At 34.2% G+C, this 72,089-nt stretch overlaps 1 protein-coding gene and 1 long non-coding RNA gene across 2 annotated transcripts; one reads left to right on the plus strand and one right to left on the minus strand.

The window, feature by feature from the left end:
- Positions 1–14,628: 14,628 nt before the first annotated feature.
- Positions 14,629–16,314, plus strand: LOC120176152 (uncharacterized protein At3g28850-like). Its single transcript, XM_039182644.1, has one exon. It carries the CDS (start codon positions 15,136–15,138, stop codon positions 16,288–16,290), a length of 1,155 nt encoding a protein of 384 aa, XP_039038575.1. The 5' UTR covers positions 14,629–15,135; the 3' UTR covers positions 16,291–16,314.
- Positions 16,315–31,325: 15,011 nt separating this feature from the next.
- Positions 31,326–42,861, minus strand: LOC120176191. The gene is made up of 3 exons (XR_005521300.1): positions 42,780–42,861; positions 38,319–38,320; positions 31,326–31,337 (listed from the first exon to the last, which is right to left on the minus strand). It is a non-coding gene; the product is annotated as an uncharacterized LOC120176191 (long non-coding RNA).
- Positions 42,862–72,089: the final 29,228 nt, after the last annotated feature.

Genomic DNA, 72,089 nt, shown 5'->3' on the forward strand with positions numbered 1-72,089 from the left:
TTATATGATCAAAACAAACCCAAAATTATAGGTGGATGACCAAATAAATAGTTTATATTATTTAGTTATATGAATTTATAATTTTGGAGGGGCTTTGAGTAGGTAGCTCCTACCCAGTGTAACATCCTAATCCAGTCCAACTCGAAGACCGATGGATTAGAATATCACACGAGACCAGTGAAGTGGCTAATCCAAAAAAAAATTCTTTTAAACGTATGCAGATCATTATATAAAATCTATCCAAGGTAAAATGAAATAAAAACATAATAATTAAAGTTTACAAATACATGGAGCTCCCAAAATATCCAAAATAATAACAATACTAAGTTCAAAACAAAATAGAGTTATGTTGAATACAAATAGGTTTACAATAGTACATGTCGTCTAACATAAATTAAGACGTACTCTAAGTGCCTTAGCGAATCTGGAATATTTGATGACGATAACGCTCCATGGACGATCTCCTAACAACTTGAGCATGGAAACATATTCCGAACGCTAAGTTTACGAGCTTAGTGTCACAATAATAATTGTACTATACTACATGGATTCACTAAATGTGAATGCTAGTGGCATCGGTATGAAGACATGAGAAAATGCTATTATGAACTGTTGAAGTAGGTGTTATGGTGTGGATGAGGGTTCTACATCTCAGCGCACACACCCCTCTAGCCTTCCTAGAAATACCCTCAGGTATTTGGGTTGAGATTCAGAACTACATAAAAAACATACACCCAATTGACTTATTCCTTCGAATCTTGGAGCATCAGCACCAGTCAGCAACTAGAGTACCTTGACATTGAATAAAATATATCGAACTAAGACAATCATTTTTTGCTAAAGGAACTCATGTGTCTTGGCTATTTCCTGAGCATCAAACAAGATTAGTTTTATGTTATCTTAGTTGTTACAGATTCTACCTATTTTGTATTTATTACTGTTTTCACTTGTAGTGTTATTTCATTGTAATCTGATATTACCAGGTCCCTCATACCTAAACCTTAACCCAATGGATTTCTTATCCATAAATGTTTGTGGGTATCAATACTAAGCCCTTTAGTATCAGTACTGACATTTGGGTATCGATGTCGATCCCTAGGTATTGATATTAACTGGCTATTATGAATTGAGAAAGAAGGGTAGTATCGATACTCCTAAACCAAGTATCGATACTTCTATACTAATGTATCGATAACAAATTAAATTTTGATGTTTTGAAAAATAATTCAGTATCGATACCCCTACTGAAAGTACCAATGCTCTACCCAGTACTGATACTCCCATGAGTACCGATAGCACAAATGACTACTGGAATTTGATAAGTGATCTCGGTACCGATACTGTTACTAAGAGTATTGATACTCAAACCCCAGTATAAATATCCAATGAAAGAGTTCGATGCTTCTAGCTTAAAATCCCCTTATTTTGAATCGTTTGATGAACAATATCGGTATTGTTCTTCTAATATCGATACTCATGCCCAAAAATACCCTGTTTTAGGCACAAAAAGGGCTAATTTTCCTCCCCAAAGAGCCTATTGAGGTTCTCAACTATATTTAAAGTTTTATGAATATTAAAAGGGGTTATAAAAGGGCTTTTAACATTTTGAAAAACATAAAAAGATGCAATATACCATAGACATGCTTCATAACTCATGCAATCTACCAAAACTAATCTAATGATATATATGTGGTAGAGTTGGGTTAGAAATGGTTTACCTTGAATTTCTAGGTTGCTGAAAACAACCAAGCTCAACTAAAAGTCAACTTCTCTTTTTCTTCATCTTTGGAGCTCTCCCTCACTTCTCTAACTAAGAAAAGAATCAAAAAAAAGTTACCAACTTATTTAGAATCTTAGGAAAGGTTTAGGAACACTTCCTAGGATAAAAATCTTCCAAAAATGAGCTAAATTACTATGGGTTTCTAAACCCTTACTAAAACTCATTGATGCCAACTATCATTAAATCTTGTGTTTAAGGGCTAGAATCGGTGCTCTAGGAGAGGCGATTTCGTTTATTACCTTAGTTAAACTGAACCAGGATTGTAGACCAATAAAGCTTCCACCTTTATTCAAGCTTGTGAGATAAAGAGATGGAGTTTGGAGGAAGAAGAAAATGACAAAGAAAAGTTGAGATAAAGAGAGGTGCCAGATGTGACCTCATTTTTATTCAGTGAAATTCAGAATTTCAAAATAAAAATGGTATAATTATCTCCTTGGTTGTTCTAACTTTGGCCACCACTTAAAAATGCCCTTTTTATAGCTAAATAGGCTTAATCCAAGCCCAATTCCATTCAAACTTGGGTCAAAGCTTTCTACAAGATAAGGGATTTATTCAAGGCCCATCTTGGGTTAGCTCAAACTCCTAACCCAGGATTTAGGACACTAAAACTCTCCCCTCTTAAAAAGAAATTTTTTCCTTGAAATTTACTTAGGTAGAAGAGGTGAGGGTACTAAAGTTGCATGTCCTACTCAGTTTCCCAAGTTGCCTCTTCAACACCATAATTCATCTACAACACATTTACTAAAAGGATCCTCTTATTCCTTAGCTCCTTTACATCCCTTGCTAAGATTTTATTTTGCTCTTCTACATAGGTCATATCTAGGTTAACCTCAATATGCTCTAAGGGTATGACATGAGAATAATCGGAACGGTATCTCCTAAGCATGGATACATGGAACACATTGTAAATGTGCTCCAACTTTGGTGGTAAGACTAACTGCTAAGCCACTAGTCTGACCCTATCTAGTACCTTATAAGGTCCTATAAAGCGTGGGGTTAACTTTTCTTTACATCCGAAGCGAAGCATCTTCTTCCATGGGGAAACTTTTAGGAACATTTTATCCTCTACTGTGAACTTTATATCCTTACGCTTCAGGTTTGCATAAGATCTCTACCTATATAAGGTTTCTCTCAACCATTCTGAATTAACCGACCTTCAACTTGAGAAGCCAACCATATGCGTAAACCACAACATTACCCTCATACATCAATATGCATCCAAGGTTATTCAATGAAGCATCATTAAAAACTGTGAAGTCTTTACCTGAATCTGGTTGAATTAACATTAGGGCCTCAGTTAAGATGACCTTTAACTATTCAAAGCTCTTCTGTCGCTTAGCATCCCAAATGAAAGGTACTCATTTCAAAAGTAAGTGGGGTAGCTATCATTGAGAAGCTCTGAATATACCAATGATAGTTCCCGATTAGACCTAGGAAATTGTGTACCTTCGACACATTTTTTGGAGTCTCTTAAGTAATTATAGACTAAATCTTCTAAGGGTCAACTTGAATGTTGTCTACTGACACGACATGCCCCAAGAATGACACCTCTGAAAGCCAAAACTCATATTTCCCAAACTTAGCATACAACTATTTATCTCAAAGAGTTTGAAGGATAATATTGGGATGTTGATCATGCTCTTCCTCTGATCGAGAGTACACTAGAATATCATCTGTGAACACCACAACGAACTGGTCTAAGTATGCGTGAAAGATTCAGTTCATCAAGTTCATGAATATCGATGGGCCATTAGTAAGTCCAAACGGTATCACTAAGAACTCATAATGATTATACCTTATCTAAAAGTTGTCTTCGGTACGTCGACATCCTTGACCTTCAACTGATAGTAACCTGACCGCAAGTTGATTTTAGAGAATACACATGCTTCCCATAATTGGTCGAAGAGATCATCTATTCTTAAAAGTGGGCAATGGTTCTTAATGGTTTACTTGTTCAACTACCTATAGTCGATGCACAACCTCATCAACCCATCATTTTTCTTAACAAATAATGTTAGTGGTCCCCATGAATATGCTGAATCAAATGAACCCTGCTCTAGCAACTCCTTGATTTGAGCTTTTAAATCCTTCAGTTCTATCGATTCCATACGGTAGGGGCAATGGACATTGGGCTAAACCATGCATTACTTTAATGTCAAACTTCAACTCTCGGTCTGGTGGTAAACCTGACAACTCTCCTGGAACACATCGGGGAAATCTTGTATTGTATAGATATCTACGAGTGTCGGTACTGGGATTCAGATAACAACAACATGAGCTAAGAAGGCCTCACATCCCTAGTCGATTATCTGTTGGGCTTTTATAGCTCTCATGATTCTTGTCTGGCTCGAATTCTCACTAGTTATCACTAGTTTGGTACCATCGTTTGCCTTAAGCTTAAGTTGTTTGGATTTGTATTTTAAGCTGACGTCATTCTCGGATAACCAATCCATACCCATGACTAAGTCAAACTCTCGAAAGGGTAACTCCATTAAGTCTACTAGGAAGGTTTGTCCTTGGATTTATACTAGGTATCACTGGTGGATCTTATTAACTAGGATATTTAGACTTAGAGGGCTTGATACTCGAACACCTATTTCTAAGTCTTCTGTTGGGATTTTTATTTCTTAAGCTAGTTCAGAGAAGATGTAGGAATGGGTGAATCAGAGTCTATCAATGCGAAAATTGGATTGAAAAATACTATAGAAGTACCTGATATCATATTTGTCATATCGTACTTTTCTCGGGCTCTTATCGTGTACTATTTGGAGGCTACCATCGACTCTGAACCAACTAATGATATGGTTGTCTCTCTACTATACTGCCTAGATATAGTACTACCTTCTCTCAATGAACCTATGTCCCTCTGCACAGACAATGCTGACCTCTGAGTCACTGTTAAAGCTACTATCTAAGTTACTAGGAAGTCATTGATAAAGTGGTCTAATGAGCTACAACTGAAGCAACCCCTCGATCCGTATTGGCAAGACCTAGTGTGTCTCCTCCTACACTTAGCACAAACTAAGTAAGTGAAAACTCTAGTTGAATAACTGGCACTCGCCCTAGATACTAGCATCAAGGGCCTCCTCCTAGACTCAAATTTGTTCCCACAATCTGAACTTTGATCAAATCTCCTCGACTATGCTGCTGGGGGTCTCCAAGAACCCTGACTATCACTGGCCCTCTTGCCCAAAGTCTGTGATGGTCTCGCTGGCTCGGAAGTTCTCATGGTTTATCCCACAACCTCACTAGACTAACCTTTTTATGTATTACCCTCTCAACTTCCTTAGCCTGATAGGATAACTTAGCGAAGACCGTGGGAGGGTAACTTAGCGAAGACCCTAGGAGGGTCGACTGCAAGGTATGACAAAATATTGAGGTGTAAGCCCTCTTTGAATCTCCAAAAGCGATGGTCCTTAGTCGATACCAACTCCTAAGTATATCTGCTCAATCTAAGGAACTCACACTTATACTCCATCTTCGTCCTATCCACATGGACCAAGTGTAGAAATCGCTCTCTCAAATCATCGGTATGGGCCTCTCCGATGTAATTCTGTCTAAACTCCGATAGGAACTGCTCCTATGGTGGTCTCTCTATCTTCTCCTACCAATTTATGGCATCGCCCTTGAACAGATAGTGACGTACTCAAGCTTACCCTTGAGGGTAAGGTGTAGTTGTCGGAGGGTAAGAGGGTCACCCGGAGCCATTAGTCTGCTACTATAGGATCATTATCCCTTGAGTCGTAGAATTTGGTGGTCTTGTATCTGCGGAGTCTCTCTACTAGGGACTCCTAGGGTACTACTATGAGATGAACTGGAGGTACGAGTAAAAGATGTGGTACATTTGAGGAACTAGGCATTGTCATGATGATTTACCTAAGTGTTGAGGTCAGATCTCTAAAGAAGGTCACATCCTCGACCCCCGCATCTACTGGTATCTGGTGTTGATATGTATTCAGGATAAAATCGTCACTGTTATCAATTACTAATGAGGTGTGGCTCTCGTCTTTACCATCCTAACTGTATGTTGGGTCGTCTTCCATGAGTTTTACTATAATTGAGAAATAAATAGAAGATATTATAGTCATTCTAGTCATTAAAGTATTGTTGACTCTCTAGAGGCATTTATATACATAGATATTGACTGACATTAACTCACGGGTCTTAGGAACGACTAACCTGATGTTCTGTTACCACTAAATGCAACATTCTAATAAAGTCAGACCTGAAGAACGATGGATTAGAATGTCAGATGGGACCAAAAAAGTGGTTAACCCAAATATTTTTCTTTTAAAACGAATATAAATCATTTTATAAAATTCATCTAAGGTAAAATGAAATAAAAAAATAATAATTAAAGTTTACAAATATGTGAGAGCTCCCAAAATATCCAAAATAATAAAAAAAATATTGAGTTTAAAACAAAATAGAGTTACGTCTGAATACATACGAGTATATAATAGTACATGTCCTTTAACATAAATCAAGGTGTACTCTTATTGCCTCAGGGAATCTAGAATATCTGATGACAACAACGCTTCGCAGACAGTCTGCTAAGAACCTACGTATGGAAAATATTTCGAACGCTGAGCTTACGAGCTCAGTGCTACACTAATAATAGTATTATAATATATGCATTCACTAAATGAGCATGCTAGTGGCATAGGTATGAAGACATGAGGAAATACTATTATGAACTGCTGAAGTAGGCGTCATGGTGTGGTTGAGGGTTATGCATCTTGGAGCACACACCACTCTAGCCTTCCTATAAATACCCTAGGGTATTTAGGGTGAGATCCAAAACTGTATCAGAAACGTACACTCAGTCGACTTACTCTATTGAGTCTTGGGGCATCTGTGCCCAGTCGGCAACTAAAGTGTTATGGCACTGACTGGGATATATCCAACTAAGACGATCATATTTTGCTAAAAGAACTCGGGTGTCTTGGATGTTTCCCAAGCACCAAACAAGGCTAGTTTTATGTTATTCTAGTTGTTTTGTATTTATTATTGTTCTCACTTGTAGTGTTATTCTATGGTAATATGATATTACTTGGCTCCTCAAACCTAACCCTTAGCACAATGGATTTCTTGTCCATAAATGTTCATGGGTAGCGGTACTAAGCCCTTTAGTAGCATTACTAACCTCTGGGTACCGATACCAACCTTTGGGTATCGATATTAACTGGATATTATGAACTGAGAATGAAGGGTATTATCGATACTCCTAAACTAAGTATTGATACTTTTATACTAGGGTATCGATACTGACTGAGTATTAATATCAAATTAAGCTTCGATGTTTTGAAAAGTACTTCAGTATCAAATTAGCCCGAACTCCTAACCTAGGGTTTGGGGGGTTACACCCAGGCTTAGATACTGGCATGCTTCTGGGGATGAGTCGTGTAAGGAAATAAGAGTATGAGGTTATTTGGTTTAGAAGAGGGAATGATCGTGGAGGAGTTGAATTATAAAGTTTGGACAGCGGAGGATGTTGGAACCAAATGAACTAACGATGGTTGATGAAATTAGATAAAAGTGGTAGTGTGACTTTTTCGATGGTGAAAATGTAGGAGCTCTAGGGGATGGGTCGGGAAATAAAACTTTGGATGTTGTTAGGTTCAGAAGGGAAAGAGGAATGGTCGTGAGGAATTGAATTTGAAGTTTTGGTACCTGATGACACTGGAACCGAATGAACCAATAGTGGTGGATGGTTCCATAAAAAACAACTGTAAGGCTATCGATGATAAGATTTTGGGTTTGTGATTTTAGGGTTAAGATTTGGAGATATAATTTTTTGAATAAAATAATAATAAAAATTGTATATTATAGAAATTTTAAATAAAATAAATTAGAGTGATTAAAATATAAATAATTTAAAAGTTTAGTGATTAAATTAAAAAAATTAAATTTCAAAGACTAGAATAAATGTGAAAGATAGATAGACGATGAAAGAATGTAATTCACCCGTTTTAATTCAATATAAAACTATAATTGTAAGTAAATGCTAATAGAAAAGAAAAATATATATAATTAAGAATTTGGTAGTTCTATTATATATTGATATGTAACTTATTATAGCAACAAACATCATTCAACACAACATTCACTCATGACGTGAACAATTAATTGATGGATTTGTTAAACGAAATTAATTTTCTCTTAAAATAGAATTCACCCATTATTTATATTTTGGCATAAAAATGTAAACTATTGGGATTCATCTTTTCTACCACACTTTGTCACTTTAAAATTTTCTAATAATGTGTAATTACTTAGAATGATGATCCCACACCACTATTATCCTTTTCAAATAATTATTGTTCGACAAAGATTAAATAAAAGGTAACTTTTTCATCATGAAAATATGTAAAATCCCCGCTGGAAGAAAATCTCTACAAAGTTTGAAGTTCGAGTCCTTTTGTATACAGAAAATTTCTGTTAAAAGAATCATCCACCAAAATCATATATACGATCCGAATTGATCCAGATTAGTCAAGGCGAAATCTTAAAACCAAAGTGCAACCAAAAAAATATGTAAAATATCTATAACGCTTTTTAGGTATGATTAATTAATACAAATATTTTATTTTGAACTTAGCTTTTTTTTCTTCATATAATACATTTTTTATTAAAATCATAAAAACAAATTCATTAATCACGCTTTATTTGTATAAATACTATCAATAATCAATTTTGGGCGGTATTAGTTAACTTTCATATTTCTAATCACCATTTACAAATACAACTTTCATAATTAATAAACAAGTCATCCGCGTACGAATTATTTGATCCAATTTCTCATTTATCCATTTATAAATGATTTTCTACGGTAATTCATTTTGCATTAAATAAGCTTTTAACGTTGCTTTTAACGTTGTACGAATCAAACTAACTAGTGGTTAAATAAATTGTTGTTATTCTTAGAGGATCTAGATTTGAGTATCAGCGTCTGCAGGATATTTAAACATTCATTGTCAAATGGTTAAGAGTCTTTGGAATATATACTACTACTTGTAACCACCCTAGATTAATAAAAAAAATAAGGCTTAAATATAAAATAAGTGCTCAAACTATAGCGATTTTCACGAATAAGTGCCTACACTATTTTTTGAATAGTCCTGGTGCCTAACATTGCGAACGTACCACTTTATGTGCCTGAGCCGTCAACGATGTTTATTTCTTCTGTTAAGTGACATATGTCACAACTGGTAATTTTGAATTTTTTTAAAAAAATTATTAAAAAAATTATTATATTTATAAAAAAACAACCAATTTTTTAAATTAAAAAAAAACCATAAAATCCCCAAATCCTAACCCTAACTTATCGCCACCAACCTTTTCGGCCACGACCACAACCGTCGTCATAGTCTCTGGCATCCTCCTAGTCATACGTCGTTGTAGTTTTTGTCGATTAGTTGTCAGAATCGCATGGGATTGCGATTTTCACCCTAGAGTTCGCGGGGTATAAAACGTCGATTTGTCATTGATCGACTGTTGATTGGTCACAATTTCATAGGGATTTTGGTCGCCAGGGGAAAATGAGGTCGGGTGTTGCATTGTTGATGGCAAAGGGTGACAATCGATGTGGATTTAGGGGTTGAAGTGAAGATTTTCAATGTTTGGGGTTATTTTAAAATTTCTTTGTTTTTAATATAAATTTAATTTTTTATTTTAAATTGAATTTTTAAAATTACCAGATTACGACACATGTCATTTAACTGGATAAATTAACACAATTGATGGCTCGAGCACCTAAAGTGGTAACGTTTGTAACGTTAGATGCTAGAGTCATTCAAAAAATAATTTAGGTACTTATTTGTAAAAAAACGTTATAGTTTGGACACTTATTTTATAACTAATCCAAAAAATAATCCTTCAATATTTTGTAATATATATATATATATATATATATATATATATATATATATATATAATTAGGGACAAATATATGATAAAAATTAGAAGAATGAATTTAAAAAAAAAATCGAGAACAAGATAAACCCTAGTCATTTTCTTCCTCATCCTTTTTTTTGGCAACTTATGCCAATTTTATTGATCAATCTAACTTTTTTTCTTTAATTTTATTTAACCGACGGCGACACCGATTTTGAAGTTGGTTTTCACCCACCGATTGTCTTTTTTCTTTGTTTTTTTTAGTTTTTTTAATAAGAATACTTGTGTCTTTGTGATATGTTATCTGCCTTTGTAGTACGTTTATCTATGCATTTGTAGTACGTTTTTCTCTGCCTTTTGGTAGCTTACGATTTTTTTACCGTTGTTTTCGTTTATCTTATTTTTTAGGGTTGGATTTGACATCGTCATGACTGATCAAGATGGCGCTTATTTGTTATCATGTTAATTTTTCCTGCTTTAGACCATCGAATTGATTTGGAACGCGTTTTGCGTACGTGGATAGTTTTCTCACGTCGTTTGACTCTATTTTTCGATTTGTCAGTGGTCTTCAGTAACTTCAACTCCTTTTGTGGTTCGTTTACCTATACAGTTAGATTTGTTCGTATCTTTATTTTGTTCGAGCATTTGTTAGATTTTTTAAATCTTTTTTTTGGTCCTTGTGTGATCTAGGTGGCTAGTTTTTGTGTCAATGATTATAGGAAAATGTCATAATTATAATTTAGTTTATGTTTACGGTTATTCTTGTAAATCTTCATTGTAATTCTAGATATTTTATATTTTTAATAAGACTAATGGTTTTTTATATAAAAAATAGACAACAACTTATAAATAAAAATAAATTATCAATAAAAATATAAAAAATTAATTTTATTTCAATTTAAATTTTTTACATATTGTCCTACCAATCCTTCAATCCCCTTCCATCCATGATTATAGTTAGGGTAAAATACAGTAATGATCATTAAATTTTTCTAAAGCTTTCATTTAGGTCCCCCAACTTTTACAACTTACAATATAGTCCTTCAACATTTAGTCCGTTTACATTATGGTACCCGACGTTACACTACCATTAGAAGACGCTGACGTGGCAGTGAGATCACCGCAACTATGAAAATTAGGGTAAATTATATAAATGGTCACTAAACTTTTCATGCACTTGCATTTAAGTCCCCAAACTTTTAAACTTGCAAAACAGTCCTCAGTTTCATTCTAAACCCCAAATTTTAAAATAATTCAATTACATTCTAAACCCTAAATTCTAAAATACTTCAAAATAATATTGAGTTAACCAAGATTTCATGTTAACCTAGATTTATATTTTTTTTTGATTTTTTTGATGTTTTATTGAGTTGTATTAAATGAAAATTGATTATTACTGTTCGATTGAGTTCATGTGCAATTGAATGGTGGGGTATGCATGTGTAAATGACGTTTGATGGTATTTGATATTGAGTTCTAATTTCTTATTGTTTTTTCAGATTGTGTTGCATGTGTAATGGGTATTGAGTTTAAATAAAATATTGTAAACATTGATGCTATTTAAATATTGGTTATTGGGACTTAAATGTGAAACATTTTTTCATGAACTTAAATCTATAAATTTTCATAATAGTAACAATCAATTTTCAAATGAACTTGGCATCATTTACACATGCATACACCACCATTCAATTGCACATGAACTCAACCGAACATTAATAATCAATTTTCACTGAATACAACTCAATCAAAACATAAAAAAAAATTATATATATCTTGGTTAACATGAAATCTTGGTTAACTCAATATTATTTTGATTATTTTGGAATTTGGGTTTAGAATGTAATTGAATTAGTTTGGAATTTAGGGTTTAGAATAAAATTGAGGATTGTTTTGTAAGTTTTAAAAGTTGGGGGACCTAAATGCAAGCGCCTGAAAAGTTCAGTGATCATTTATATAATTTACCCTAATTTTTATAGCTGCAAACGGTGATATCACTACCACGTCATTATCTTCTAACGGCAGTGTAAAGTCGGAGACCATATTACAAACAGACTAAATGTTGAGAGACTTTATTACAAGTTTTAAAAGTTGGGAGACCTAAATGAAAGCTTCATAAAAGTTCAGTGACAATTACTATACTTTACCCTTATATTTATTTATTTCATTTTATTCTACAAAATAATATATGAAAAAAAAGTAAAAAAACAAAAGCAAATAAAGAGCCTCATTTTAAAGTTCTTTCCCCACGCACCTTGACGAGCAGTCTAACACACAAACAATCGGACGACCGGTATTCCTTTAAAATAGTTCGAAGAATGCATGGAGTCAAGAGATTGACGCAGAGTGAGCGACTGGTATTAGTATTCAAAAGACTCTAGTCATTTCAGCATTAATTCCCGCGTTTTGTTGACCATTACTAATTTATTCCATTTTGCCACCAACTTAAACAAATTTCAAATGTTATAATAATTTCCTTTTTATTTATTTAAAATTTAATCTCTATAATTTTTTTATATAAAAAATAACATATTTTTATTTAAATATAAATATAACAAAAGTACTTAGATGTATTGACATTCAAATATACAAATTTTACGTATAATTCATATAGTAAATTAGTCGCATTTAATTATATTATATCATATTTATTATATTATTTTTATATTTATTAAATACTGTAAGGTATCTATTAATAATTTTTTTACAGAAAACTGTTAATTTTATTAAAAATAAAAAATATCCAGAATTACAATAAATGTTTACAAGTATAACGTAAATAAAATTATAATTAGGATATTTTCCTATAACCATTGACAAAAAATTAACCACCTAGATCACACAAGGACCAAATAAGAAAAAGTTTAAAAAACATAACCAAAAAGCTCAAACAAAATAAAAATACGAACAAATCTGACTGCATCGACAAATGAACCACAAAAGGGGATGAAGCTACTAAAGTCCACCGACAAATCGCAAATAAAAGTCAAGTGACGTGAAAAAACTATCCGCGAACGCAAAACGCGTATCCAAGTCAATCCGAAGGTCCAAAGTAGGGAAGATTATCACGATAACAAATAAGCGCAATCTTGATCAGTCGTGGCGATGTCAAATCTAACCATGAGAAAAAAATAAACGAAAATAATGGCAAAAACCTATAAGCTGCCAAAAGGCAGAGAAAAACTTGTTACAAAGACAGAGATAAACGTGTCATAAAGGTAGAGAAATATATCACAAAGGCAGAAAAATATGTCACAAAGATATAATTATTTTTATTAAAAAAATAAAAAAACAAAAAAAAAAAGATAACTGACGAACGAAAACCAACATCAAAACCAGTGTTATCACCGATTAAATAAAATTAAAGAATAAAAAATTAGATTAATCAATAAAATTGACTTAAGTTGTACAAAAAAAAAAAAAATCGGCTAGGATTTTTCCTAGAAACTACTATATCTATTAATAAACTTGAGTTTATTACATATAAATTTTATGTATAATATTATATTCATTAATAATTGAGCTTAATGGTTAAATATTAGATAATAAGCTCGACAAATTTGAGTTATGCATATTATCATATTAATATAATTAAACGAGTGATTAAAATGAATATAAATATTTAAATATTTTTGATAATCGGGTTGTTCACTGGCTATCTTTTAATAAGAATATAAGATATAGAAAATAAGCTATGAAATCTAATATTTATTTTTTATTAAAAATTATATATTTCGAATAAAAGTTGTTATCCAAAATTAATTTCAAAAATATTTGTAAGTTAAGGTAGTAATACTCCCATCAAATAAACTTTTCTTCACACCAAATATTTGATCGAGTGACGGTAAATTCAAAAGCAAGTTTGAAATAACTTATTCCCAAATAAAAGCGTTGATTAAAATAATTTTTTAAATCTAAACACCAAAATTTTCCCAAATCTTCACTAGAAAAAAGCTAAAATCGCAAACGTTCTCTTTGTTCTACATTACAAGAAAGATTAAAATAAAGTATACAAAAAATTGAAAAATGCTATAATTTAGACCAGGTTTAGATAAAAACTTTTTCAATTCGAATTGGTAACACTAATTATGAAGTACTATTTGTCAGTAAACTTTTTTAAATTATTATAAAATATGGTCTTATTTATTTTTAATTCGACTCCATCTAAGTTGGGTTAGAGTAAATAAATTGAATTAAAAATGTTTGATAATAAATAAATCATTTTTAAGTTATAATTTTATCGTTCGATTAAAATGATGTTATAAACATATCACTGACGATTAAAATTGAAACATATGCCTGAGATGGTTTGGTATATGAATAATATTTATAAAATAACAAATAATTTAGAAAAAAAAATTAAATTGATAATTTTTTTTAAATATAATGATTAAATTTATTGAATTATTTTAAATTAAGACTAAATCAATAGAATATATAAATTTTAGGCACTAAAAATATTATTATACAAGCCATATAATTATTTTATCTAATATTTAATTAAATGATTAAATTATAATAATATTTAAAGATGGAACCTATTTATTATAAACACATAATTAAGTTACATGAGTGTATTTTACCCAAACAATTATATGTAGCAGCAAAATAATAATAGCGAAACCGAAACAAAGGAAGTAATCGTATTAAAACTATAATATATATATATATATATATATATTTATTTATTTAATTATTGTCTTTCTCTGACGACAAACAATCCATAATCGGAATTGTGTTGATTTTCATTAAAGCCCCATCTCAACTACAAATTCCGTTTCTCACTCTCCACCCGTTTCCAATTTTCCTCTCTCTCTCTCTCTCTCTCTCTCTCTCTCTCTTTCTCTCTACCATTTATATTAAAAATCAATGGAATTTCATCAATCAGGTTCATATGTTGAATAATCAATCTTCCCCCTGTCCATATTACCTTAAGTTTGTTTCTATTTGACTTTCGTTTGCATTCCCATTTTTCTTCACCGTCTTCTACCTTTTTTTGTTGTTTTCTTCTCAATCATCTCTGCAGAAAGAAAAACCCAGTTTTTTTGGGCACCTTTTTCGATTCCAAATCCCGAAATCTCTGCAATCCATTTCTTATTTTCACTTGATTACTCCAATTCCTCATCTGGGTTTCGTCAGTTTTATCTTTTTCTTTGTAAACTATGAAGTTCTTTATGTGATTAAATAATTCTGGTGGATGATGAATAAAAGCATGTCTGTTTGTTAGATCTTTCCTGTAAGATAAGAGTTTCCTAGGAATTCTCTGGTTTTTTTTTATTTGCTTTATTTCCTTTGTTCCATCGACATTTCTTTATTGCGTCCCAATTTTTTTTTTATGATTTAATCTTCACCAAAACCTCACAAATCCAGCTCATCTAATCAGGGATGTCCTCATAGTCCTATTTATCAAATCACATTCCAAAATCCCCATATTTTTATTTTCCCTTTTATTTGATGTTATGGGTTGTGCTAGTTCCAAGCCAAAACGATGCCGCCATTGTCGCCGGGCTCCATTTTCTCCCGTTCCAAGAAGCTATTCAATGCACGTCCATCATCCTGCTCAGCACAAAGGCGATAGCTACCACGTCGTGGCGTTAACATCCACGACATTAGGCAGTCTCAAGCTAGAAGACAACCACCGCAACAACAACAATGGCGGCACCATCAACGTCGCGTCATTCAGCGGCAACCTCGAAAACGGCTCCAAAATCAATGGGGATTTGAAGCAGGTTGAAGAAGGGCAAAAAGTGTTGGCAATGGAAGTGATCGAAGCAAAGCTATGGTCCAAAATGATCGAAGATAAGATCCCAAAAGTTGTCCCCAAGACGCCTATCCGGACCCCTCCAGGCGAGCCTGAAACAATCAACACATGGGAAATGATGGCAGGGCTTGAAGATATTAGTCCCCTCCGGTTTCCAGGTCATTTCAGGAGCTTCTCTTTTGATGTTCCAAAACCTGGGTGGCTTCAAATTGAAGACAAATCGGATTTGGGGGTTACAGATTTCGATCCTGAAATCATTTCTGGTTTCAGGGAATCGCTTCAACAGCTTCCCCGAGAGGATGAAAAAGAGCGAGATTCCGGGAAGAAAGTGAACGGCGTTAAAGGGGATAAGGTTGTTCTTTATTTTACAAGCTTAAGAGGTGTCCGAAGGACATACGAGGATTGTTGTGATGTCAGAGTGATCCTCAAAAGCTTAGGGGTTCGTATCGATGAACGAGACGTTTCAATGCATTCGGGGTTCAAAGGGGAGCTGAAAGAGCTGATCGGAGAAGGATTCAATGGCGGATTACCAAGAGTATTTGTGGGGGGAAAGTACATCGGCGGAGCTGAGGAGATAAGGCGAATGCATGAAGACGGTGAGCTAGATAAGGCGGTTCAAGGCTGTGAAATGGCGGACAATGATGGCGGCGGCAACGGTGGAGCATGTGAAGCTTGTGGCGATATCAGATTCGTGCCGTGTGAGACTTGTTCAGGGAGTTGTAAAGTGTATTACGAAGATGATGAAATGGAAGAAAATGAACAAGAAGGAGATGAAATGGGCGAATGTGGATTTCAAAGATGTCCAGATTGTAATGAAAATGGACTCATTCGATGTCCAATTTGCTACTATTGAAATCAGTTCGTTAAAATTTTCCCACTTTTCTTTTCTCTTGTGTTGCTTTTTTTGTTTTAATCTTTGTTTGTGAGTTGTTTGATGTACATAGAGGAGTTTTCCTTGAGTATATCTATGGATGTATACATATCATGTTTCCCAATAAAAGGGAATTTGTTTACTTTCCCATAAATGGAGATTATACTTTTTAGAGATTGCAATTATAGCTCTTTCTCCTATGAATATTGCTATTCTACTTTTTAGCACCACCATATGATGATGGCCACTATACTTTAATCCCTATGTTTCCATGTCTAAATTCAATATTCACTTATATTCAAGCTATAGAAGGGGTCAAATAGAATTAGAATAATAATAAAAAGAGACTAAGATGTCATTTTTATTGAATTGGTTTGTAGTGTAATTCAATCATCTAGATGACAATGAGAAGCCGACTTGTCTTTACAAATACGTATATGTTATTACGGTAAATTACGTTATTTCATCATTTAACTTTCTTTTCACTCCCATTTTAGTAATTATATTATAATGAAATTCAATTTACTCATTAAATTTTTATTTGCTCCTATTTGATCACTAGGATGTTAAATAAAAAATGAAAGAAAATGCTAGTCACATGTGCAGACATAGACTACTTTTTATTGACGCGTAATCCATGTTTCATCCATATTATTTTTTTTCCATTTTCCTTTTTTTTAATATTCTTTTTCCAAAGATGATAGTTTTATAGTTTCATCTTTGTTTCACGCCAACGTTGCAATTACCATTTTCTATATTTTATCCGACCACTCAAGATATTGACAAACTCGTCTCATTATCTCCTACTACTCTATAAGTTAAGATTTTACCTAAATCATTTTAAAACTCATAAAACCCCAAATCACTATGATCTATAATATCCATCTTTCAATCAATATGTAATCAATATACAACTCACTTCCTCTTTCTCTACATCCTGTGTTGGGATTTGGAAGAAGAAGCTTCATCATCCAAAAATCAAAAGGAATTCAAAATTAGGTATTTTCGAAAAAGAAGAAGAAATTGTTTAGGCCATTTCATTTTTTAAAAGAAAATGTTCATTCATAACACCATTAAGGATTTAACGGCAAATTGACTAAAATAGAAATAAATAAAAAATTTAATAAGTAAATTGAAAATTTTAAAATTTTAGTGACAAAAATAAGATTGAGAATAAAATTTAGGGATGGAATTTATAATTTACTCTATAATTAATTTAAGTAAATCTCAGTTGATAGAATCAATAATCTTATTATAAAATTGATGGCCTGATAATATAAATAGGGAAACAAAGTTCGGTGAAGGATACATGAAGGTGGGTCGGCGAGTGGCGGGAAGAGAGGGACAAGGTCCATCCTGTTTCTTTGGACTCTTAACAAATCAAATGAATTTTTCCCAACTTGTTCAATATTCAACTCCCATGCTCATCTTCTTCCTTGACAGCTACATATCAACCCCAAAAGCCTTTGATTCCGGTCAATAGCTTCCCACCCCTATTTAAACACAGTTTATTAGTTAGTAGGAAGGGTAATGCAAGGTATGAATCCCAACTTTTTTTCTTCTCCTGTTTCAAGGTTTTGTCCTGACTAATCTGGATCGATTTGAGTCACACTTAACTTTGGTGGGTGAATCTCTTGAATTTTCTTCACACACAAAGACTCGAACTTGAAACCTTATTTGAACGATATCAAGTTACTTATTACTTGAACTAACCCGTCGTGAATTCCAACTTTTTTTTACTACATAATAGTGCTTACCGTATATTTTAGCAACATAATCAGCTTGTCATTATCTCACTTAAGAACTGACTAAGAATTCAACAATTAGTATCATGTGTTTACCAAGAAAATGACCATAATTCCAGCGGATGGTCCAAGAGGCAGAAAGAAGAAAAAGAACTGATCAAAATATGAGTGGGAATTAACAATATCACGGGCGATATTACACCCTAAAATCTTCACATTTATAGATTTGATATTGATTTAAAATTTGTATAGATTTGGTGCGTAGCCCTAATCTACGAGTCATGTCAGATGCTTAAAAATGAAATAAGATATTAGCTCAATGCCATTAATAGAAGACAGTGTTGCTAAATGACATTAAACATAATACATGTATGATAAGCAAAATAAAGTTTGCTATTTTTTGTTCATTTCTTAATGTCTTACTGTAAAATCATGACATTGTTTTCACATTCAAGGGGCCTTCTTTGGTTGAAAAATCACGAGTGTCATTTTTCCCATCTAATAAATCATCCTTTAAGCTTTCTTTTAATAGTTACAAATGGAAAGAAATATAATAGCCTTAACATGCTTTAGTCGAAAATCAAGTTCAAGATTTTATATTAACTAATTAAAATTTAAATGAGTCAAATCAAAATTAAGTTGAAAAAACAAATATCTATATAATTACAAATCATAAAGAAAATTAAAATATAAAAATTTAAAGATTTTGGTGTATCGATTTTGAGTCCCAATATCCAGTTTGGATATCAAAAAATTTACTGAAATTTATGTATCAAAAGCATACATCTAAATTTCAAAATCCAATACCATAGAACAGGGATAAATCTACGGCGCACGTCGCATACCGTAACGTACATCTAAAGAGACGTACCAAAGCGTATCACAAGTAAATTTATTCTTATTATGTAAATGTCATAACCATTTTTTTAAAAAATAATTATGACTTTTACTTTAAAAATTGGGCGATTTTGAATTAATTTAAAAATTTTGAATTGGAGTCGCCATCGTCCTTTAGGTTAGGTAGGCCGAATATCTAAAAACGTCATTTAAACCAATTTTAAGGAAAAATCATTTTTTAAGACAAAAATTGGTCCGTTTACCAAAAACTCGACTTAGTAGGTTCGGGAGTCGGTTACGCGTGGGGAAGGATAAACACCCACACAACGCCCAAAATTGGTACCTAGTCGCTTATATATTATCGCGGTTGTGGAAATTATAAATCGAATATAAAGTTAGAATATGATCCATTCATGAAAGTTTAATTAATTTTCTTCGAATTATTTATTAGGGAAAATATTTTAATTCGAAAAGAAATATCAAGATTTGCTCATCCTCTGACGGGAAGGCTATATCTTCTATTTTTTTTGTCTAAAAAGAATATTCCCTCCTTGATTTATCAAAGAATGCAAATCAAATTGAATATCCGCATTTGCATAAAATAAATTACTATATAAAAAAACATGCATTGCATCATTTGAATTAGAATAAAAACGAATTAATTAGCATTTAAAAAAATAAACCCAATTTATTTCGAATTCACATTTCGTTCGAATGTCGTATCAGATCACACTACTTCGACAAAGCTATGCTTTCCACGCTCATTCTACACCGAGTGTTCTCGAAAATATTTGAGCGAGTGACATTTAACAAATTATTAAATAAAATAGTATTTAATAAAAAGTTAAAAAAATATGTACATAACTTTACTACGCAAAAAACATATAAATACATACACACATACATATACATATACATATAAATATTTAATATGACATCACTTGCTTAACAATATTTACAAAATGCATATGCTAAGTTAAGGGTTGATATATAATAGACAAACAATGCATGGATCAAAATGCATGAATAAAAAAAAATGTATGGAGCTAATCAGACAATAATCTGAATTTTCAAACATAAAATAGTGACCAGGTTGCATTTAAACAAAAATCCGAGGATTTGAAAACACAAATAGACCAATTTTCAACAATATAGGAAACATGGCACTAAAATATAAACCTAGCATAATTTAAGGACCACACATGATTTAACCATTTCTTTAATGGCTAAAATGAAAATTTACAAAACCTGCGAGGATCAACATGGAAATTTTCCATCGCACAAAATTACAGGAACCGTCCCTTCAAAACGATGTCGTTTCATTCAGCCTATATAAGGAATTTCTCCATTTTTTCTTTCACTTTTTCTTTTTTCCCCTTCTCTCGCAGATGAAACTTGAATCCTCTGCCCCATTTCTCTTCTTTCAATCCGGTGAGCCTTTGACAAGTGACACCTCCCCTAACTGTCACGTCGGCCACCATCCGCCGCCGTACTCTAGTAGCCTTTCGAGCCCTAATTACTCCGATGGCCCCTTCTCGAGGCCCGAACATAGATCTGGGATCATTTCTCCAAAAAGAAGCCTCAATCTACACAAAGCTATAAAAAACGTTTAGTTTTCAACCTCTCTGATATCTAATTCCAGCCATCAGATCACCTTGGTTTTGGAGTATGTTACTCCTTCCTCTTGCATGCTCATCTTCACCATTCGGATCTACGGTCGAACCCTCTGAACGCCGACGAGGAACTTCGACCGATGGTAAGCCCCTTTTCTTTATTTATGTTGGTTCAAATGTCTCTCTCCCTTATTCTTTCTACTTTTTTTTCGGTTCTTTTTTCTCCTTGTTCTATTTTTTTGTTTAAATGATTTCCCCCACCGAAAAAACTCATTTGAAAATATGTTTTCCTGTGATTTATGATCATTTTGGGTAAAATTAAATTTTCCTTTTGTAGGGGGTGATTTCCCTAGATTTGAACAGGTAAAATCTTGGTTTTTCAGGATTTTTTTATATTTTTTAAGTGGGTTTTTGATTTGACAAGATTGTGACTGATGACGGTGGTGGTGTGGATCTCTGGGGGTGACGACGACATGTTGATCACTTGTAAATGTATATGTTAAGGCAAGCAAATTTGTGTAAGTATACACAATCGATTCAAGTAATATAGGGTAAGTGAGTATCGTCTCCACAGGGATTGAATTGGAAATATATTTTAACCACAACGAGAACTAGTGTCACGAACTAATTCATACTAGTGTCAACTTAAGAACTAATATTAATAAAACGAAGAAGTGATTTAATGATTGTTGAAAATTTTGGTCGAGGCAAAATTAGTATGCATAATGCTGGAATAAAATAAGACAAGTGTTGGTTTAAATATAATGCAAACAACCTCACATATTTAGACGTATCATAGAGCACTTATGCTAAACTTTTGTCTTGACAACAATTATTCTAAGTTTAGAATGAATTACTATGACTTGCTAAAGCTGCTCGACATGATTACTATGTATTCTTAGACGGTTGCTATGGTAATACTCCTCAGCGTTAACTACAACCCTTGGTTTGTCAAACTGTTGTTGTAGCAATACCTCTCAGCGAGAACTATAGGCGTTGTCTATCCTACTCTAGCGTCTACCCCTTTTAGTCGTTTGAAACTCACTCCTTATCTCTAAGGAAAACAAGTTAGAACTTCACCATCCTGGATTCATTCCATTGCTCACGTTGATCTATCTTAATTCCCTCGAATATAAGAATCACTATCTAGACAAAAGGCTATCTCTCGATGCTCTTACATTGCCAAGACATGTTTTACCAAAACCCGAGGCGATCTCTCGATGCTCTTACAGCGTAAGGTAAAATATTTAAACGATGAGCAAAACAGTCATAAGCAAAACATAATTTATCATTCATAAAACATAAAAATATTGTTCAGGCAAAACAAAGTTTACCACCAAGTAAGACAGTCATGGTGCTATAAAAGATCATCCAAGATTTAACGTTTAATACAACCCCAAATAGATAAAGAGTTAAGAATAAAGGAATAACGACTCCCAAAATCGGGGGCTCTGTCGCGACAATTCTGATCATCACCACGCTTGCCTTGGTGATCAGCCTCTCCCGAGACCTGATCACCGCTCTGCTAAAGTCTGGTTATGGAGAACACCAAGGAAGGTTGGTTGGTTGATGCTGGGAAAGCACTGCAGTTTCTTGCTCACGCCTTGGATAAAGCTCTTCTCCCTTATTCCTTGCCTCCCTCTCTTTGGCAGCTACGGCTGGTTATTTATAAGGAAAGATCTCCTAGGGCTCTGCATGCTTTTGGAGTTTCCTTAAATAACCGTTATTAAATACCCAGACTTAAAAAGGAAAGGCGGCTAGCGACTGTCAGAATAATTAAGGCTTGCTTGTACGTGAAGTAGGTCATCTAGCTGGCATACGACATAGGCAGTTTCGTCACACCTGCTTCAGACTTCTTCATATAAACCTTGCCTTGGCGAGATAAATCTGCTCTTCACATTCTCATTTATTCTGTTGACCTTTGCAAATTTACGTTGTCACAACTTAAATGTTCTTCCTCTGTAAGTTTCCTGCACAAACACAATCTAAACAACCCTTTCTCATCAGCAGCATCAGTCAGACCAAATAAATCTTGCCTAAGCAAAACTTATCCACCACAAGCTAATATAACCTATATGCAACTAAATGCAACTAAAATGTTGTGCATACTTTGTTTAGACGAGCAATAACTTAAGTGAAAAGACTGAAAATTAAGTCTTTTTACGAAGTTATCACACCCCCAAACTTAAGCTATTGCTTGTCCTCAAGCAATGTACAATAGCTAGAAGAAAAATCAAAATTGTCATGGTAAAACAGTGTTAAGAAAATCATATGGTTTGAGATTTCAGCCCTCAGCAAAAATGTTTGGCATCAACATGTTCGACAGTCATATCAGTCAAGCCCCTTCTCTAGTCAGGATTCTTTGCTATTGTGAGTGTGCGATTGTAACCAGTCTATGCATAAAGGTAATTAGAAAACTTAAAGTAAGTACTTCTTGTTTGTCAAGGCATCAAATTATTTTTCAGGCTTAGTTTATACTCCTAGTTATTTATCAATTTTTTTAAGCAGGGGAGTCAACTTATCACACCTACCGTTCCACACTCTAGGTGAAAGGGAGCATACCTTCCACCCCAAGCTAGTCGGGCAGAGTCATCATGTGACTATTTTTATTCACTCATATGCCTTGGCTACTCTTAATTTCTTATGGAGTTTTTCTGTTTATGCCTTTGCACAAAGGAGTGTCCATTTTTATTTTATATTTTTCAAGTTTTTAAACACTAGAGAGTTTTTACTTTACCCTTAAAATATTTTTGAAGTCTCGGCAAACAGAAAGTTTTTTTCCAAAAATTTTACAGATTACCTAAAATAAGGACAACCTACAATCGTGTTTATAAATTTCAAAGAACCAGGCCTAGGGTTGGTTCTATTCTTTAGACAATCCAAACAATAATTATAGCCCAGGCAATCAAATTATGCATTCATCATTCGACATCCCTAATTCATTCCTAACAATAATCTTAACCTACTTATGTCATGACAACAAAGATTTTCAACCAATTATCATCAACTGCTTTTTAACAAAGTATGGCAGAATATTGTATAATACCTCCCCCAAACTTGAGGGATGCATTGTCCTCAATGCATGAAGACTAAAACTACATGATTCTATATGTAGATGCGAAAAACTAAAACTAAAACGGAAACTCACTGTGGTGGGGTGGCTTGACTGGACGCTCTCGTTTGGCATCGTTTAGGAGGAGATGGACTCTCGGTCTATTGCTGCTATCGTTGAGGGAGACAGCTGAAGTATATGGCCTACCGTTCTCTTGTAGCACTTTTTGCTGGTCGAGGCTCGTGCTGGAGTTGACTGCTCGGTAGTAGGAGTTGGTTGTGCTGGAACTGGTGCTGGGCTGGGAGCTTGACGGACCGGGGACAGAATGGGATCTTGCTCAGGTTGCTTCGGTGATGGAGTGAAATCTTCATCGCAGAAGAAGTTGGGTGGGGTATCTTGATTGCTATCAGAGGTGGAAAAGTATGAGGAGCTGAGGAACTCTTCTGTGTCGCCTTGGCCTTCCATTGGTACGGGTGGGACATGGGTTACTAGTGGTGGCACATTAGTGGGCATTCCTGGGGGAACTTCTGGAGGGACTTGCGATGGTGAGGCATGGAATGTGCTTCGGCCCGCATTGTATTTGAGGATGACACTAGGGAAGGTCGACAGTCTGGTGTTAGTGTTCAGGAGTACCTCCTTGAAGAAAGCGTTGAGTTGTGCGTCCCTAGAATTGACATACTTGAAGTAGATCTCCATGAGATCCTCTAGGAGCACGATATTTTCACATATTTCTCGAGTGTGCATGACCACATCAGCCATTCTAGCCACGACAATCAATTTTGCTCCCCGCTCCAACCCTTCATGCGGGGCGTTATCATCAAAACTCATCAACTCAGGTACCTTTTTCTTGGTGATACCCTCATTTGATTTAATGAAGTCATCAAAAGGCTTCTCGGGGACTTTCTTTTTTCTGCACAGTGCGGTTATCAGATTGGGAAATAGTAGATTACCCCGGTTCCTCTTGGAACACTCATGGATTTGTTCAATGATGAGTTCTCCAACGTCGATCTTCCTCTCGTATATGATTGAGTGCAAGAGCATCAATCTTTTCAACAAGACAGTGGTGTTGTGAGAAGTTGGCATCAGATTTCCTTTGAGAAAATGGTTCCATAACTTCACGTTTGGTTTTAGGGCTCGACGATCTACTCTTTTCCTCATTGAGGCATTCCCTTCGAACTTGGCCCACCCGAAGCATAAATCTTCCAGCACTCCACTGTATATTTCTTGATCTACCTCAACCACGAATCACTTATGTTACTCTTCTACTTTCCCCAACTTAAAGTATCTGTTGAGTGATGAAGGGGAAAATTGAAAGAGTTTCCCTCAGACGTACATTGTGTGGTTAGACGAGTCTTCGAGATGGGCATAGAACTCTCTTACCATCGTCGGTGCTACGGCTTTGGGATGACGAGCAAACTTCTCCCAGTTGTGTTTCTTTTTCACATTCATCACCTCTTGTCCAAACAGTTCTTCATGCTCGCCTGGGAAAACAAACCCATCCTCCCATTACACTTAACGTTTTTGGAGGATTTTGAAGCGCGCTTCCGCTTCGACCGTTTGGAAACGTTCAAAACTCAGTGTTGAGGCTTGGGCTTTCCTTGATCTTACCATTGTACTTGGTTGGTGTGGTGGAATCATTGGTGGCAATGGGGAGGAATTCATTGAGAGCAAAAAAGGTTTTTCTTGTTTTGTAGAGAGAGAATGAGGCACGATGAAGAGGAAGAAGTTGGACAGTTTTTTCTTTGGAAAGTAATAGGTGGTTTCGAGGTAGTTTTATCCTTACACGAAGGGAAAAGATTTTTGAATCTAATGAGAAATATATGATTGGACATAAAGTGGAGGAAAAGATCTCTTTCCCTCTTTATTCTGCCGCCAAAACCATACACCCTAGGGTTTTTTTTCTTTTCATGCATGATGCATCTCCCCATGCTGCCATGTGTGATTTATATGCCTACGAAAAGAAATAAAATTAAATGAATAATGAAAGCAGAAAATAACTTAATTTATTTCTGTACATAATTCAAATTTTTGTTGGCTATACAATGAATTTTGTTCAAGTAAATAAAGCAAACTCTTGGTCATCATGTGACAACGATTCCGGTTTGTCACGCATGACTGGGGCTCCTTTGTACTCTTTGAGTCTCTGGCCATTCACCTTGAAGATGGAACCATCATTTTGGTTCAAAATTGCAATTTCTCCATTGTCGTGGACTTGGTGTACGATGAATGGTCATGACCATCGTGATTTTAACTTGCCTGGGAATAATTTAATACTTGAATTATAGATTAGTACCTGTTGTCCAAAATAAAATTGCCTTGGCAATATTTTTCTGTCATGCCATCGTTTTGTTTTTTCTTTGTATAGGCGGGAATTCTCGTATGTGTGTGCTCTGAATTCATCCATCTCATTCAGTTCCAAGAGTCTTCTTTCTCCAGCAAGCTGAGCATCCATGTTTAACTTTTTGATGGCCCAATAGGCTTTATGTTCAAGTTCAACAGGTAGATGACATTCTTTTCCATAGACCAATTTGAATGGTGACATTCCCAACGATGTCTTGAATGTTGTGCGATAAGCCCATAGTGCTTCATCTAGCTTCGACGACCAGTCCTTTCGACTTGGGTTGACCATTTTTTCAAGGATCTGTTTAATTTCCCGGTTAGACACTTTAACTTGTCCATTAATTTGAGGGTGTTACGCCATAGAAATCCTATGTCGTACTCCATATCGCTTCAATGTCTTGGCAATCAATTTATTGTCAAAATGTGTTCCTTCATCGCTAATAATAGCTCGTGGTGTTCCAAATCGGGTGAATATATTTTTGTGCAAAAATTTTAACACCGTCTTGGAATCATTTTTAGGTGTTGCGATGGTTTCTACCCATTTTGATACATAATCCATTGCCAAAAGAATGTACAAATCTCCAAATGATGTGGTAAAGGGTCCCATGAAGTTTATTACCCATACGTCGAAGAGTTCAATTTACAGAATATTTTGCCATGGCATCTCATGCCGTTTCGATATGTTTCCTGTTCGTTGGCATCTATCACATGACTTATAGAATTCATGCGCATCTTTGAACAAGGTTGGCCAATAAAATCCAGACTGAAGCACTTTCGTTGTTGTTTTCATTCCACCAAAATGGCCTCCATATGGTGACGAGTGGCATTGGTGTAGAATATCTTACTACTCTTCTTCTGGAATGCATCTTCGGATTATTTGGTCTCCACATTGCTTGAATAGGAACGGTTCATCCCAATAGTAATGTCGCACATCATGTCGAAACTTCTTTCGGCACTGGCTAGATAAATCTGGAGGAACAATACCATTACCAAGAAAATTAAGTATGTCGGCATACCACGGCGCAACCATGACAAATAATATTTTCTCATCAGGGAAATCCTCTTTAATTTCTGTGATGTCAGGACAATCAGGTTTGTTATCTAGCCTAGACAAATGGTCTGCCACTTGATTTTCTATACCTTTTCTATCATTGATCTCTAAATCGAACTCTTGTAGCAATAATATCCACCGAATTAGTCTAGGCTTTGCATATTTTTTATTAATAAGATATTTAATACCAGAGTGATCTGTATGCACAATTACCTTAGTGCCTATAAGATATGGCCTAAACTTTTCGAATGCAAATACTACTGCTAAGAATTCTTTTTCACTGGTGATATAGTTTACTTGTGCATAATTAAGAGTACGACTCGCATAGTATATAACGTGAAAGATTTTACTTTTTCATTGCCCTAGCACTGCTCTGACTGCATAGTCACTAGCGTCGCACATGAGCTTAAAAGGTTCGTTCCAGTCTGGTGGGATAACGATTGGTGTTGCCAAAAGTTTTTCTTCAAATCTATGAAGGCATTCAAATAATCATTAATAAATTCAAATGGATGATTTTATTGAAGCAAAAGACACAAGGGTTTAGAGATTTGAGAAAAATCTTTTATTAACCACCTGTAGAAGCCTGCATGTCCAAGAAAACTGCGTACACCTCGCACGTTGGTGGGTGGGGGAAGGTTTGCAATCATGTCCACCTTGTCTTTATCGACTTCGATGCCTCGGCATGATATTTAGTGACCCAACACTTTTCCCTCTGTTACCATAAAATGGCATTTTCCCAATTTAACACTAGGTTGGCTTCTTCATATCGTTTCAGTACCTTGGATAGATTGCCGAGACATCGGTCAAAATTATCACCCGAGACGGAGAAGACTTCCATAAATATTTCCATACATTCTTCCACCATATCTGAAAAGATTGTCATCATGCATCTTTGGAATGTATTTGGAGAGTTACACGGCCCAAACGAAATTCATCTAAATGTATAGGTACCATACATGCATGTTAAAGTGGTTTTCTCTTGATCTTTCGGTACTATGGCTATTTGGTTATATCCTGAGTATCCATCGAGGAAGCAATAAAATGCTTTTCCTGCTAACCTATCAAGCATTTGGTCGATGAAAGGGAGGGGAAAATGGTATTTCTTTATGGTTTGTTGAGCTTCTTGTAATCCATGAATATGTGTCAGCCCGTGACTGTTTTTGTGGTGAAGAGTTCTTCATATTCACTTTTAATCACGGTCACACCACCCTTTTTTGGCACACACTGCACCGGGCTAACCCATGAACTATCAGATATAGGATATATTACTCTCGCGTCCAACCATTTTATAATTTCTTTCATGACTACCTTCTTTATGATTGGATTGAGCCTTCTTTGGGGTTCCACCGAAGTGCTATGGCTATCTTCTATATTGATTTTGTGCATGCATAAGGTCGGAATGGTTCCCTTCAAGTCTGCCATTGTCCATCCAAAAGCTTTTATGTGCTGTGATAAATTATTCAACAAACTATTCTCCTGTTCGAGGTTAGGTTGGCAGAAATTATCACTGGTAGAGTTTCATCAATTCCTAGATAAACATACTTCATGTTTGATGGCAAAGTTTTAAGTTCCAGTTTCGGTGCATGTTGCAAGGATGACTCTTGAGACTTAACTTCATTATAATCTAAGGGTTCGAATTTCATACCTGATTTATTATAAAGAAGCCTCGGTTGATCCTTTATATTTCCTCCGTATCATGCATTGGTATCATTTTCAGGGCGTTCATTATTCAAATTTTAGTTGTCAGGGCCATGATTCTCTGAATCATCTTCTGAGCATAATTTGCTTGGGCCAAAAGTGTCTTGTTCATGCATCTCGGTTGTAGGGTCATGGTACAAAGCGTTGTATTCATTGAGTCTTAGAGATTCGCCTCATCCAAGGATTATTTTCTCCTTTACGTCTCTAATGTATTGGTATTCTTCTGAATTATCCACATATTTTATGGAGTTGAATACATTGATGGTGATGCTTTTCTCCCCTACTCGCATTCTGAATTTTCCTTTTTCACAATCTATTAGGATTCGCCCAGTGGCTAAGAAGAGTCGTCCCAGAATGATTGTTACGTTTTCATTAGCTTCGTAATCCAGGATGATGAAATCAACTGGAAATACAAATTTATCCACCTTTACTATGACGTCCTTTATTCTGTCCTCTGGCCGCACATATGATCGATTGGCTAGCTGTAGGATGACTGAGGTTGGACAGGCGTGATACCCATCTAGTTTCATAAATATAGACTTTGGTATCAAGTTTACACTTGATCCCAAATCAACAAGAGCTCATCCTATGAAGTCATTACCAATTGAGCATGGTATTATAAAGCTGCCAGGGTCTTTTTGTTTTGGTGGGAGTTTACTTACTGCCGAATAGATTTCTGTTCCCATGGCAACACATTCTATCTTCCGTTTCTTTGTAATAATGTCCTGAAGAAACTTGGCATAGGAATACATTTGTTCGATGGCTTCTAGTAAGGGTACATTGATACACAACTGACCCATAACATCAACAAATTTCTTGAACTGGATGTCATCATCATGCTTCTTCAACCGTTGAGGGAATGGTGGTGGAGGTCTCACATTGTCTGCTGTTGTTGCTGAAGAATCTCTGGCCTTGACCATGAATTTCTCATTGTTTGAGCGATGCCTTTCTGAACCTTCAGTTCTTTCCTTCTCTTCAGGTACTTCCTCTCGTTTAACATTTTTAGTTCGATCCTCTGGTTGTGTTATGCCATGGCGAGGACTGATCAGATGTTCTCTCCCAAACTTGTCATCTTGGTTGACCTGTTTTCCACTCCTTAGTGTAAGTACATTGCATTGTTCCTTCCCATGATGTTTAGTAATCTCCGTATCACTAGGGAGATTCCCTTGTGGGTGAGAGTGTAACGTCGTAGCAATTTGTCCTACTTGATTCTCCAATGCTCTTAGATATGAACTATGGCTTTGTAAAAGTGTTGCTTGGCTTTGTAACAAATTTCCTTGATTTTTAATTGTTACATAATGTTCGTTCATCAAGGTCTTCATGGAGGCCATGAAATCTTTCGTCGAAGCCATAAATTCCTGTAACGATAACTCCAAGGAATTAGTTTTAGAATTAGTATTAGAGGAAGAAGCTATACCTTTTTTGTTTTGTAAGGCTGCTGATGATGCTGATTCTGAAAATGTTGATGGTTAAAATTATTTTTCTATGGCCTGTAATTTACTGCTTGATTGTTTCTTTTTCCATGATTACTCCATGAAAAATTTGGGTGCTGTCTCCAACCAGGATTATACGTGTTTGAATAAGGGTTATTATTGCTCCGATTGTAGTTTCCCACAAAATTGGTTGACTCATGGTTTTCCAGACATACACTCTCATGATGGTTGCCATGACAAAATATGCATGCGTTATTGGTCACCTTGACTTCTCTTACCTCATTAGGACGTTGCAATTCTTTCAACATATTGGTTATGGCAGAAAGTTAAACTGCTACTGAATTCTTACCCTCTAATTCATATGCTCCAAATGTTTTTCTGCCAGTTCCCAATCTTGTATTTGGAAATTGATAATCATTATTTGTTATCCTGTCGAGGATGTAAAAAGCTTCATCGGGTGATTTGTCTAGTAAAGTGCCATTTGCTGAGGCATCTAGCATCATTCGAGTTGGTGCATTGACTCCATTGTAAAACATCACCACTTGCGTCCAATCGTGAAAGCCATGGTTAACACATTTGCGAAGTAGGCTTTTGTACCTATCCCAACATTCGTACATTGATTCATCATCTCCTTGGCGAAAACTCGCAATGTCATTGCGAAGCTGTGTATTCATATTAGGTAGATTGTATCGGAGTAGAAAACTCTTGCATAAATCTGCCCATGACTCCATTGATCCGGAAGGAACTCCGCTGAGCCAAGCTCTTTCTCTATCGCGTAGGGAGTAAGGGAAATGTTTTAGTTTGAGCACATATTCATGTACTCCTTGTTGTCGAAACGAATCACACACTTCAAGGAAACCGCGAACATGCTACCTAGCATCCTCATTGGGTGAACCACCAAATTATCCAATTGAGGTCATTGAGAATCGGGTTCAAATGATCTCATATTGCTCTTGGCCTTGCAACTTGAAGATTGATAGCTGCATTAGGTCCTAAATCTCCCATGTTATCTTGCATTTGGAGTTGGTTTAAATGTTCTTTGGTTTTTTGGGCACGCAACCTTTATCTGAACGATTGCTCAACTTCAGAGTCAAATGGTTCCAAAGGCTTACCAGCAGATTTGGAGTTCATGCAAGAATAGAAACCTACAAAAGAAAATAATAAACTATGTTAGACTAAATAAATATAAGGTGACACAAAAAGAACTTGTTATGGCTAAAAATTTCGTTAGTTGCCAATCACCGAAAATGGTGCCAAAAACTTGATCGCTTGTAAATGTATATGTTAAGGCAAGCAAATCCGTGCAAGTATACACAATCGATTCAAGTAATATAGGGTAAGTCAGCATTGTCTCCACAGGGATTGGATTGGAAATTTATTTTCACCACAACGAGAAGTAGTGTCACAAACTAATTCCTACTAGTGTCAGCTTAAGAACTAATATTAATAAAACAAAGAAGTGATTTAATGATTGCAGAAAAGTTTGGTTAAGGAAAAATAAGTATGCATAATACTGGAAAAAAATAAGACAAGTGTTGGTTTAAATATAATGCAAACAACCTCACATATTCAGACGTTTCACAGAGCACTTATGCTAAACTTTTGTCTAGACAATAATTATTCTAAGTTTAGAATGAATTACTATGACTTGCTAAAGCTGCCCAACAGGATTACTAGGTATTCTTAGATGGCTTCTATGGTAATACTCCTCAGCGTTAACTACAACCATTGGTTTATCAAACTGTTGCTGTAGCAATACCTCTCAGCGTGAACTATAGGCGTTGTATATCCTACTCTAGTGTCTACCCCTTTTATTCTTTTGAAACTCACTCCTTATCTATAAGGAAAACAAGTTAGAACTTCACCATCCCGGATTCATTCCATTGTTAAAATAGATCTATCTTAATTCCCTCAAATCTAAGAATCACTATCTAGACAAAAGGCTATCTCTCGATGCTCTTACATTGCCAAGACATGTTTTACCAAAACCCCAGGCGATCTCTCGATGCTCTTACAGCGTAAGGTAAAATATTTTAACGATGAGAAAAACAGTAATAAGCAAAACATAATTTATCATTCATAAAACCTAAAAATTTTGTTCAGGTAAAACAAAGTTTAACACCAAGTAAGACAATCATGGTGCTATCAAAGATCATCCAAGATTTAACGTTTAATACAACCCTAAATAGATAAAGAGTTAAGAACAAAGGAAGAATGACTCCCAAAATTGGGGGCTATGTCGTGACAATTCTGATCAGTATCGCGCTTGGCTTGGTGATCAGCCTCTCTCGAGACCTGATCATCGCTTTGCTAAAGTATGGTTATGGAGGACACCAAGGAAGGTTGGTTGGTTGACGGTGGGAAAGCACTGCAGTTGCTTGCTCACGCCTTGGATAAAGCTTTTCACCCTTCTTCCTTGTCTCCCTCTCTTTGGTGGCTACGACTGGTTATTTATAAGGAAAGATCTCCTAGGGCTCTGTATGCTTTTGGAGTTTCCTTAAATAACCGTTATTAAATGCTCATACTTAAAAAGGAAAGGTGACTAGCGTCTGTCAGAATAATTAAGGCGTGCTTGTACGTGAAGTAGGTCATCCAGCTGGCATGTGACATAGGAGGTTTCGTCACACCTGCTTCAGACTTCTTCAGATAAACCTTGCCTCGACGAGATAAATATGCTCCTCAGTAGCATCAGTCAGACCAAATAAATCTTGCCTAAGAGAAACTTATCCACCACAAGCTAATATAACCTATATGCAACTAAAATGTTGTGCATACTTTGTTTAGACGAGCAATAACTTAAGTGAAAAGACTGAAAATTAAGTCTTTTTACGGATTTATCACACGCTCACGAGGCTAGGAAGCTGAAAAGTCAGCGTGTGCATCCCACACGCGACATCGGATGGCCTAGCTTCTCGTCGACAGTGGCTGGTAACAAGATAGGAGCTAGGGTTTTAAACCATAGTTGAATGGGTTGGATCAACTGTAATTGGGTCTAGGTTAGTGGGTTAGGCTTGTGGGTCTGCTTCCTTTTGGGCTGAGTGGTATTGGGCCCTATTTGGGGTTATATTATTATGCCTACAAAAATGTAATTATAATTTTATTAATAAAATAATAATATAAAACTAATAATAATAATTGAAAATAATAATTAACAAACAAGACCGGATAAAAATGGGTGTCTACAGCTGGCCCTCTTTCCCCATTCTTATGTTAACAAGAATAGGGAAAAGACAACAAGACAACAAGTTTTTGTCCGATTCTCTTTGTCGCTTTGAAACTTGATGGTGATTATTTTCTCAAGGGAGATACTTTTAACATTTTGTTTCAAAAGAAACAATCTCAAAGGATACAATTGTTGTTTGTTGATGATATTGTTGTTTTTTGGGTAATTTTGATGTTGAAAATGACACTGCTCATCCACATTGAAGAGTTCTGGGCACCTTCAAATGAATTGTTTACTGAGGGTGTCGTTGTTCCTTCTCATTGAGGAAGTCGGGTCAATCTGGAGATGATTTTGGAGACGACACAGTTCCTTCACACTGAGGAAATTAGATTGTTTGAGGATGACACTGCTCATTCGTGTTGAGGAGATCTAGTCGGTGGACGACATTGTTCCTTCGTGATGAGGAAGTCTAGTCGTCTTTAGGGATAATTTGGAGATAACACGGTTCCTTTACGTTGAGGAAGTCTGATTGTCTGAGGATGAAATTTCTCCTTTGCGTTGAGGAGATTTGGTCGATGGACGAAAATTTTCATTCGTGATGAGGATGTCTAATCATCTTTAGGGATAATTTGGAGACAACACAGTTCCTTCGTGTTGAGGAAGTCTGATTGTCTGAGGATGACACTGCTCCTTCATGTTGTGGAGATATGGTCGGTGGACAACATTGTTACTTTATGATGAGGACGTCTAGCCGTCTTTAAGGATAATTTGGAGACAATAATCTCAAGTGAGATTAATTTTGTTTCAAGAGAAACTGTCTCAAGCAAGATGAAAATTTGTTTCGAGAGAAACAATCTCAAAGGTTTATGTTTCAAGAGAAACTATCTCAAGCGAGACAAAACTTTGTTTTAAGAGAAATAATCTCAAAGGTTTATGTTTCAAGAGAAACTGTCTCAAACGAGACAAAACTTTGTTTCAAGAGAAACAGTCTCAAGCGAGACAAAATTTGGTTTCAAAAGAAACAATCTCAAAGGTTTATGTTTCGAGAGAAATTGTCTCAAGCGAGACAAAACTTTGTTTTGAGAGAAATAATCTCAAAGGTTTATGTTTCAAGAGAAAATGTCTCAAGCGAGACAAAATTTGTTTTTAGGAAAACTATCTCAAATGAGATCAATTTTGTTTCAAGTGAAACAATTTCAAAATTTATGTTTCGAGGGAAAACTATCTCAAGCGAGACAAAATTTGTTTTTAGGAAAACTATCTCAAGTGAGATCAATTTTTTTCAAGAAAAACTGTCTCAAATGAGACGAAACTTTATTTAGAGAGAAAAAATCTCTAAGGTGATAGACAGTTTGTTCCTGCATGTTGAGGAGATCTAGTTTCTTTTAAAAGATCTGATTGTTCACTTCAGGATCTCAAATCTGTTGATGACATTATTCCTTCGTGTTGAGGATGTCTGGTCATCACCAAACTTTTCTTTCCTGAAAGATCAATATAAAAATGATGCATTTATAAATGACTATCTTGGATGTTATAATGAAATTTATTTATGTATTTGACCTGATGTTATTTCAGTAAAAATGACCTTTTTGAATTTGTCCTAGTGAGAGGAGAAAATGTTATTGAGAAAGGGAAAATTTGACGATGTCCTCGCGAGAGGAGAAAAATGGCCTTTGAGAAAAATTAAATAAGGATTTTAAGGGAAAAACAATCTTAAGAAAGACTAAATTGATGTTCGTAGATGAAAGATCTTGAGAAATATGAAATTAGTTTCTCAAAAGTAATTATAAAAGCATCCTTATAAGAAAGGAAAAACCCAATTTTATTGTAATGCGATGATGAATCTATGATTCAAAGATGCAAATTCATGTGACATGTATGTGCATATTTTATTGATCTGTGATGGGAATGATTGCATGAGCAGTCTTCATTCTATCTCTGATCGGTTGTCTTCACTCTTTGTTTTCACCAGCGTGCATCCTTGTAATTCTTGATTCGTGTTAATTTCTTCTTGTCCCAGTAAATTTTTTTCTCTGATAAAATTGGCTTCCCTTGTCTGGACTTGTGTAGAAATCCAATAGAGCTTCCCTTATGATACCATCATAATCCCTGCCAGATGGTTTGAAAATAAAATCTATCATTTCAAGCTTTGGAGATTGTGTACGCAGAGTTATCCTGTAGCGGGAAATCAATGACCACTGCCTGAAGTTGACCACCGTAACAATTGATAGAATATCATATTGTCCTGGAGAACCATGAGACACATCTATGCCAAGGATGATAGTTAGAATCTTAGAAACAACTGGAATTGAAGATGTTTTCTCAATTGCTAACATCGAATTCATTCCTCCAAGCTTTGCATTGATTTTTATAAGAAAACTCGTAAGGTGTTGATCATTAAACCTAGTTGGAGCCGTACACTATGTGACTATGACAAACTCGAAAAGATTCATAAAGATCAGAATTTTCCTTATCAGGTAAAACACAAAGGAGGAACTATGGAACTCTAAGAAATTTAGATTGGATGTCCTTGATCATTTCGACAACTTATTCATCCTTTCCTGTGGCTTCTGTCTAGATTTTTCAATTAGGGAAGTTCTTTGCATGGTGTTCAGGGCTTTTGTATAGCATTTCAAGGACACCAAAGAGTAAAGCTCAGTGGGAATATAAGTGGGACTCTTTGGCTTGCCAACATTAATGCATGGGCAATCATCAGAATAATGAAACTTGTATGTTGTGATAATGGACAAAACAATCATATATAGTAAGCTCCATTGTCTATGCTTTACCATTTTCATTCTTCACACCTTTTTGTTTTATTGAAAATAAATGTCTGCTCAATTCAATGATCTTGTATTCTTGTAAGATATAGGCCTTCAAAAATGTCCTCAACACTTATCATTTCTGGCTCCAGCACTGATTCTAAGCATGAGCTTTGTGTATGAGGCACGTGTTAATTACCAAGGCATACTCCAGAGAGATTGTCTTGTTTGAAAATGTTTTTCTTCTCCTTTTTATTTTTAAAATTTTGAAAAATGTCAATTAAAAGAATTTTGAAAAATGTTTAATAAAGTTTTTAAAAAAAAATATTGTTTCTTTCTAGGTTTCACAATTGAGACAAATTATAAAACTAGAGTTCATTGGATATCAAAGAATTAATTACTCTCTTAATCCTTCTAACTTATAGCTCCTTGACAAGTGTCAGGATTAGGGATTGGTTTCAGGCTGGCTTCATATTTTCTAAGGTTTCAACCATTAAGTCTTTCTTCTTGTACTTGCTCTTTAAAACGTTATACATGCCCCTCATTTCGGGCTTGGCATTTAATTGGGTGTAAACAAAATGTCGCAACTAGCATAATCAATTGCTACACCTTTTAAAACACTTCTATTTCAGTTCTCTGAAATCTTCCATTTGTTCAAGCTTCATAGACTCCTCTAGCAAAGGCAGTGCATAAATATCAGTCTAAAAAGGAAATTCCTATGTGCTCGTGTGAACTTGACTATAACATGTGTTCCTCAACTCCCTTAATCCATCTTCACTGAAACTCCTTATTTAGTAAATTTGATTTAATTTTTCATTGTTTGGCTAGCTGAATTCAGCTTTATTGTACATATATATTTTAAAATTGTCTTTATTTCGCTAGCTGAAGGATTCATGTTATCTCAAAGTCTTTGACTTGACAATCACAGTGGAGCAAACACCGAATTACCAAGTACCCGATCAATGTCATGGTTTGAATGTAATCTATTCATAAAGGAGAGATTTTTGAGTTTCCTCTATAACCAATTCCTTTAGCGGAATAACTTATCTTTATTATATACATATATAATTATCTCCTGGGTATAAGTATTCAACTTCTTAAGCTTGTCAAGAAGAATCTGTTATAGTCTAGGTGTTGTTGAAAGTCATAAAATCTCATCATTAGAGTTCAATTTCTAAGAAACTGACCTAAACGAGATTCACCTACTCGACCATTCCATCTGTTAAGATCATAATCATCATTGAATGTCATTAACGAAAGTAGAAACCAATCAGCTTTGCAATCTCATGTGCAAGATGGCCCATTTTGTTCATATCCTTACATACCTGAATGCCAAGCCCTTAACTGTCTCTTCATTCGAGGAGAAGGCTATTTTCCCCTAAAAGAGAAGGGTATATATTTTGTTATATTTTCTGGAGTAAGATTAAGGATTCATATTTTACAAAGGTTCAATCTTGTCACTTTCCCAGAGGCCATAACCATAATACTCAAGGGAGCTTTAATTCAAATAATATTAAAAGAACTACAAGATTAAAACTTGTTCAATTATATAGCCTTATAAGGTAGCATAAATTCAATCATTAAAAGATTTAAAAAATATTTAAGCAAATATCAAAGAAAGAACAAAAATGAGTTCAAACAAAACAATGCTCTTAATGCAAGTGGTAGATGCAATAACTTCTTGATCAACATTAGAATGTCCTATCATTCTTTGAATGCCCATGCCCCTAAATCAATCAGATTTTGGACCTTGCTTCAATGCCCCACAGTTCTCAACGGAATGTCTGGAACTTCTATGTGATAAATACACACATCATCAATATCATAGACCTCGGGATATGGGGACCCTTTTGGCTTGGACTAAATGGGAGTCACAAGACTCATCTCAACCAGTGTTGGAAGTAATTCCTAATATGTTATTGGAATTGGATCAAATTGATTTTTTTCGGATCATCTTATTAGGCTCAACCCTACGGTTGGTTGAGCAGGCTCCCACCGTACTAATTTCAACTTCTTCCTTTACTTGTTCGAATCTTCCTTCTATTCTCAACGTGGTGTCACGTGATTAAGATCACATTCATAAAATCCTCCACGAATTAACCCCCATATTTTCATGAATGATGAATATGAAAATGTTTAAATAAATGGAATGCATATGCAAAATGCAGATGCAAAAAATGTTGATCCTAATGATGAGTATCATAGAACAATTTTCATCAGAGATAAAAGTCTTCACATTAAAAGATAGTCCATTTTTACATACATGTTTTCACTTGGACGATGAGTCTGAAATGAGTTGATGTTTCATCTCAGAACGTCTTCCTTGAAAATTATGCCTCTCAAACGCTCTGTAACATAACTTAGTTAATGCCCCTACAGTGATGAAGTCACGCATCAGATCAATCGATCATCTTTCCAGTCTTGAATGTTGCACGATCTTCGAGCAAGTCTTCTTCTTCTACTCTCTGAACTTCTTTTAGCCATCGATGCATGCGAATGCTTGATTTAAAACTTTTATCTCTCCTTGTGAAAATTTTCACTTGAATATCCCCTTAAGGATCAACACTTTCGCATTATGTCATGATGATGCAATGCAAAAAAAAGGATGAAAAATTTCACAAAAAGAAAAGAAACGAGCTAGTATAGGTAAGATAGTCATTAGAATTAAAAGATGCTATTTAAATATAACACCTACCCAATCATAGTATCTACCCAAGCATGCTTTCATTAGATAGTAATCCTACCCGGATTGCTTTCCATCCAAAATGATTTGTTTTCAAGAAATTGATCCTAACCACATGGTATATAGTTCGTATGCTTTTATTCAACAAAATTTATTCAATAAATTTAAAGAAAAATGTAAAGGTTCATAAATGCTCCTCCTTTGTGTACACTTATTATGGCACCTACTTACAGATAGAGGTTCGATATGGCTATACCTAGGGTGACCGTTCTACGGTTCACTACATGCATGGTTTTGGCTCTATGAGAAAAGGGTAGTCTAATTGTCCTTGATATTAGTGCTCCATCGGGTGACCAAATCCTCAATTCTAACCCATTATAGGCAAAAAACATATCGAGTTCAAATCGAGGGGATTCACTTCCTTATACCCATACGAGGAATAAATCCCTACGAAGGTATAAGGCATGTGTACCCCAGAGGTTATTTGCTAAGACTCACACGAAGAATAAATTCTTACAAGAGTAAAACGTTCACCCCTACTTACTTGGAACGAAGCTCGGGTCTAGAGCTTATGTCATGCAAATGCACGTGAGGTGTGTGAGGAAGAACATATAAACCTTTGACTCAAAAAAGGAAAAAATCTTGGCAGGAACTTTAACACAATAATAAACAAATTAATCTGAATACAAAAATTGAATATAAAGTTACAATAATAAACCAATTAGAGTTTATGTCATGCAAATGCATATGTTAAGTTAAGGGTTGATATATAATAAACAAAAATATAGGGATCAAAATGCATGAATACAAAAATGAAGGGAGCTAATCACACAATAATATGAAATTTCAAGCATAAAATAGTGACCAGGTTGCATTTAAACAAAAATCCGAGGAACTAAAAACACAAATAAACCAATTTTCAATAATATAGAAAATAAAGGACTAAAACATAAACCTAGCATAATTTAAGGACCACACACATGATTTAACCATTTCATTTAATGGCTAAAATGAAGATTTACAAAGCCTGCGAGGACCAACATGGAAATTGACCACGCGCAAAATTATAGGAGCAGTTCCCCTCGAAACTACGTAGTTTCATTCGGCCTATATAAGGCCCTTCTCCTTTTTTTCTTTCAGTTTTTCTTTTTTCCCTCTCTTTCTCGCTCTTAGATGAGACTTGAATCCTCTGCCCTTTCTCTCTTCTTTCAATCCGGTGAGCCACCGATGAGTGACTCCTCTACTAGTCGTCATGCCGGTCATCGTCTGCCGCTGTATTTTGGTGGCCTTTCGAGCCCCAATTACTCTGGTGGCTCCGTCATGAGGCCCCAAACACAGTTCTAGGATCAATTTTCCCAAAAGAAGCCTTAATTTACACAAATATATTGAAAATCATTCAGCTTTCAACCTATTCAATATCTTTTACCAGCCATCGGATCACCTTGCTTTTAGAGTATGTTACTCCTTCCTCTTGCGCGCTCTTCCTCACCGTTTGGATCTACGGTCGAACCCTCCGAACGTTGAAGAGGAAATTTGACTGATGGAAAGCACCTTTTCTTTATTTGTTTTTGTTCAAATGACTCTCTACCCCAAAAATCTTCTTATTCTTTCTCATTTTTTTAGTTATTTTTTCTCTTTGTTCTATTGGGTTTTTTATTAGAATGATTTCCCCCACCGAAAAAAACTCATTTGAAAATATGTTTGATTATGATTTATGGTCATTTTGGGTGAAATGATGATCTCCTTTTGTAGGGGGATCATTGCCTTAGATTTGAATAGGTAAAATCTCGATTTTTCGGGATTTATTTTTTAAGTGGGTTTTTAATTTGGTAAGATTGTGATTGATAGGGTTATTTTCTATCACTGTTCGGCCTATGTTGTTGATGGTGGCAGCGGTGTGGATCTCTGGTGGTGACGACGACGTGCTCACGAGGCTGGGAAGCTGAAAAGTCGGCGTATGCATCCCACGCGCGAGATCAGATGGCCTAGCTTCTCGTCAATAGTGACTGGTAACAAGTTAGGAGCTAGGGTTTTGAAACCCTAGTTGAACGCATCGGATCGACTGTAATTGGGTATGGGTTGGTGGCTTAGGCCGGTGGGTCTACTTCCTTCTGGGTCGAGTGGCATTAGGCCCTGTTTGAGGTTCTATTATTGAGCCTACAAAAATATAATTAGAATATTATTAATAAAATAATAATAATAATTAAAAATAATAATTAACAAATAAGACCCATACAAAAATGGGTGTCTACAATAAATATTAAAAAGTATAAGAATTTATTTAAAATTAATTATTTATTATATTTTAATTTTAATAAAATTTTAATAAAATTATATTTTTAATAAAAATAATAATTAATTTAAGTGTTTTAATTTGATTAGAAATAGGAATTTTAAATTATAAAGTTAGAACCACCATTATAATCAGTCACCGCCGATGAACTCTTGACTCATCGAAAAATCGATTGCCTTAACATCTATTGCTACGATTGCTGTCCCAGTTCGCTGTCGCTCAGTTCGACGTTGTCCAAAGGAGAAGTTATGCCCAGTTTTTTGTTTTGTCGTCGTCTTGTTTTTCTTTTCTTTTTTTACGCCGAATACCTTCAAAACATCATCCCGACCGTCGGCCAGCCTAGTTAGAACTGCCACGACCGCCGTCCTTTTTCGTTCCCAGCTGCCGCCTTGTGTAAGGCCACACAGTTCACTCCGATCGTCTCTTCTAGTTTGCGCCAGGTAAGTTTTTATTTTATTAATGGTAAAATCACATTATAGCCCCCTCTATTTGTGTTTTATTTCAGATGTTTAAATTTCATGAATACTCCCCATAGTTTTCTCCATTTATAGTTTCGTCTGTTTTAATGTACACAGTTAAATTTGTTTTAATTTAAATGGCCAAATTGCATGTAAAACACTCCACTTTCCCATGTTTAGATTTTAGACTTCTAGGTTTTAAATCTTCTATAATTTGTACTTTATTTTTATTTTGATAATTAATTTCAAATTGAGTCTTTGATTTTAATTAATAATATTAATAATATTTTATTTTATTCATTAATTTTTATTAACATAAATTCATATCATTTGTTATTAATTGTTATCATTAATCTTAATAATTTAATGCTTAATTTTTACTTGATATTAATTGAGATTATTTGAATCATGGTAATATTACTTTTGATATGAAAATTTAAATATTGACCATCAATTTTAATTTTGATGCTTAATTTTAACTTGTTATTCATTTTTATAATTGCTTTTGATTTAGTATTGATTTTGATCAAATAAATATTAATTTGGATTTTTTATGACTATTTGAACTAGTTAATGGATCTTAATTTTACTCCAAAACAAGCAAAAATGGAGTTAAGCGGCATCTCGATATGAATTCAAAAGATATCAATATTGAGGTACATTCATTGTGATTAATTGAAGGAGTTATGTATATTAAGTGTTGGGGTTAAAATGTTAAATTTAGCTTTATGAAAGAAAATTTAATTTTTATTTATTAATTATAAAAAGATTTTTTATATTTTATCTAATATTTATGTCGTTAATTTAATGAGGTTTTTCGAGGATCTCTATATTTTTATAATTATGATTTTTACTTTTATTATTTATTTTATTTTTATGTAGGAAAGAGTTGAAGTTTTACATAAAGAGGAAAGTCTAATAAGTTTTTATACTATTACAACCAAGTTAGATACCATGATTGATTAAATAAAAAATATTGAAAAGACAGTTGTTCGCATGGTTGGTCTATTTGATGAAAATTAAATTAAGGATAAATGTGTAAATAATAGACCACATGGGGAAGATTTACATGGTGGATCATTCAAGGAAAAGGTATCAAACAATAGATCAAAAGAGAAAAGTGTAGATCATGGTTCATTGAAGGGTGAATGTTTAGATAGTGGATCACAAGAGAAGGAACTATTATGTATTATTTGATAGTCCTAATAGAAAAGTGTGTAACTCTCCATTTATCAATTTTTATCCTGAGTATTCTTCTCCTCCATTGCAACGTAGTGGTAAAAGAAAACTTGATGTTAGTTTTGGAGATAGTGTAAAGCCGTCTACTGATGGTCCACCAAAACTTCCTAGTGAGATTATTAACTTTCAATTTGGTGAGAATCAATTTCCTAGTCAATTAGTCACGTTGAGGAAAACTCTAATAATAAAAAAGATGTGAAAAAAATATCAAGTAATCACAAGACATCGTCAAAGATAAAAAATTATCAACAGAAAAAGAATGTTATGTCATCTGTTGCACTTACAAATTCTATTGATGATTTGAAGATAATAAATTTGGCCATGAAAAAGAAAGCTCGAACTCCTAAAAATATCATAACGGTGAGTATAAATTATATTTTATTGTATATATTTTTATTAATTGTTTGGTTAATATTAATACTTTTAATAATCATATATAAATCCAAGTAGAACAAAAAACATGTCATGATAGTAGAGAGGCATCGTCAGGTAAAAGGTTATAAACAAAATGAGGTAGTAGCATTATGAAATTATTATAGTTACTCAAATTGTGTTATTTGTTAAATATTTTATACTAAATATTAAATATTAGTTTTTTTATGCAGGATAAATATAACATAGGTGATATGATATCGAATTTTGTTCAAGAAACTTGTTTCATTGGTGACACATATAAACGATATTTGTGTTTCCTAACACCTGAAAAACGTACAATTTGCCTCAATGTTGCTACTTGGAAAGAGAGGACAGACTATTATTATAATGTTAAAGGAAAATATTTTGGATGTCAATGATGCTCGAAGTGTCTTTCCAGGAAAATGATTATGTGATACAGAAATATAATTTAATTTTGAAAATTTATTTAAATAATTAGTTTTTATATCATTAATAACAATATTAATATATTTTCTGTAATGTAACAGTTTATCGATATGTATTTGTACGGTTTACACATCGCCGACACCGTTTTTCGCCCGGGCGGGGAAAGACTGATACCGACTCGGGGGTTTTCCTTTGAAAAACATTTCAAAATGTGAGGAGTCGCCACCAATAATTTAAGGTGCGATTGAGACACCATAAAAATCGGGTGATTTTAATAAATCATTTTATTTTTATCAAAATGGCAAGTTTTAAGGTCTGCTAAAATCCAGAAATCAGGTTTGGGAGTCATTAACGCACGGGGAAGGATTAGCACTCCACAAGCGTCCAAAAATTGGTACCTAGTTGATTACCCTATATTTAAAATCAGAAATTTTGAGTTCGATTTTTATTTAATTTGAAAATCATTACGGATGCAAAGTTAAAAAGGACATCCGTTTATTAAGACCGATAGCATTCGCCTCCTAACATAAAGGCCATAGATCAACTATTATGGCTAACGATTAGATATTGCCTTAATTTTAAAAATCATGATGTGATTTTGAAAAGGATGTCGATCTATTTTGGGAATCACCGATAGTCGCCCCCGAGCATACTTGCGGGAGATATACCGATAATTCCCTAATAAGTGAACATTGCTTTAGGTTTAAAAATAAAATCCACTCAAATTTATTTTTATTAATCCTATTTAAGCTAAGGGTAAATTAAGGTCTTTTTCTAGCTTAAAGTATAAAATTATGAAAATCAAAGGACCTAGAGGCATAAACCTAAAAATGTAGGCCCTAATATTAATCCTATTTAATTTTAATCAATTATCGAATCGAATAATCGAGATGGTGGCCAACTCATATTATTCCCTAAATTAAAAGAGTAATTTGAAATCTAATCTAAAATAGAGGTTATAATACTAACCTAAATTAATTTTAAGATTCGAATAATTAAATTGGAACCTAGAGCAAAAGGGAGGACCAAATTAAGAATCCTCCTAATTTAGGAAATAAATATAAATTGAATAATTAAAACACTATAGACTAAATCTAAAAATTAATCTATCAAGTACTAAAGGGATACGAATATTAAAGACAAATAAAATATGTAAAAGTACTAAAATTAAAGTACACAAAAAAAGGGTAAAAATAAAATAAAATAAAGGACTACATTGCATAAAAATATAACAGTAGCTAAATCGGAAATAGACAGTGACTAAATTGCTTAAAATAAAATAAAAATAGCTAAATAAAAAATAAATAGTGAATAAATTAAAATAAAATAAATAGAATGATAAAAAGTGCAATAAATCAGTAAAGGGAGGTCCATTGACCAAAATGCGAAAATATGGCAAACATAGGGGGACTAAAACTTAATTAACCAAAAAGTAACAAGCATGCCAGAAAAAGAGGAAATTATGAAATAGGTCCCTTTACAGGATTATTTTGTAAAATCACGACAGTTTGGGGGACCTAAAATGCGATTTTCCCTAAATTTGTTTTATAAACAACTTTTCTTTTCGTTTTCTTGTCTTTTTTTTCATTTAAAAAAATCTAGAGAGAGGCTGTCTCCTCTCTCTAGAAACTGACCCGTCGTCAGTTGTCGTTTCGATCACCGCCAGCCGTCGTGCTGTTGTCGATGGTCGTTGGCCACCAAATTTCACGGGCTTGCTCCACTCTATGCGGTAGTCACGAATCTGGGCTCGATTTTGCAAGAATCGGCCTCCAACGCCATGAAACAAGCCGAAAGCTTCTTGACTTCCACCGCCCGAGCCTCCATCGTCCACTGTTGGATCGAGCCCAAATCAAGATATGCTTATCCCATCCTCAAGGCGTTCCTCATCACCGTTCATATCTGCGAATGGAGGTCTCCGCCGCTGACGAAGCTCCGACCGAAGGTAACCCTATTTTCTCTCTTTCTTTCTTTTTCAAAAGTTAATAAAATAAAACACCAGAAAAAAACTTGGAAACTTTCTTTTTTTGCTTTTTATTTCTTTTTGAATAGAAAATGGAACCCCTCGGGGTTGTTACATTGTGGTTTCTTGGGTTTTATACCCGTTTACAGAGAATAAATGAAATGATCAGAATTTTGTTATCTTCTTGTTGTTTACTACTGCATGTTGCGTGGAGCTGGAGTGGAGATGGCGTGCTGGAGCGGCAACCCCTCTACTTGGGGGCAGAGAACGACAGAAGCTGAATGGGGGGATTTGGTGACTACCTAAGGTCTAGGGTTAGACCTAGGTCAGGTTTAGTTTTAGGGTTGGTTTAGGTTTAGTGCTTTAGGCATTTGGGTCATGTTATTTTAGGGTTTGGTTTGGTTTGGATGGGGTATATTTTGGGCTTAAGGCCCAATGGTAAAATAAAAAAAATTGTGATCACAAATGCCCACCTTATTTGCTCATTGCTGTGAAATACTAATGAAGCAAAGATAGTAGAGCGCCATTTCTTAGCAATCTATGTTCATCAAGTTACTACTTCTTCTTATCATGATCTGTCCACTGGAAATATTGATCACTTGAGTGAGGCGTTGCTAGTTTTAAATGTCGTGAATCAAGCCAAGGTTGAATGAACTCTTGATTATGAGTTCTCTACTAGAAATGTTGGTCCCTCAAGTGAGGCGTCACTGATTTGAAGTGCTGTGAATCGAACCAAGGTTGAATAAGTTCTTCTCATGATTTTTCTACTTGAAATGGTGGTTCCTGGTATGAAGCGTCGCTGATTCGAAGTGTTGTGAATGGAGCAAAGGAAATGTTGATCCCTCAAGTAAGGCATTGTTGATTCGAAGTGTTGTGAATCGAGCAATAGGTCAAACAAGTTCTTCTCATGAATTCTCTATTAGAAATGTTGGTCCCTCATGTGATGCGTCGCTGATTCAAAGTGTCGTAAATTGAGTAATAGGAAATGTTAACCCCTCTGGTGGGGTGTTGTTGATTCGAATTATTGTGAATCAAGCAAAGGAAATGTTAATCCCTCAAGTGAGGTGTTATTCGTTTTAAGAAAAACAATCTCAAATGATATAAATCTTCTGTTTCGAGTGAAACTATCTCAAGCGAGATAAAATATTATGTTTTGAGTGAAACTATATCAAGCGAGATAAAATATTTTATTTCGAGTGAAATTATCTCAAGCGAGATAAAATCTTTTGTTTCGAGTGAAACTATTTCAAGCGAGATAAAATCTTCTGTTTCGAGTGAAACTATCTCAAGCGAGATAAAATGTTTTGTTTCGAGTGAAACTATTTCAAGCGAGATAAAATCTTTTGTTTCGAGTGAAACTATCTCAAGCAAGATAAAATCTTCTATTTTGAGTGAAACTCTCTTAACCGAGATAAATCTTCTGTTTCGAGTGAAACTATCTCAAGCGAGATAAATCTTCTGTTTTGAGTGAAACAATCTCAAGCGAGATAAATCTTCTTTTCGAGTGAAGTAATCTCAAGCGAGATAAATCTTCTGTTTCGAGTGAAACTATCTCAAGCAAGATAAATATTATGTTTCGAGTGAAACAATCTCAAGTGAGATAAAATCTTGTATTTTGAGTGAAACTATCTCAAGCGAGATAAAATCTTCTGTTTCGAGTGAAACTATCTCAAGCGAGATGAATCTTGTTTTAAGAAAAAAGATCTTGAGTGAAATGAATCTTTATGTTTCGAGTAAAAATCGTCTCAAGTGAGACAAAGTTTGTTTTAAGAAAAATAATCTCAAGTGAGATAAAATTTCGTATTAAATGAGACTGTCTCAAGCGAGACAATTTTTTGTTTTGAAAATGTTAAATTTGAAGTTGATTGCTCGCTCTTGCTGAGGACGTCTTGTTGTCTTTTAATCTCATTCTTTCCTGAAAGATCTGTACAATGTAGCTGAATAAAACTGTCCTGAATGTCCTCATGAGAAGAGAAAAGGTCCTAAGAGAAATCTTAATGGTACCCTCATAAGAGGGGAAAACTAAAGCTTTTATCGTACATGATGATGGATGATGGATGTTTGATGCAAAGATGCAAATTCATGTAGGTGTAATGCATAGTTTTCTTGATTAATTGTAGTTAAAAGGTGCTCAAGCAATCTTGGTTCCCTTCCTGATCTGTTCACCTTCAATATCCTCCCACACCACGGTGTACCATCGCATTTCTTTGCAAAAACTTGCTCTTCTTGCTCTCTAACATTCAAATTCTTTGCCCCAATTTCTGATTCTGAGCTTCTAGGTTTGAGGGACCTTTGTCAATTTCCAATCTAAACTCTCCAAAAAGATTGTCCTGTTTGAACCTGTTTTATTTCTTTTTATTTTCAAAATATGGAAAGTTCGTTTAAGAAAACTATCTTTCTTTTAGGCTCACAATTCGAGCAAATCACAGAACATGAGTTCACTAAATATCAAAATAATTAACAAATCTTTTAATCTTTCAAAGTTATACCTCTTTAACAAGTGTCAAAATTGATGGGTTGGTTTCAGATTAGCCCCTTAAAGTTTCTAGGGTTTCAGTCATCAAATATGTCCTTTCTTTTTCGGTTTCTGTGAACCTTAAGACATGCCCCTCTTTTTTTGCCTTGGCATTTCAATTAGATGAGAACAAAATGACGTAACTAGCATAATTAATCACTGGAATTTCTAGAACACTTTTATTTTGGTTCTATGAAATCTTTCATTTGTTCAAGCTTCATAGACTTCCCATAGAAGAGGTAGTGTAGGGGCATCAGTCTAAAATATAAAATTCATGAGTGCTTGTGTGAAGTCAACTATAACATGTGTTCCTCAATTGCATTAGTCCATTTTCATCAGAACTCATTATTAGATCAACTTGATTTAATTTGCCATTGTTTGGCTAGCTAAATTCAACTTTATTGTATATATCTTATAATCGCCTTCATTGGGCTAGCTTAAGGGTTCGTCTCTTCATAAGATCTTCGACTTGAGAATTACAGTGGAGCAAACACCGAACTGTCGAGCATCTGAGTAATATTATGGTTCGAATGCAATCTATTCATAAAGGCAGGGCTTTTGAGTTGCCTCTATAACCAATTGCTTTAGAAGATTAGCTTATCTTTATTGTATAATTTATAGTAATGATAATAATTATTAACCTTTTGAGTATTTAGCTATAGAATTTCTTAAGCTCATCGAGAAGAACCTATTATAGTCTAGGTGTCTTTGATTGTAAGGAAATCTGACATTTATAGTAATGATAATAATTATTAACCTTTTGAGTATTTAGCTATAGAATTTCTTAAGCTCATCGAGAAGAACCTATTATAGTCTAGGTGTCTTTGATTGTAAGGAAATCTGACATTTAGAGTTTAGTTCCCAAACTAATGACCTAAACTAAATTCATTTATTCCACTATTCCATTTGCAAAGATTAAGATCATCATTGAAAGTCTCCAACAGAGATGTAGTCTAGGCAGTTTTGTAATGTCAAACACAAGGTATGCCCTATGTTATCCGCTCCTATTCATACCTGAATACCAAGTATCTTGATCATTTACTCATGAGAGGAGAAGACTATAGTGTTCCCTGCAAGAGAAGGGTATGGGTTCAAATGTATTTTATGGGTTAGTTCAAGGGTCTTTGTTTTATCATTTTTCAATCTTGTCACTTTGTTAAAGATCTATAACTCTGATTTTTTTAAGATCTTTTAATCCAGTCAATACTTAAAGAATTTTGAGTTTGAAAATTACTCATTACTCATAACCTCAAAAGGTAGCATTTCATTTAATATGTTCGATCGTCAAGTGACTTACAAAACTTTTAACGAAAAGAGAGAAAATAAATTCAAACAAGACAATATGCGAGTGCATCAAAAGTTCCTAGTGGCTGCAATCTTGGTTTGCATCATAATGCCCCATTAATCATCGAATGTCCATGTACCTGAATCGATTAAATTCTAAACCTTGCACTTTAATGTCCCACAATTCTCGATAGTATACCCCGAGCTTCCCATGTGGTAGCTACATACTGTATTAACATCATGCCCTTCAAGAAATGGGGGTTCTTATAATTTAGATTGAACTAGAGTCATGAGATTCTTCTCAACTAGTAATGCGAGCAATTCTTAGTATGTCACTAGAATTTTACCAATAGGAGTCTTCTCTCGGGTAGCTTTATAAGGTTTGGTACCCTGATTAGCTAAATAAGACCTCACTCTATTGACCTCATATTTTTTCTTGACTTCAGTACCGTTAGAGCCTCTTATCTTGATATTGTTTATAGCTGCTTCGATCATTTCTCCACACATGACAATGTTAGAGAAATTCTTGGCGGCAGCCCCCTATCATGTCACTAAAATAGGGAGATTTTAGTGTATGGATGAATATAGTAGCGAACTCCTTTTCGGTCACTGGTGGCTGCACTTGAGAAGCAACGTCCTTCCATCGTTACAAATATTGGTAGAAGCTCTCATTGTGCTTCATATCCATGATTTACAACGTCCATATGTCAGGTACTAAGTTAGTGACATGGCGGTTTTGCTCTAAAAATGCCCTAGCCAAATCTCTCATTGACTTGACGTGGGATTTGGTCAACTGGTTGTACCATGTTGCAGTCGATCCAGTCAAACTATCTTGAAAGCAATGTATCAATAACTTTTCATTCTCGGTATAACCCGCCATTATTCTAATTTACATAATGAGGTGAGTAGATGGATAAGTGGTCCTATTGTACTTCTCGAAATCTAGAATTTTGAACTTTGGTGGGAGGACTAGATAAGGAACCAAACTTATCTCATTGGCGTCACACCCATAGAATGACTTGACTGTCTCCTTAGATTTTACCATCTCCTCTATATCTTTCATTATTTGGATAATATTTTCCTTTTTTAGCTAATTCATTTAGGCCAGGGACCTCATTACCAGTACAACATTCACCTGGCTTCAACCCAGAAGTTGCAAAACAGTCAGTGGAGAATGAAGCAGCTTGATGTTGTGGTTTCTCGACAGTGAAACAAAATGATGATCGGATTTCTTGACGCACAAAGGTGTGCTCAGGAATATGAACAGGTGTAAAACCCAGAGGATGTGTGGGGTCTTCCACAAGAGTCTTTCCAGCGGTCAAATGTCTCCTAAACATTTCTTCCACCTTGTTCAGCAGATCAAGCTGAGAGTTTACTATACTAGCTTCAATTTGTGCCAATTTGCTCCTCGTTTCCTCTTGCATCTCTTTCTTTTCTTTCTCAATTATAGCTAGCATATCCTCTATTTCTTTAGGCATTTTTCTTGTGTCGCACAGATGATAAGAATTCTTGATACTAGTGTGAACCCGGATTACAACAATCAGAAACCTTATCTTATTATTATTTTAATGAATGAGTTTTTTAATGCATGATTTGGAAATGTATTAAGGAATACAAGTGTCATGCAAAATGAATGTATGCAAAATACATTGATCCTAAAATAACTGTTACTTGAATAATTCTTGAAAAACCGACAATGTCTCTGTACATTGGGGAAGTAAAGATCTGGTCCAGCTGTAAGTTGTCCAACTCCTGCGAGCATCTGTGTATTGCACGTCTTCAAAGCTTCTACTTCATCTTATACTTTCAAAAATATTTAGAGGTGGTTCATGATCTTCGACTATTGGATTTAGCGCCGAATCTTCTTGAATCCAACTTGTTACTTCATCAGATAGATGTCTAGTTTGTCTCATTAGTAGGAAGACTCTCTCTTGACGCTACTCGATCTATATAGAGCACCTCCAAAATTCTTCCAATTCTAGCGAAAGGCATTGCTGTGGGCATTGTTTGTCAAGAACCTTCTAAACGATCAATTATTTAAGGGATCAATGCCTTTGAATGATATGTCATGTTCATGCAAAAAATGCAAAAAGACCAGGAAAAAGGAAATCAATATTAGTAGAAACAAAAAGAATCAAGTCAGTTGAAGTGATTAGTCAAAGAAATGTAATCTTAGCAAAAATGATTAAATATGACTCAAAGTTGAGACTGAAAAATAAATCATACAAAGGAAATTAATAATCATAACCGCATGTATTCTAGTTCTCCTAGGTTATCTACATGACTCTAGCGGGGTAGGTTTACTAAATTCTCTATATGAGGTTGGGTTCTAGGAAAGGGTTCCCAAGCCATCTTCACAACCTGCTAAGGTTGACTCCGATTTTGGTCCATTACAGACTTGCGAATCGAATTTTGCTTAGGGGCCACACCACTAAAAGCGTACCTTGGATCTGATATCCGGATAGGTAACTTAGGATATTTTCCAGAGATACTTTATCAAACCTACACAAGGAAGCCCAATGCTCCTCGTGAGGTGTGACGTTTCTCCCTGCTTAGATAAACTGGATTTGAGCTCGAGTTTAGAGCTGTGATAAGCAACAATCCTAAATATTCACAGAAATGTAAGCATTAAAGAGAGAGAAAATCTTTTTCTTTTCTTTTGAAAAATCATAATAAACTATAAATTAAAATAAGATTGAACTCATAATTTCCAGAATCCTAAATATAGATTAACAAACTCGTGGCTCGACTCTCAATTTGTTTAAAAAAAATCTCCCCAGATGAGTCGCCAAGTTGTCGACATCGTTTTTTGCCCGGGCGGGGAAAGACCGATATCGACTTAGGGGGTTTTCCTTTGAAAAATAATTTAGAAATATGATGAGTCACCACCAATCATTTAAGGTGCGATTGGGACACCATAAAAATAGGATGATTTTAATAAAACATTTTATTTTTATCAAAATGCCAAGTTTTAAGGTCTGTGAAAATCCATAAATCAGGTTCGTGAGTCAGTTACGCGTAAGGAAGGATTAACACCCCCAGAAGCGCCCAAAAATTGGTACCTAGTTGATTACCCTATATTTAAAATAAAAAATTTTGAGTTCGATCTTTATTTAATTTCAAAATCATTACGGATGCAAAGTTAAAAAGGGTATCTATTTATTAAGACCGATAGCATTCACCCCCTTACATAAAGGCGAGAAATAAGTTATTATGCCTAATGACTGGACATTGCCTTAATTTTAAAAATCATGATGCGGTTTTGAAAATGATGTCGACCTATTTTAGGAATCACAAGTGGTCACCCCTTGAGCATACTTGCTGGAGATATACCGTTAATTCCCTAATAAGTGAACATTGCCTTAGGTTTAAAAATAAAATGCAATCAAACAAATTTTTATTAATCCTATTTAAGCTAAGGGTAAATTAAGGTTTTTTTCCAGCTTAAAGTGTCAAATTATGAAATTAAATGACCTAGAGGCATAAACCGAAAAATGTAGGCCCTAATATTAATCATATTTAATTTTAATCAATTATCAAATCGAATAACCCAGATGGTCCCTCGAGCATTTAGACACGGCTCAACTCGTATTATTCCCTAAATTAAAAGACTAATTTGAAATCTAACCTAAAATATAAGCTATAATACTAACCTAAATTAATTTTAAGATTCGAATAATTAAATTGGAACCTCGAGCAAAAGTAATGACCAAATTAGGAATCCTCCTAATTTAGAGACTAAATAGGAATTGAATAATTAAAACAGAACCGGGATAGACTTGACTACTAAGTGAACTAAGTAAGCTCAACGACTGAGGATTAAATAAGTGAGTTGAAAGAGTCTGGGAATACTAATGAACTTACATGATGTACTATCCTTATGAGTCAGGAACTACAAATCAAGCACGTCAGCATTTCATGATATTGTGGAAGCATGGAAATAAAATAGAGACCATTGGAAGATCTATTCAACGATGATTCTGAAGATGATCTATGGACAAGAATTTGTGGTATTAAAGAGTAAATACCCTGGAAGGTCAATGATTTGACTAGTCGACAAGCATTAGTTCTGGGAACTATTCATCTAGAGTTGTTCGATAATCTGATCAATCGACATAGATTGAATCTTCGTTTTCCCTTATCAGCTCAAATCACTACGGTCATATATGATAACACAAGTAACACAGATGCAAATGATTCTGAATACCCCATTTGGTTTAATTGGACTAAAATCCTGGTTAATTCAATACATACTCCTGAATACCCCAGATTGTTGGGTAACAGAATCACTCTCAGTAAATCTGTATCTAGAATTATTTTGTATAAAGGTTCATGAACACTTTCCTGATGCACATGAATCATAGTGTGATTCTAAAGTATCAACCTTAAATATCGGATTAGATCAGTTAGCAATCGATTCCCTTCAATAAGACCTCATTTCTAGAATCTGATCAAATTACATCAGTTTCATGTTATCCATTCTGATAACTACTAAGTATCTATGAGAAATACTTGGATATCCTAGTGTGTTCCACATGTACTACATGACGATTTTATGTCTTTAAATGATTTTAACCGAAATTATTGATTTATTGGTTTATGAACCATGGAAACATGATATATGATTTCCGATTTGATTTCTATTATGATACTTGACATGGTTTATGTTATGATATTTGATCTGGATTATGTTATGATATCTAACCTGAATTATGTTTTGATTTTTTATAATCCTTTTACGAACGAAAATATTTTATTTGGGGGTATTGGTGGAGGAAGAATACTTGCAGGCTCCTTAGCTTTGTGCTCAGGGCCTTACTCGATGTGACGGTGGGTGTATAGTTCTGGGGAACCTACACATAATGATGTGTTTGGTTGGAGGGATTACTATGGTTTTTGATAAATGTTTTATTTGGGGGTATTGTTGGAGGAAGTATATTTGTAGGCTCCTCATCTTTGTGCTCAGGGCCTTACTCGATGTGACGGTGGGTGTATGGTTTTGGGGAACCTACACATTATGATGTGTTGGGCTGGAGGGATTATTATGGTTTTTGAATTTAAAAAATATGTTTTAAAAATATATGTATCTTTTCACTGGTTTTGAGAGAACACACTAGATAACCCACCCTGATCTCCTGAACCCAGTCATCCAAAATAATTTCCTCTGAACTGAAAACTTATGGTCTGTTACTACATGAGATATTAATGTTTATCTGTATCTACACGTTCTTCAGCATCATCTGGTAGTTCTGTATTACTGAGCTTTTCAAAGCTCACTCTGTTACTCACCTTTTCAGGTTAAAAGAATCGTACCAGTGCATCTATCGACATCAGTAAGGGAGTTCTTCCGGCGGTGCTTGCAGAGTATGGTACATGCCATAAATCATTTTATGAGTCTCAAAACCTATTTTATTTCGGAATATTGATAAATCATTTTATGAGTTTACATGTTAAAGTTTTAAATTTTCTGAGATTTTTACAGTGGGTCGCTTCGGTGGCCCTAATGTGACACCATAGATCAGATCAGGTTACCTGTATCGATCTGAGGGGGTTACATTGAGTGGTATCAGAGCTTTGGTTGAGTCAAGTTTTTTGGATAGACCGGCCGGTTGAATGCCAAAAGATGTCTGATCAGTACATGCCCCTAAACTACAATCATATTTCTCTAAGCCGAAACTCCAACGTTGAGTCCTTCTCTTTAGCGAGCTAACCAAAGTTTTCTATACGTTAGGGCTCTACCTTTGTAAAAAGGAATACTAGTAACGTCTTTCTAAATTCTATAAAATACCTCACGAGTAATGTGAGAGTTATTTATCCGAGAAATTCTGACCCGACACCAGAAATGAAATTGGGATATATTACTGCTCTATGAGCCTATTTTTGTAACCGAGGCTGAATTGATTCCACAAAGATATTTCCGTTCTGATTCTTTTATTAGAATGAGGGAGAGTTCTGATAAGAAAGTATACTCAACTGGTTAAGGATTAGTGGAGGATCCGTACTTTTATAAAAACTACTTGAAGATATGAAAGAACTGATAGAAGTTTCATTTATGCAATTATGTGTAATGAATGAATTTCGAGGATGAAATTCTTTTAAGGAGGGGAGAATTATCACACCCCAATTTAGGAGCTAAATTTTAGAAATTATAAAGTATTGAATTTAAGTGATATTTTGGAAGAAATTGAGGATTAAAATGTAAAATTACAAAGTTGGCATACTATTTTAAGAAGTGTAGGAATTCAAGGACCAAACTTATAATTTACCCATTTTTCTTGAGGTGAGAATTATAAACCCCTCCCCCGTCTGTTTTCCCCGAATGTTTCCCATTTCCTCTCCCCCGGTCAACTACTTTGAGCTCTGATTTCTCCACCGTCTAGCCATCATTCGTCGATCCGAAACCACCATCGTGTTCGTTGTCAACCGATGAACAAAACCCCTCAAAACTCTCGTCGTGAATCGGCGTCGTTCGCCGTAAATCTCAACCGAAAGTATTGTCAGTTTTAACTAGATCGCTATTGGTTTTCAGTCGATTCACGTCAATCCAGCCACCCATTTTTGACACCTCCCGCACCATCGTGTTCCTTGCATCGTTTTGAGTTCACCGATGTATTTCTTGTCTCTGTCGTCATCGGCGCGTGAGGGAGGTGAAGAAGTTTAAGTTTTTGATGGTTCAGAATCGAGCTCTTTGTCGTTCAAAATTGTGAATCGAGCTTGGAAAGTGTCTCAAAATGCCATAAAATAATTTTAGAAAATTTTGTGGAATTTTTCGGACACCGTTCGATGCTGCACGCGCCCCTGAGTGCCACCCTTGAGAGTGGGGAAAGTCTGGAAAATTTGAAATTGGCTGCCCAGATCCGACCCTCCTGCCCGATTGAGTCAACCCGTACTGAGTCAACTCGGCTGAGTCAACTCACTGGGTCAACTCGTTGACCGTTGACTTTGACTGAGTCAACCAGTTGATCGTTGACTTTGACCAAAAAGTTAAAACTTTCGAAAAGTCATATTTTATGTTTTTCGACATCCTGAGTCTGATTCCGAAGTTAGTTTCGCTAAATTTGATCCCGGTAAGTTGTTTTTGACTAATTAATCACCCTATTCGATCAGTTTTTCACCATTAAGCTCCGTTTTTATGAAATTTCTATTGATATGTAATCGAGGAAGTATTGGAAGTTAATTTCAAGATCGAGGGCGTTCGAATAAAGTTTAAATGGTTGATCAGTATGTCATAGAAATCGAGATAATACATTTCTACCTCTTTATGCTTTATAGAACATGTTGATAATGAATAAATGCATGGATGTATATGATTGGTCTATTATACCTGTTTGATTATGGATGGATTCGAACCAAATACAGTTTAAGTGATAAATTATGAGAATACTTCGATTAGGTAAACTTTTGAAAATACCCTTATGTTGTAAAAAGACAAGAGTTGAACCTGGAAGTTGGATAAGAAGTTTGTAAAGACATATTGATCTGATGAAATTACTGATGTGTATAGAAAATACTAGTTTTGCTTAGGAAATATGGATAACCAATTTCTAAACCCAATATGACTTGTACAAGATACTAAAAGTTTGATAAGGAATAATTTAAAGTTTTGAGACTATCCGGAAAAGAGATTAACCCTAGAATATATATATTACAATTATCTTTGTTAAGAATTTTAATACCGAAATTATATGGTTAAGAAACAACGAAATTATCCTTGAGAGGGAAAAGTAGCCCAAATTGACCCTGAATGGAAAAGTACTCAAGACGCCATGCCTAAATCGATGAATTACTAGTTTCATCGTTAAGTTCACACGTTTATACATAAAATTCCTGATAATTTGTAAATCTCTGAGTTATGAGTAAATACATGAAGAATAAATTATCGATGGAAAGCACTGAAGTAAATGATAAATTTGAATTAAATAATAAATTTGGATGGGAGGAAAGGATTGAAATACCCTAGATTTGTAAAATGATCAAAATGCCCATGTAATGGAAATGACTCAAGAATATCATCAAGCTCAGGAATGAATAGATATCCTCAAGCTTTGAAAAGAAAGGAAAAACATTGAGCACCAAAATGAATAAAATGCCCTTATAGCCTAGACTAAGTAAATGTCGTGGATTAAATATAAGTAAATGACGTGGATTAAATATTGGATTAATTAAGGAATCCAAATAAACATGGGTATTGTACTACCCTTAAAAGTTATAGAACACAACTTAAGTGAAACGATCAACCCTAATGATATAAAAGTACCTGAATGGCATAGATATCACCTGAATACGTGTCCGTATCCTCAAGTTTGAATCGATGATAATTCTGGAAGTACTCAGCTCAACTCTAGATGAATAGTTCCCAGAGCTAATTCTTGTCGACTGGTCTATTCATTGTCCTTCCAGGGCATTTAGTCTTTAATATCACAAATTCTTGTCCATAGATCATCTTCGGAATCATTGCTGAAAACGGGTGGCCGGATTGACGTGAATCGATGAAAAAGCAATAACGATCGAGTTAAAACCGACGATACTTCCAGTTGAGATTTACGACAAACGACGCCGATTCACGACGAGAGGTTTGAGGGGTTTTGTTCATCGATCGACAATGAACATGATTTCAGATCGACGAATGGTGGCCGGACGGTGGAGAAATCAGAGCTCAAAGTAATTGATCGGGGAGAGGAAATGGGAAATATTCTGGGAAAACAGACGGGGAGGGGGTTTATAATTCTCACCTAAATAAAAATGGGTAAATTATATGTTTGGTCCCTAAATTCCTACACTTCTTAAAATGGTCTACCAACTTTGTGATTTTACATTTTAATCCTTAATTTCTTCCAAAATATCACTTAAATTCAATATTGTCGAGTTAATCGATTGATAAAAATGTCCAAGAGGGGGTGAATTGATAATTAAAATTTTGGTGGAAGCTTTTGCAGAAAATTGAAAATATTTGCACAACGATTTAGAGTGGTTCGACTTTCTCAACCAAAGTCTACGTCCACTACCTTAGCTATCCACACTAAGGATTTTCCAACAAATTCACTAATTTGTTCTTTTTTTTGAGGACAAAGAGTAACCTTACAACTCTCTCAAGAATTATACCCCAAATTCTTGAGCACACTCTTTTTCAAAGAGAAATACACAAATTTTCAAACTTACAAGGAAAACCTCATAAGGTAAGATGTTTGCACAATTCTAGAACAAGAAAATAACACTAAAAAATAATTACAAATGAGCACAAATGGTGTTCTTAAAAGGAAAATTGGCTTGATTTGCACCAACTTGGTGTTTGATGCTTTCTCTCTTGTTTCTCTATGATTTCTTGTTGATCAAAGGCTTCATAACTTGTTTAAATACTCTCTCAATTGATTTTGAACATTGGGGATGACTAGTGGAATCAATGGAGCCGTTTAAGTGTGAAAACCATTAATAAAACAGCTTGGAGCGTGGGGGGAATCGGTACCCCCTTATAGGGAATCGGTTCCCTAAGTGTAAAATTCAAATATTTCGACCGTTAAACAGGGGGAATCGGTACCCCCTTGGTGGGAATCGGTTCCCTCCGAGCATTCTGTTTTTCTCGGAGCCAAACCATTCAGGGGGAATCGGTTCCCTCTGGACATTCTAGAATATTTGGCTTTGAAACGGTTCGAAATACTTTGTAAAATTATTTTGAAATAATTTTAAGTTTAAAACTTAATTTTACACTCGGGTAAGGATTAAAAATGACTTTTGAAAGATTTGGAGTAATATTTTGATATTCGAATAATTATATCGAATATACTTAGAAAATCTTTTTGGAAAATCTTAAAATTCATTTATCTTAATTTGTTATATCGAAATATCAAAATGTTTTCAACAATCTCCCCCTTTTTGATATAACAAAACATTTTAGTAATTTTAAGATTTTGAAATTACTCCTCCTTACTCTAACACTTCTCCCCTTTAAAAATACTTTAATATTTCTCCCCCTTTTTGTTAAATCAAAAAGACCTTTAAAAGATTTTAAACAAGTTTTTGAAAAACAATTAGCCAATTGATAACCAAATATAGCGTAAGCTACTAAGATCATAATAAAGAGAAAGATTAGCCATTAGTTCCATAATTCAATATTCATAAACAATGTGAAATGGCAAAAAATTGGTCATAATGCAACTAATATGTAAATGATGCAAAAATAAACATTAAGCTCAAAATGAAAGTGAAAATCATACCAAATATATAAGCATGTAAGTTCAAATATCCAATTATCCAACAAATTCAAACACCCAAAATAAAACAATCCATGAACATCAAAATGTTTCACAATTAAAAGTTCTGAGTTTGGGACGATAAACCCATTGACCCTAAGACCGAGTTTGATAAACAAATTACTAAGAAAACAACCATAAACCAAGGTTTCTATATTCGTGGAAGGAACAGTGTTTATGGAAACTCACTAAAGATGATATATGGCAGATTAATCTTCTTTTTATGCTGGATACAATATATCCACCATATATCTATGTTCCTAAGGGAGGAGTACCAACCTCCGGATGGTCTAAACTACCAAGAGATCAAATAATGAAGGAATCTATCACGATGAGTTCTTAGGGTACTCTCATTATCCTTAGACTTATAGGGTGAATCCACAGTCTCTTTTTCATTAAACTTGAGTTATCTAGTCCAAAATGGGTAGCGATTGTGCCGAAGTCAATAAAAATGAATTGTCCTAAAAGATAGGATCGAATTTCTATAGTTTCATATCGACGCTCATTTTGGACACATACCACATTGGAATAGAAAAATGCGGACTAATTGATGATAAACCAAAGGTTTGAGTTTAAAGAGTTTATCAAACTTCTAGGATTTAAGAGTAGGAAGATATTGGAAGTCCATATCTTCTATAACTTGGATCGAAGGGATACGCTCTTCCTAGATTTTGTATGATTCAAAACAAGTATGGTACATATGGTATAGATCTTGTCCACAACCAGGTACGTTGAAACAAGAGTTCATAATGGTCATATTTGGGTTATTTGGATTGGGCGGAGGAATAAGAGGTCGATTTTGACTTGAGCTATTAGACAATGTCCTAGGTCATTTAGGATTTGACATGGTTTAAGAATCAGAATAGAATATGTAACCTGCAAATTTAAACACATGTATGCAATATAATCAAACCCAAAACTCAAATGAGTCCTCAATATTTCAAGGTTCTCTAAACCGAATCCTAAAGGGTAATGTTTTGAAAAACTATTTGGAAAATAATGTTTGAAAATCATAATACATATAGTTTTTATGAAAACATAATTGAATCAAAAACATCAATTAAAACAACAATTTTTGATTTTTTTAGTTCGAAATTTAAAAATAATTTTGAAAGATTGAGTGTTTTTGACGAAATTAGTTGTAAAATCATCATATAACCAATGCCCGATGTAATGTTAATGTTAGAACTAATCAAAACTAGTCCTAAGTTCAAAATTCAATGAAATAGAGGATTTTGAAATATTACCTTGAAAATTTGGATTTTATGAAAATGTGATGTTGTTTGCAAGGATTAGAAGTTGAAGAACGATCTAATTCCGACTTGTATTTGATGATTTTGGCAAAAATGGAGATTTAGAGAGAAAGAGAGGATCAATGACGTTTAAGAAAAAAGAGAGGTTTTGAGAGAATGGGTTTTCTGGTTGTGATATATCCAGAACCCGTAGGGGTATCGATTCCCTCAAGGAGGGAATCGGTTCCCATTCAAAAGGGGGAATCGGTTCCTCTTCAAGGGGGTATCGATTCCCTCTGCACTAAAACTGCTAAAATTTGATTTTAAACACTCAAAATTCTAAATTAATTTTCTCTAGTGGTATTGGCAACTCATATTACGAAAAATTAACTATGTTCAATCAATCAAATTTATCACTAAAATTTATTTGAACATATAATCAATTTTTCACAAAGAATCATAAACTCCCCCTAACTAATAGCAAAGAATGCAATCAAAATTTATTATAAGCATTTTTCATTTATTCTTAAAAGTGATAAAATTATTTTAAACACTAAGTGAAGATAGGTCAGTTAAACCTAGTTCTCTCATAAGTGTCCAACATCTTTCCTTGTCTAAAGGTTTTGTAAAGATATCCGCTAATTGGTGCAAAATATCAACAAATTCTAGAACTACATCTTCCTTAGCTGCATGGTCTCTAATGAAGTGATGTCTTATTTCAATGTACTTAGTTCTAGAATGTTGGATGGGATTTTTAGTGAGACAAATAGCACTAGTATTGTCACACTTGATAGGAATGATACCTACTTCAATTACATAATCAAAAAGTTGTTGTTTCATCCATAAAACTTGTGCACAACAACTACCAGCTGAAATGTATTCGGCTTCAGTGGTAGATAATTCAACACAATTTTTTTCTTTGAAAACCAAGAAATCAACATATTTCCAAGGAATTGGCAAGTACCAGAGGTGCTTTTCCTATCTAATTTGCATCCTCCATAATCCGCATCAGAAAAGGCATGCAAGCTAAAGCTAGAGTCTCTAAGATACCAAAGTCCTAAACTAGGAGTGTCTTTAAGGTATCTAAAGATTCTCTTAACAGCTAGTAAATGTGATTCCTTAGGGCATGATTGAAATCTAGCACATAAGCAAACACTAAACATAATGTATGGTCTACTTGCAGTTAGATAGAGCAAAAAACCAATCATTGACCTATATAATTTAACATCCAGACATTTACCTCCTTCATCTAAGTCAAGCTTTGTTGATGAGCTCATTGGAGTTTCATAAGGTTTCCCATTTTCCAGCCCAAACTTCTTGAGCATATCTTTGACGTACTTAGCTTGATTGATGAAAATGCCATCTTTTCTTTGCTTGATTTGGAGTCCCAAGAAAAATGAGAGCTCCCCCATCATGCTCATTTCGAATTCTCTTTGATTAGCTTAGAAAATTATTGGCAAAGAACATCATTAGTAGAATCAAATATTTTATCATCAACATAAATTTGAACTACTAATAAATCTTTACCTTTATTCTTTAAAAACAATATAGTGTCAACCTTCCCTTTTGAAAAACCTTTTTCAATTAAAAAGTTTGACAATCTTTCATACCAAGCTCTAGGAGCTTGTTTTAAACCATAAAGTGCTTTTGTCAATTTAAGAACATCATTTGGAAATTTTAAATCTTCAAAACCAGGAGGTTGTTCCACATACACTTCTTCTTTAATAAAACCATTTAAAAATGCACTTTTAACATCCATTTGATATAATTTAAATTCATGAAAACATGCAAATGCTAATAACATTCTAATTGCTTCCATCCTAGCTACGGGAGCGTATGTTTCATCATAATCTATGTCCTCTTCTTGAGCATACCCTTGAGTAACAAGTCTAGCCTTGTTTCTCACTATATTACCACTCTCATCAAGCTTATTCCTAAATACTCATCTAGTACCTATAGTAGATTTATTATTAGGCCTTTCAACTAATGTCCATACTTTACTTCTCTCAAATTGATTTAACTCTTCTTGCATAGCCATAATCCAATGTTCATCGTTTAATGCTTCTTTAATAATCTTAGGCTCTATGCATGAGATAAATGCAACATAATTACAAATATTTCTAAGAGAAGATCGAGTTGTTACCCCTTTGGATGGATCACCTATAATCTCACCATCATTGACATAGTTGTACTCTCTTGGATAAGATAATTCCCTTTCTTCAATGGTTGGATTCTTGAGAGGATCATGAGTTTCCTCATCTTTGATTTCTTCCTTTGATGATGGTTCTCCAACGTCATGTCTAACGTCATTTGTATTTATAATACCTACATCATCATTCAAACAAGAATCCTTCCTCGGAAGGAGATTATCATCGAAAACAACATGTATAGACTCTTCTACAACCAAAGTTCTTTTATTAAATACTCGATAAGCTTTAGAATTTAAGGAATAACCCAGAAAAATTCCTTCATCACATTTAGCATCAAATTTGCCAAGATTATCTTTACCATTGTTTAAAACAAAACACTTACATCCAAAAGGATGAAAATAACTAATGTTAGGCTTTTTATTTTTGAAAAGTTCATATGGAGTTTTCTTTAAAATAGGCCTAATCATTACTCGATTAATAACATAACAAGCGGTATTTGTGGCTTCCGCCCAAAAATACTTTGGCAAATTATTTTCACAAAGCATGATTCTAGCCATTTCTTCTAAAGTTCGATTTTTCCTCTCAACAACTCCATTTTGTTGAGGAGTTCTAGGTGCTGAAAAATTATGGCTAATACCATTATAATTACAAAACTCAGTAAATCCAAGATTTTCAAACTCAGTTCCATGATCACTCCTAACACTAGTTATAGAATAACCTTTTTCGTTTTGGATTACTTTTGAAAACATGATGAATTTTTCTAATGCTTCATCTTTAGTACTTAAGAATAGAACCCAAGTATATCTAGAATAGTTATGTACCAAGACAAATGCATATTGTTTTCCATCCAAACTAGTAGTTCTAGATGGCCCAAAAAGATCTAAGTGGATCAATTGTAATACTCTATTAGTTGACACATCATTAATGGATTTAAAAGAAACTCGCTTTTGTTTTCCTTTAGCACAAGCATCACAGATTTTATCATTATCAAATTTTAGTTTAGGAAGCCCTCGAACCAATTCTCCTTGAACTAACCGTTACAAAACACTCATGCTAGCATGTCCTAGTCTCCTATGTCATAACCAACTATCATGCTCATCTTTTGCAACTAGGCATAAATTAGTCACATTAATAGAATCTAAATGCACCATGTATATGTTTCCTATTCTATGACCAACAAGCATAATCAAAGTAGATGCAATGTCAATCAATTTTACAAACACTTAATTCAAAAATAAGACATTGTATCTTTTGTCAAATTCACCTATTCGAATTATGCTTTAATCCATTCACATACAAAACATTATGCAATGTTGATTATCGAGATTAAAAGCACATGCATAAAGTTTTTGAAAATGTTATGCATTAAAACTTTATAATATTTTTAAAAAAATCTATGCATAAACATTAAGAAAAATTTAAGGTCAAAATTTTGTAAAACCAAAGTTCTTAAAAAATCGATATCAATTGTTAAAGAGATTTCAATTACATTTTAAAAACCAATTTTGACCAAAAAAAATTAATATGATGAACTAGAGTTTATTACCAAAAATTACTATGTTCATCATACAATATTTTTCAACATACATGAGATAAAACATAATCATTTAGAATTATTCAACATTTAAAACCTCATGCATACATAAACTAAATGAGCAACCAAATAAAATAAAAACATTAAGTTTAGAGGTTACCCATTCATTTTTCATGTGTGGCTATAGCATCTTGAATATCATCATCTTCATCACCATTGCTCCCACACACCTACAAGAGACATTTAAGTAGATTTTGGTATCCAAATTGCTTTGGATCCTTGAAATTTAGTTTCAATACCTCTTGTTCCTTTTAGAACCCATACTTGTCTAATTTTAAATCGTTTTTCTTTCTTTAAAGGACGAGTATGTTCCTTATGACCATGATAATGATAATGTGAACATATTGTCATTATTGAACTAGATGAATTATTTAAAATGGTCTCTTTTTCTTTTGTTAAGCATTCAAGCTTAACTTTCAAATCGAAATTATCATTTTCAATACTTTCAAATTTCATTTTTGAAAGCTCTAAATCCTTCTTCAAGATTTCATTTTGATTTTTAAAATCCATTTTCGTTTATAGAAGAAGTTTGTTTAATTTGAAAATTTCTTTTTCAAAGTTTTCAGATTTTATTTTTGAAAGCTCTAACTCCTTACTCAACATTTCATTTTGATTTTCCAAGTTTGTTTTAGCTTTCAAAAGAAGATCATTTTTAGCAATAAATTTAGAAATCAGATTTTTATATTTGGAGTTCATGGTCTCAAACTCCAAAAATAATTCATCATAAGCATCTTGTAACTTATTAAAATATTTTAAATTTAATCTATTTGAGTTAGAAGATACCATTGGCTCTATGAGAGCTAATAGAGACATCATCTTTATTGGTTCTTCTTCTCCCTTGTCTCTATAGATCTCCTCAAGCTTATCCCACATCTCCTTGGCATTTGAACAAGAAGAAACTCCTTTATATATATTAGGATCAATTGCTCAACACAACATGTGCATAGCCTTTGTGTTTTGTTGAGCTTTCTTCCGTTCTTGATCACTCCACTTCTTTGCCTTCTTTGTAGGAGAAGAATATCCTTTCTCGATCATCATCCAAGCTTCCATATCAAATGTTTAGATAAATATCATCATAAGCTTCTTCCAACGACGATAATTTATTGCATTGAAGTGTGGAGGCACGTCATTTGGTCTGGATTCTTCCATGGAGAATGAACCGGAAGTGGACGCCATCTTTATCGATTTAACTCTTCCCGGATATACTCAAGAGGTGGTTAAACCTTCAAATGAGTCGAGCTCTGATACCAATTATTGAGTTAATCGATTGATGAAAATGGCCAAGAGGGGGGTGAATTGGCAATTAAAATTTTGGTGGAAGCTTTTGTAGAAAATTGAAAATATTTGCACAACGATTTAGAGTGGTTCGACTTTCTCAACCAAAGTCTACGTCCACTACATTAGCTATCCACACTAAGGATTTTCCAACAAATTCACTAATTTGTTCTTTCTTTTGAGGACAAAGAGTAACCTTACAACTCCCTCAAGAATTATACCCCAAATTCTTGAGCACACTCTTTTTCAAAGAGAAATACACAAATTTGCAAACATACAAGGAAAACCTCACAAGGTAAGATGTATGCACAATTCTAGAACAAGAAAAGAACACTAAAAAATAATTACAAATGAGAACAAATGGTGTTCTTGAAAGCAAAATGAATATTGAAAGGAAAATTGGCTTGATTTGCACAAACTTGGTGTTTGATGCTTTCTCTCTTGTTTCTCTATGATTTCTTGTTGATCAAAGGCTTCAGAACTTGTTTAAATACTCCCTCAATTGATTTTGAACGTTGGGGATGATTAGTGGAGTCAATGGAGCTGTTTAAGTGTGAAAACCATTAATAAAACAACTTAGAGCGTGGGGGGAATCGGTACCCCCTTATAGGGAATCGATTCCCTAAGTGTAAAATTCAAATATTTCGACCGTTAAACAGGGGGAATCGGTTCCCTCCGAGCATTCTATTTTTCTCGGAGCCAAACCATTCAGGGGGAAATGGTACCCCCTTGGGGGGGAATCGGTTCCCTCTGGACATTCTGGAATTTTTGGCTTTGAAACGGTTCGAAATACTTTGTAAAATTATTTTGAAATAATTTTAAGATTAAAACTTAATTTTACACTTGATTAAGGATTAAAAATGACTTTTAAAAGATTTGGAGTAATATTTTGATATTCAAATAATTATATCAAATATACTTAGAAAATCTTTTTGGAAAATATTCAAATTAATTTATCTTAATTTTTTATATCGAAATATCAAAATGTTTTCAATAAATACTCTATAATTTCTAAAATTTTAGCCTCTGAACTAAATCTAAAAAGTAATCTATCAAGGACTAAAGGGATAAGAACATTAAAGACAAATAAAATATGTAAAAGTACTAAAATTAAAGTATAAAAAGAAGGGTAAAAATAAAATAAACTTAAAGGACTAAATTGCATAAAATAAAATAACAGTAGCTAAATCAGAAATAAACAATAAATAAATTGCATAAAATAAAATAACAGCAACTAAATAAAAAAATAGTGAATAAATTGCATAAAATAAAATAACAGTAGCTAAATCAGAAATAAACATTGACTAAATTAAAATAAAATAAAATAGAATGATAAAAAGTGCAATAAATCAGAAAATGGAGGTTTAGTGACCAAAATGCGAAAACACGACAAACATAAGGGGACTAAAATGTAATTAACCAAAAAGTAATAAACACGCTAGGAAAAGGGGAAATTATGAAACACAACAAAGTTTAGGGGACCTAAAACATGATTTTCCCCAAAATTTGTTTTATACATAACAACTTTTTTTTCATTTTGTTGTTTTAAAAAATCTAGAGAAAGAAGCTCTCCACTCTCTAGAAATCGGCCCCTCGCCGGCCGTCAGCCCGGTCGCCACCGTCTCTGGTGGCCGTTGGTTACCAAATTTCACAGGCATGCTCCTCTCGACGCGGTGGTCACAGATCCGGGCTTGGTTTTGGAAGAATCGACCTCCAACGCCATGAAACAAGAAAAGAGCTTCTTGACTTCCACCGCCCGGATCTTCGGCGTCCGTCGTTGGATCGAGCCCAAATCGAGATATGTTTCTCCCCTCCTCAAGGTGCTCCTCGTCACCTTTCGTATCTGAGAACGGAGGTCCCTACCGCCAGCGAAGCCCTGGCCGAAGGTAGCCCTCTTTTCCCTCTTTTTTCCGAAAGCTAATAAAATAAAACACCAGAAAAAAACTTGTAAACTTTTTGTTTTTCTTTTTTAATGGAAAATAAAACCCCCCGGAGGTTATTACATTGTGGTTGCTCGGGTTTTATACCCATTTACAGTGAATAAATGAAATTATCATATTTTTGTTATCTTCTTGTTGTTTGCTGCTGCATGTTGCCATGGAGCTGGAGTAGAGATGGCGTGCTGGAGCGACAACCCCTCTGCTTGGGGGTAGAGAAAGGAAGAAGCTGAATGGTAGGATTGGGCGGCTACCTAGGTGTAAAAACCTAACTCGTACCCGACCCGAATACGAGTTTGAGATGTCACATTGACTTTTAAAAACGATATTCTTACAAAATATCAAAACCTTTGAACTCATTTTAAGAAAATACCACAATATTCTATCAAATTATGTTTCGTAAATTTTTTTAAGTAAAACCATTTAAAACATTACAAAACTTGTTTAGAGCATATCAGAATCAAATCTTTTATATTAAATGCCAACTAAATTCTATATAACCAAATACATGTAATTCAACTACATTTCTGATCTGATCTTCGGTAAGGAGAACTGACCTGTCTTGTTCCTCTTTACTTCTCTTTTCGCTTTTCAAACCTACGTGTGAAACAATCACACGCTAAGTCGATGACTTAGTGAGGCATATAAAACATAATTATATGCTAATTGTAACTTCTACAATGCATAAACATTTGATACTGCTTTATCATACCAAAACATATATTCTTCTCTGTAACATATACGTACATGCACATATCATGTAACATAACATCATTAACATGTTTATCATTTCTCATTTTATCATCATTCATTTCTTTTTATACCGTATCAACATATACTATAAACTCTAAATCACACTAGTGCTTAAACGATTTCCAATCTCATATAACAAATACATTTCACTTAGGAATACACATAGTATCACATATAAATCTTATAAATAATTTTGATATCTTTTATAGGCCCATGTAAATTACTGAGAACTTAAGGTATTCGAGTATATTGAGGTTGTGCACTTATGCTGTCACCACAGCTCGTATAAGTCCCACTGAGTGGTATATGAAATTTGTCCTGAAGGACCTGTGAATATGTCCCGAATGACCTATGAGTTGTCCCGAAGGACCTATGAAACCCTCGACTCTTGGCATGGCAACTATACCTATAGCTCTCGTATCATATACCATGAGCATTATTCTTATGTTTCATATGTTCATGTACTCATGTCATTTCTCTTGTGATCACATATACCTTTTCTTCTATCACATACCACATGTATGTGTAAACATCTGTGTCATTTCATATAACATGTATCACATGTACATGTAATCACATAAATTGTATCATATAACTTATATCATTTCTCATGGGTTCATGTAAACATGTATATCATATCTCATTTACATATGTTCATATATACATCATATAGCACATAGAATAACATATAAACTTGTACATGTATTCATGCATATACTTTCATCTAATCCGTATATCAAAGCCCTATAACTTATCTCACAATTCTACATAGCTTGTCACATACGTATATATTTTCATATATTAGATTCACATATCTTATATTACATGTTCTTATAGTCACTTATACATGTATTCTTATAATTTCTTATCATATCATATGGTTTATATCTTCCTAACACAACATGTATTCACATCAATTATATAAAACATATACCCCTTTTCATGTATTCATGCACACATAAGAATTCCATCAATCACAAATCAAATAATATTTTAGGAGTCACTTCTTACCATAGTAACTCTGTCACTGGCTCATCGCAAGCCAATGTTTGTTCGATAACATAAGTACAATTAAATTGCACTCACCTTAGCATTGCTTTGATTCGATCCTAATCCTTTGATTATTTCAGAACTTGTTTAGGCTCAATATCTACATAAATATAATTTTCAAAACAATTATCAGAAGCCTAAACCTTAAACTTGATGTTAATAGATTAAGCTAGTTTAATGAACCAAAATTCCATTTTTTTTCTTTAGGGGGGAATCGATACCCCCCCAGGGGGTATATGTACCCCCTGCATAATCTAAAATTTTTGCCTATAAATCACTGTTCATGCATGAAAATTCATTATTTCCACTTCAATTCTTCATGTTTCATTCCTTTTCATATTCTTAACTCAAATATACATACTTAAACTAATTTCTACTCATTTATCACATCTTAAACCTCAAAATCTTCTCCTCTTTATGAACTTCAAAAATCATACCCAATTTTCAACATGTTTCAAATACAATTCTAGCACTTAATACTTCTTAATTAAGCTGATGACAAGTCGTATTTAACTTCAAATTCAACTTATCAAATATATTTCAAGATTTCTCTCAAGAACTCAAAATCTTTAATCTCTCCTAACTCCTTTATCTTTTAATTTTAAGATAACTTAAGCTTTCCTTAAGCTTAGTTATCATCTAATGACCATAACCCAACCTTAAAATCAACAATTAATTAACTAGATAGAAAACTCATATTTGCTCTTGGACACACGTTGACGAAGAAGAAGAATGGAGAATTCTCTGGATATTTTCCTTCTTCTTATCCATTTCCCCATATATAACCCCTAACATATCATTTTTAATTCATTTATTGGTCAAATGACCATTTTTCCGTTTAATTCTTTGAATAATTACTAACAACTTTCAGGAAATATCCCCAAATAAATCATTTAACTATTCAACTATTCTAGTTTAATCACCAAATTCTAAAATTTTACAATTTGGTCACTAACCCGGTATGGAGGATGTTACACTAGGTCTAGGGTTAGTCCCGGGTTGGGTATAGTTTTGGGGCTAGTTCGGGTTTAATGCTTTAGGCATTTGGGTCGGGTTTGTTTTAGGGCTTGGTTTGGATCGGGTCTGTTTTGGCTTGAGGTCTAGTGGTAAAATAAAAAAAATGGTGATCACACACATAAATAAAGAGTCTAAGCCCAAAATATTGTATATGACTTTTTCATTTCAGGTAAAAAAAAATTTGATGATGGATGTAACAAATAATTTGAGGTTTTAAATTTAATAAAATTTAATCCTTATTTATCTCAGGTTAGAGTCATCCAATATGATTCATATCCCGACAAGACAAGATTAGAAACGAGCATTCAAAAATACAATTTTCGATGGAAAAAAGAGTTTATGCATATTGATAGTAGCACTGTTGAACATATATAAATCCCATTTGTTGTTTAATAACATGTACTTACTTGTAACTTCCAATTTGACTAATTTTACAGGTTTATTTTCATTTGCATGATGAAAATGGTAAACACTGGTTTTTATTAGTTGTTAATGTCATGGATCAACAAAATTATATATTTTGGACTCCCTTGGTGTCAATGAGGAACGTTAAAGAATTGCACAAGATTTAGTATGTATTTATTGGTTCATTAAATTTAGTAGAATTTTCATCAATTCTAATAAATTATTTTTCTTGTTTGTGGTGTTACTTGTAATATCAGTTGAATAAAAACCCTCATGTTTATGGGACACATCCTCATTTGAGTCGATTATTTGAAGATGTCGTACAATTTCCAATTGATTTTCCTGTCTTACCGAAACAACCGAATATGTATGAAGTTTAAATTATGAACTTATTACTTAAACCATAACTATATATTTTTGAGTAAATTAATTATTTTATATTGGCTTAATTCATGAAATTTCGCATCATTCTATTTGGAGCAATTCCTGAGTTGTGCAAGGTATTAATTTTGATTTTATCTGCCTCACTAATTTTTCGAAAGGACCTACAACCAAATCATCAGTAGGCATTATAAATTACAAATATTTTAAAAAAGGAATAGTTAAAAATAATGCATAAAAGATAACATAATTACACATTTATTTACCTGATGTATGACACTTGTGTTGGCTTTACCATTTCATGACAATGATGTGCATCGAATTTCTCAACTTTCCAGAATTGATATTGCTCATTAAATTTAAATTTAATAAACACTTCGCATCCAACTCTACTTATTGGTTTTGAATCACGTTTTCTATTGGGTAAGTTGTTCCACTTTTCCTTCCTAAATCCATCTTTCCGATAGACCAATTTCTTTGAAATTATGCAACCATCACTGCAACTTCTTACTGTTGAATCCATTCGAACTCCAAAACCTTTAACTTTTTCATAAGTATGATATAACTCAATAGAATCAATCAACGACTTCCACTTGAGAATATCCATGTCATTTTCATCGTAATCTTGTAGTTCTTTCCCAATCTTGTCCCATATATCCTCATTGATGAAGTAATCAATGGTATTGTCATCAGATGTATGTTTACCATCATCGACATTATATTCAAGTTGAGTTTCACTATATAGGTAATCTATTTTGTCATCTTTGTTGAGATTACGATTTATCATCTCTG

Source organism: Hibiscus syriacus, unplaced genomic scaffold (genome assembly GCF_006381635.1).
Source record: "Hibiscus syriacus cultivar Baekdansim isolate YM2019G1 unplaced genomic scaffold, ASM638163v2 tig00112230_pilon, whole genome shotgun sequence".
Taxonomy (NCBI): domain Eukaryota; kingdom Viridiplantae; phylum Streptophyta; class Magnoliopsida; order Malvales; family Malvaceae; genus Hibiscus; species Hibiscus syriacus.

Bases quoted from the DNA above. Each gene is read 5' to 3' on its own strand.
- LOC120176152 (XM_039182644.1), top strand. From the start codon at position 15,136: ATGGGTTGTGCTAGTTCCAAGCCAAAACGATGCCGCCATTGTCGCCGG.